General features: G+C 47.4%; 3 protein-coding genes across 4 annotated transcripts; 1 reads left to right on the top strand and 2 right to left on the bottom strand.

The window, feature by feature from the left end:
* Window positions 1-22,582: 22,582 nt before the first annotated feature.
* On the bottom strand, window positions 22,583-25,896 carry LOC136513438 (serotonin N-acetyltransferase 1, chloroplastic-like). Of its 2 annotated transcripts, none has more exons than XM_066507441.1 (8): window positions 25,712-25,896; window positions 25,477-25,616; window positions 24,824-24,887; window positions 24,089-24,272; window positions 23,853-23,952; window positions 23,606-23,706; window positions 23,401-23,494; window positions 22,583-23,017 (listed from the first exon to the last, which is right to left on the bottom strand). In XM_066507441.1, exons 1-8 carry the CDS (start codon window positions 25,747-25,749, stop codon window positions 22,938-22,940), a joined length of 801 nt encoding a protein of 266 aa, XP_066363538.1. In that variant the 5' UTR covers window positions 25,750-25,896; the 3' UTR covers window positions 22,583-22,937. The 2 variants fall into 2 exon arrangements, with proteins under 2 accessions (XP_066363538.1, XP_066363539.1); XM_066507442.1 differs by having other exon boundaries at window positions 25,531-25,616.
* Window positions 25,897-28,113: 2,217 nt separating this feature from the next.
* Window positions 28,114-29,996, bottom strand: LOC136513439 (V-type proton ATPase subunit E-like). The gene is made up of 6 exons (XM_066507443.1): window positions 29,661-29,996; window positions 29,411-29,511; window positions 29,125-29,281; window positions 28,838-29,034; window positions 28,615-28,714; window positions 28,114-28,504 (listed from the first exon to the last, which is right to left on the bottom strand). Exons 1-6 carry the CDS (start codon window positions 29,760-29,762, stop codon window positions 28,469-28,471), a joined length of 693 nt encoding a protein of 230 aa, XP_066363540.1. The 5' UTR covers window positions 29,763-29,996; the 3' UTR covers window positions 28,114-28,468.
* Window positions 29,997-64,694: 34,698 nt separating this feature from the next.
* LOC136512940 (cell wall protein RBR3-like) lies at window positions 64,695-69,740 on the top strand. Its single transcript, XM_066506941.1, has 5 exons — window positions 64,695-64,986; window positions 65,080-65,138; window positions 66,040-66,163; window positions 67,285-68,427; window positions 69,045-69,740. The coding sequence occupies exons 2-5, from the start codon at window positions 65,092-65,094 to the stop codon at window positions 69,462-69,464; spliced, it is 1,734 nt and encodes a 577-aa protein (XP_066363038.1). The 5' UTR covers window positions 64,695-64,986; window positions 65,080-65,091; the 3' UTR covers window positions 69,465-69,740.
* The last annotated feature ends 1,297 nt before the right edge of the window (window positions 69,741-71,037 follow it).

The raw sequence follows: 71,037 nt of genomic DNA, 5'->3' as shown, positions 1-71,037 counted from the left end.
GCGGTGGAGGATCGGCACGAGTTTGTGATTGTTTATGGCCGTCTCCGGTGATTGTGAGGGGAGTTGTACCTTCCCCGGCGGAGTGCCGAAAGGTAACTCTAGTAAATTGCTCGTGTCATTGAGTTACCTCACTTGAGGGTAGGTTCTTGCGGTGTCCAATTATGTGGACGAGGTTTGTGCAACACCTCTTAGCCGCCAAACCACCAAGTGTTGGTCGACACAACGGGGACGTAGCGTGTTGGCAAGCACGTGAACCTCGGGAGAAAATCGGTTGTCTCTTGCCCTTTGGTATTCTTTCGGTGATTGATTTCATCTTCATCTTGTGATTGGTTCATTCCTCTACACGGCGGTATAATCACCCTACTCACTCATTTTTATTCTTGCAAACTAGTTGTGGCAAGCTCTTTAGTGTAATTAGAATTGAGAGCTTGCTTTGTTATTTTTAGTTTATCTAGTGGAGCTCTTTAGAGTAGCAAGATTGAGAGCTCTTGGTGAGTAGTAACTTTGCAAGTTGTGTGCCTAGGAATCATTGCAACTAGAATTGTTGGATAGGTGGCTTGCAACCCTTGTAGAGCTAGAGCAAGTTTGCTTTTCGCTATTTGTCATACTAATCAAATTTCTCTAGTTGATTGTAGATTTTTAAATAGGCTATTCACCCCCCCCTCTAGCCGTATTAGGACCTTTCAACCGGTGGAGTGTCCGTCCATAGAGTGCGAACAGTCTGACGGTGCCACCGGCGCCCTAGACAGAAAAGACGGAGGTCACTATAAGTGACCGGACACTGGCCTTGGTTGGACCGGCGCATCCGGTCAGGTGTAACAGCGAAGACGCCGGCGTTGGTCAAACGACCGAATGCTAGGTCGCTCTGTGACCGGACGCTGACAGGGTGTGTCCAGTCAGTGCTGATGTACGCTGACATGAGGCGTACAGAGGAGACGTTGAGTGACTGAACGCTGGATGTGTCCGGTCAAGCATGACCGGACACGTCCGGTCGGGAAAAATTGTTTCTGGAATCTTACTGGAAATGACCGGATGCTGGGGGTTCAGCGTTCGGTCACTGTTAGCCTACTCAAAATGCAAGCCACCTACCACAATTCTAGTTTAGATAGTGTCTATTCACACAAGAGCTATGACACTACCTTATGTTGGTGTGCTCTCAAAGGCTAACTAAAGAGCCACACCAACCAACCAAGCAAGCTCTCACAACTAGCTACACTAAAGAGCTTGTCAACTAGTTTGCGATAAAGTAAAGAGAGTGATCGAGATAGTTATACCACCATGTCGAGGAGTGAACCAATCAATCACAAGGATGAAAAACAATGAAGACCAATCACCTTGGAATCAAAGGATGAACACAATGATTTTTATCGAGGTTCACTTGCTTGCCGACAAGCTACTCCTGTTGTGGTGATTCACTCACTTGGAGGTTCACGCGCTAATTGGCTTCACACGCCAAACCCTCAATAGGGTGCCACACAACCAACACAAGATGAGGATCACACAAGCCACGAGCAATCCACTAGAGTACCTTTTGGCTCTCTGTTAGGGAAAGGTCAAGAACCCCTCACAATCACCACGATCGGAGCCGGAGACAATCACCACCCTCCACTCAATGATCCTCGCTGCTCCAAGCCATCTAGGTGGCGGCAACCACCAAGAGTAACAAGCGAAATCCGCAGCGAAACACGAACACCAAGTGCCTCTAGATGCAATCACTCAAGCAATGCACTTGGATCACTCCCAATCTCACTATGATGATGAATCAATGATGGAGATGAGTGGGAGGACTTTGGCTTAGCTCACAAGGTTGCTATGTCAATGAAAATGGCCAAAGATGTGAGCCATAGCCAGCCATGTGGCTTAAATAGAAGCCCCCATGAAATAGAGCCATTGTACCCCTTCACTAGGCACACTGCGCTCTGACCGGACGCTCCGGTTATACTGACCGGACCCTAGACACAGCGTCCGATCCACTGATTTATGCCACGTGTCACTCTGAATTTAAAACTGAATCGTCAGATCACAATGGCTAAGTGCTGACCGGACGCTCCGGCAAAACTGACCAGACCCTGGAGCCTCAGCGTCCGGTCGAGTACAGTAAGGGTCCAAATCCATTTTTCCTCGACCGGACGCGTCCGGTCCACCTCAACCAGACACAGCCCAGCGTTCGGTGGTATACCCTAGCTACTGTACCACCAAGTCAGCGCGACCAGATGCAGGCAGTCAGCGTCCGGTGCATTTAGATCTAGTGTCTGGTCACTTGACCGACGCTGGCATCTCCTCTGTCTTCTTCACCCTTGCTCAAATGTGCTAACTGCCAAGTGTATCACCTTGTGCACATGTGTTAGCATATTTTCACAAACATTTTCAAGGGTGTTAGCACTCCACTAGATCCTAAATGCATACGCAATGAGTTAGAGCATCTAGTGGCACTTTGATAACCGCATTCCGATACGAGTTTCACTCCTCTTAATAGTACGGCTATCAATTCTAAATGTGATCACACTCTCTAAGTGTCTTGATCACCAAAACAAAATAGCTCCTACAAATTATACCTTTGCCTTGAGCTTTTTGTTTTTCTCTTTCTTCTTTTCAAGTTTAAGCCCTTGATCATCACCATGCCATCACCATTGTCATGCTATGATCTTCATTGGCTTCTTCACTTGAAGTGTGCTACCTATCTCATGATCACTTGATAAACTAGGTTAGCACTTAGGGTTTCATCAATTCACCAAAATCAAACTAGAGCTTTCATCCGGTCCCTTTGCTCCTAAGGTTGTGAGGCTTGAAAGCTACTTATGTTCTAGTAATAATCTATCAGCAACAATGTTGATCGCATCGCTACCGTTACTGTGTTCTTACTAAAATATTTACGTCCACGGCACGCTCTTGGGGGAAGAAAACCACCGCTAACGTTAACGAAGGCAGAAAAAGCCATGCCTACCAGCAGCACTTTTATGACTGTGGTGGTGTGCTTCCGCTGGGTGAATCTATGCCCTGTTCGCTTGGCTGATAAGTCATGGTTGAAAGTACCGTTGACTGATTTGTTGTGAGAGAAAAATACTATTCATTGACTGAAAAATATGGCTTATAAGCCAAGCGAACAAGACATGAGAGGAGTGGATTAAATTTGTTGTGGAAGTTTTTTTTTTGATAAAGGACAAATATTTGCTGTGGAAGTTTGACAAGGGTGGCAAAAGTGTGCTGGACTGTTGGCTGCATTGCAGCCCAAATTTTTTACTTTTTAGCCCTTTTTTGAAAGTTTCTCACAAATAGACCCCTAGAGGAGAGTTTCAGAATATGGATCCTTAGCTCGGCGCCATTGATGCTGGCGCCGAGCTAACACGTCTCGGCGCTAGCGTCCCTAGCGCTGAGCTCCTAGGCTCAAAGCGAACATGGAAGATGACATGGTAGGAAGCTCGGCGCCAGTCACCCTGGTGCCAAGCTCGACGCCATAGATTTTGGCGCCGAGCCTTTATTTTAACCCTAGCCCAACCTTCCTGCCCGGGCGTTCTTCCTCTTCTTTCTCCTCCCTCTCAGGTTTTTTCTCTCACCACTTCACCCTACCTCACGAATCGGCATATTGGACCTTGGAAACTTTGATTTGATCCGTAGATCTTCGAGAGCAAGGTATCCTCGCTCCCCTCCTAGTTTTTTTTCGCATCGATTCGGTATATATTAGTCGGATTTTTGAACTTAAGAATCGTCATCACTTAGGTTTTCATTCTATCCCTCAATATATGTATTATATAACCGTAGGATGATGCCAAGACGTGGAAAAGCTAGCAAACCAGTGGAGAAAGCTTGGGGAACTCCTTGCGCCCTGACTAATTGTATGGACAGATGGCAATTTAGAGCAAGGACCTTAAGAAGGATGATTAGGGGGTGGGCAGCAAATGAGGTAGCTGTCCAGAATAGAGATAAAGTGGATTTGTCTAAAGAGTTCACTAGACTAGAAAGTCTAGCTGAAATCAGGGAGTTGTCTAGTGTTGAGAGGCAGGAGTTAGCGCACATTGAAGATAAGTTAGAAAAGATTTGGTCTTTAGAACAGATTAGAGTTAGACAACGTTCTAGGGATAGAAACATTCTTGAGGGTGATAAGAATACGACATATTTTCAGGCGGTTGCTAACCAACGGAGTAGAAAAAAGAAAATAGAATGCCTTGAAAGCCCTACTAGTTTGGTTTATGATCAGAAAGGGATGATGAGAGTGGCAGTAGATTTTTACAAAAAATTGTTTGCTAAGGACTCTGAGCCTGGCTTTAAGTTGGGACAAATTTTTTGGGAGGAGGAGGATAAGGTCTCGAGGAATGAAAATGAGTTACTCATAGCACCTTTTTCTGAGTCAGAGATCAAAAACGCCATTTTTAGCTGTTATGCAGAAGGTGCTCCTGGGCCGGATGGCTTATCCTTTCTCTTTACCAAAAGTTATGGAATCTCATTAAAAATGATGTGGTGCATCTTTTTAATGCTTTTCATAGGGGTGACTTAGAACTTAAGAGACTTAATTTTGCCTTGGTTTCTCTAATTCTAAAAGTAGGGGAGGCAACAAATATGAAGCAATTCAGACCTATCAGTTTGTTAAATTGCAGCTTCAAAATTTTTTCTAAGTTGCTAGCTCTTAGGTTGAACTCTGTGGTTTAAAGGATAGTGGCTCCAACTCAATCAACTTTTATAAAAGGAAGATATATTTTAGAAAGTGTAGTAGTGGCTCATGAGTTGGTTCATAGTGTGCATCAAAGTGGTGAACCTAGGGTTATTCTTAAACTGGATTATGAAAAAGCTTATGATAGAGTGTCTTGGAGTTTTCTCTTTGATATGTTAGAAGCCCGAGGTTTTGATCTAGTTTGGATAAACTAGATTAGACAAGTTGTGGTGGGAGGATCTTTGGGTATTATGGTAAATGGGGAGGAAAGTTCCTATTTTAAGCCTGGCAAGGGCCTAAGACTGGGAGATCTGTTGTCCCCTTTCCTTTTCAACTTAGTTGGAGATGGTCTATCTAGAATGTTGAAAAAAGCAGTACATACAGGGATTGTGACAGGGCTCCTAGAGGGCTTTAGGCAAGGGGGTATTGTGGCTCTGCAGTATGCAGATGACACTATTTTATTTTCCAAAGCTGAGGAGGCTGTGTTAGAAAATCTTAAATGTATTCTTATGTGGTACGAACAAATTTTGGGTATGAGAATCAATTTTAACAAAAGTGAAATGATCCCAATCAACTTAGGAGATCATGAAGTGCATAGTTTAGCCCATATTCTCTCCTGCCCTGTTGGCAAATTCCCTATTAAGTACCTAGGTATTCCGCTGCATTTTGATGCTCTGACCAGAGATGACATACAGACTTTAGTGGATAAAATTATGAACAAAATTGCAGGATGGAGAGGAAAGTTGATGTCCCTGGTTGCTAGGGTAGTTTTAATCAAATCCTGACTTTCTAGTATACCTGTTTATCTTCTGTCTTTTATCAAGTTCCCTAAATGGGCTATTAAAATGTTAAACACCCATATGGCTAATTTTCTTTGGGATGATTGTGAGAATAACCATAGATATCACTTAGCCAACTAGGAGTTAGTTTCTATGCATAAGGATTTTGGTGGTCTTGGGATCCCTAATCTGAGAGATCTAAATTTGTGTCTTTTGGCTTCGTGGCTTAAGAGATATAATGTAGATAGAGATAAACTCTAGAAAGAGTTAATAGATTTCAAGTATGATACTTTGAATCCTTATGTTCTGCTCACTAGATCTTCTTTTGCTTCTAGTTTTTTAAGGGTTTTATGTGGGCAGCGCAGGCTGCTAAGATGGGTTTTCTGTGGAAGGTTGGGATGGGAGGAAGGTTAGGTTTTGGGAGGATATTTGGTTAGGTTCGTCCAGTTTGGCCATACAGTTTTGGCCTATTTACCGGATCATCAATGAACATGGGAAGACAGTTGCAGATTTGTGGGATGGATCAAATTTGAAATGTACCTTTTGGAGAACAGTAAGTGATGATATTTATCAGTTATGGTTAGAAGTAGTTGAACTAGTTTCAACAGTTAATCTTTCGGATGAGGAAGATGAGATGATCTAGAAGTTTTCTTCTAAAGGATCTTACTCTTCTCAATCGCTTTACAAAGTTATTAATTTTAGAGGGATTAAGCAAGTGCATATATCGGCTGTTTGGGGGATTAAAGTTCCTCCAAGAGTCCATATGTTTTTATGGCTGTTGATTAATAACAGAACTTTAACTAGGGATAATTTAGCCAAGCGTAGAAAAGTAGAGGATGCATCTTGTCTTTTCTGTGTGGAGAATGAAAGCTGCCATCATTTATTTTTTGATTGTGTGGTTGCTAGGAGATGCTGGTAAGTTGTCGTTGATTTGTTAGGAATACAAGTAGGTGGAGACATAGTTAGTATAGGGCAGTTTTGGTTGAGTGAAAAAAAGTATAGTGTCATTAACATGATAACTTCTGCTGTATTGTGGTCGATTTGGAAACTTAGGAATGAGCTTTGTTTTCAGAGGTCTGGATGGAAAAGTATGGAGGTATTGTTCTACAAGATCTTGGGGCTGCTACAGAACTGGATAGTTCTGTGCCCGGTGAACAAAAGGAAGCGGCTGGATGGTTTCCTGGAGGAATTGAAGACTGCAGCAAAGAGGATTTATTGGCTTCCCGATTTCACCAGAAACGCAATGCCAAGTTCTTCAGAAGAATGACATCGGCGACCAATGATGAAGGTGATCAGTGAAAGCATCTAGGCCCCTAATTGGATTTCGGTGATTAATGTCAATACAAGATTACTGTGACTAACGTGTGTTTTGCAGAAACAATTAAGTTAGGTCATGGTAATGGAGATCGATTGGGCAATCGAGGTTGTCATGCCCCTACGATGGAAATCGTTTTGGTTTTCAAAGGTTGGACGACAAGGTTAAGGATAACTAGTTCTAAGTGTCGATTGGAGTTGGAGAGACACTTAGAGTAGTTTAGGACTTTGTTTTTTCCTTTGGCCGTACTATGAAGGGGGGTATGAACGGGTAGCTTGACCTAGTTGAGTCTAGTAAGTTAGGTGTGGTGCACACTTGTTAAAACTAGCTCTAGGTAGCTCCTATGAATGCCTAAGATCTTTTGGAGCAAACTTCATTCACATATGTTCGGAAGTTGGAAGTGAATGGAGGGTCAAACACTGACCGGACGCTGGCTCCGGTGCGACCGAACGCTGGCCGCAGGGTCCGGTCAGTTCATTTGACCGTGAAGATCAAGTCTGGTGTAACCGGACGCTGGGAGGTCATGTGACCGGACGCTGAGGGCCAGCGTCTGGTCGACTCCAGTAAGGGTCCAGACTTGGGAAAGAGTGACCGGACACATCCGGTTAGTGTGACTGGACCCTGTGTATCCAGCGTCCGGTCGTTTACAGTAAGCATCCAAGAGCGACCGGACGCGTCCGGTCGGTACTGACCGGACCCTGACAGCGTCCGGTCATCACTTGAAAACTGATTCACGGGTTGAACTGACCGGAGCGTCCGGTCATCCCGCAGAGGCTCATAACGGTTCATTTTTCAGGCTGGCTTATAAATAGAAGCTCCACTCGTGAGTGGAGTATCTTTTGCTCATTCCAACAGCTGAGAAACACGTTTGTGAGTGCCAAGAAGAGCAAGGTCCTAATGAGGTGTTTGTGATTTAAGAATCCAAGAGAGTAGCCTCACTAGCAAATCAAGAGTAGCGAAGTGTGCATCCATCTTCTCATTAGGCTTCGCGTGGTCAAGTGAGAGTTCGTGCTTGTTACTCTTGGTGATCGCCATCACCTAGACGGCTTGGTGGTGATTGGGAGTTTGGTGTTCACCCGGCGGAGCTTGTGGGTGACCCAACTCAAGTTGTGAGCGGCTTTGGGTGATTCACCGCGACGGAGTGTCGAAGAATCAACCCGTAGAGAGCACTTGATCCTTGCGCGGATCAAGGGGGAGCTACACCCTTGCGTGGGTGCTCCAACGAGGACTAGTGGGGAGTGGCGACTCTCCGATGCCTCGGCAAAACATCGCCGCGTTCCTTTCTCTCTCTATTTACTTTGAGCACTTACTTTGAGCATTTACTTTGAGCAATTCAATACTTGTTTTTACTTCCATAAGAATTGCTTGCTAGAGTAAGTTTGGAACTTAGGTTGAGAGGTTGTTGTGCATTAGTTTGATATAAACACTTTTCTAGGCACAAGGGGTTAATTGGGCTATCCGTAGGATTTGATTATTGCAAGAAAATTTAGAATTAGCCCAATTCACCCCCCCCCTCTTGGGCATCTTGATCCTTTCAATTGGTATCAGAGCCTCGTGCTCACGTTTTTAAGCTTAATCGCTTAGAGCAAGATGTCTCACGGGGATGGTCCTCCTCCTATCTTTGAGGGAGATGATTTTCCATATTGGAAAATCCGCATGGAGGCTTACTTAGAAGCTCTAGATGTTGGAATTCTTAAAGCCGCCTCTCAAGGGTTCCCAGCACCTAGGAATGCCGCACAACTTCAAGGCGATGAAGTGAATTATGAAAAATGGAATGCAAAGGCTCGCAACACCATCTTTAGAGGCCTTTGCAAAGATGTGTTTAATCATATAAGGAACCACAAAGACGCCCATGCACTATGGTCGGACGTTTGTGCACTCCATGAGGGAACCAAGAGTGAGCATGAGGAACGCTATCATCTTGTGATTAAAAAGCTAAATTCTTTTGAGATGTTTCCCAAAGAAAGTGCTAATGAGATGTATTCTCAATTAAATGTTCTTGTAGAGGAAGTCAATGGGCTTGGACTCACTCAAATGTCACCATCCAACGTTGTGAGAAAAATCTTGAGTGTCCTCCCCATTGACAAATATGGGCACATTGTGACCGTGCTACATCAAGGTGATCTTTCCGCCGCTACACCGACACAAATCTTGGGAAAGATCAATGCTCATGAGATGTACATGCACATCACACCACAAGATGGCTCATCCTCTACAAAGAAGAAAGAGAAAGACTTAGCATTCAAAGCTAGCCAAGACAAGGGCAAAGCAAGACTTGAGTATGAGAGCTCAAGTGATGAAGATGATGAAGAAAGCCTTGCCCTCATGGTGAAAAAGACCACCAAGATGCTAAAAAGGCTAAACAAGAGTGGCATCAAGTTTGATGGCAAAAAGAAGAAGTTCTTCACTAGCTCAAGAAGAAAGCCAATCTCCGAGATGGATTGCTATAATTGTGGCGAACTTGGTCATCTAGCTCATCAATGCACAAAGCCCAAGAAAGACAAGTTCAAGAACAAGGGCAAGAAAGATGATTCAAGTGATGAAGATGAAAAGAAGAAGAACAAGCCATACAAGAAGAGAGATGGCAAAAAGAGGGAGTTCTACAAGAAGAAGAAGAGTGGCAAGGCCTATATTGTCGGTGATTGGCTCACGGACATTGATTCATCAAGTGGATCATCCGATGATGATAGTGACGATGAAAAGGTGGCCGCCATTGCTATTGATCTTGCATCTTCACCACCACCATCGCCATCATCCTCTACACACATATGCCTTATGGCCAAAGGTGAACGCAAGGTAACTAAGAGTGATGATAGTAGTGATGATGAACATGCTAGTGATGATGATAGTGATAGCGATGATGATGACTCACCTACTTATGATGATCTTGTCAAAATACTAAGAAAATATACTAAGATCATTAGAAAGAGTAGAGCTATAAATGAAAAGCTTGATGCTAAAAATGATTCACTCTTAGCTAAGTGTGATACATTAGAAAAGGCTAATGATGAGCTCAAGGAAACAAATGACTCTATATCATCCAAACTCAAGGAGCTCAAATCTTCTAAGAAAGAGCTTAAAGATAAAAATGATAAACTTGAGTGGGTACACAATGAGCTTATCACTAGTCACAATAAGCTAAAAGATGAATATGCAACTCTAAAGATCAATTATGATACCCTTATTATTGCACAAGAATTCTTACCAAATGAGCCACATGATGCTACTAACCATATTGTTAAGATTGATATAACTACCTCATGTGATGATTTAATTGATGAAAGCATTGAGCATGGATCTAGTAGCAAGGGCAAGCAAGTGGTTGAATGCAATGACTATAATGAGTATGTCAAGCTCAAGAGTAACAATGAGAAGCTCATGAAAGATCTTGAAGAGATGAAAAGTCACAACACCATTGTGCTAGAAACTCTTGATCATGACAAAGAGGTGATCCTTGAGAATGAGAAGTTAAAAGAAGAAATCAAGAAACTCAAGGAGGAGAAGAACAATGATATTCTCAAGGAAGAGAACAAGAAGCTCAAGATGGAGAAAGAGCATCTCAAGGTGGGATTGAGCAAGTTTGCTAGAGGCAAGCATCTCCAAAGTGAGCTACTCATGAATACCATCATGAAGATGGATAGAAGTGGCATTGGATATATGGCAAGTGTAGAGAAGAAGAAGGCTCAAGCTCAACACCAACAATCAAAGCCAAAGCCAAAGCCAAAGAGATGTTTTGAATGTGGACAAGAAGGCCATTTTGCTCATGAGTGTCAAACTCCACCACCACAACCCTTGCCCAAGCATGCTAGACCCTTTGCTTTCAATGCTCACTACATGCTTAGAAAAGATTCAAGTGGAAAGATGAAAGTCATGTTCTTAGGTCCCCCCAACAAGAGTAGGCCTAAGAAAATTTGGGTGGCTAAGTCACTTGTTGAGAAGGTGAAGGGCCCTCAACAAGCTTGAATCCTTAAAGCTTGAATCTCTTGTGTGTAGGTGAACTACAAGACCGGTGGAAGTCATTGGGTTATTGATAGTGGTTGCACTCAACATATGACCGGTGATCCTCGTATGTTCACCTCACTAGATAAAGAGGTAGATGGTCAAGAGAAAATAACATTTGGAGATAATTCAAAGGGCAAGGTCAAAGGATTGGGTAAAGTGGCAATATCAAATGATCATTCCATCTCAAATGTGCTCTATGTTGCTTCATTAAGTTTCAACTTGCTATCCGTTGGTCAATTGTGTGATCTTGGCTTCCAATGCTTGTTCACCGAGAAGGAGGTGGTTGTATCTAAGGTAGATGACAATCAAGTGATATTCAATGGATTTAGATACAATAACTTATATCTAGTTGACTTCACCTCTGAAGATGCAAACTTGAAGACTTGCCTATTCATCAAAACAACACTTGGGTGGCTATGGCATAGAAGACTTGCTCATGTTGGGATGAGCTCACTCAAGAAGCTTATGAAGAATGATTTGGTGAGAGGGTTGAAGGATGTGAAGTTTGAGAAGGACAAGCTGTGTAGTGCATGTCAAGCCGGCAAGCAAGTTGCAAACACTCATCCAACCAAAGCTTTCATGTCAACCACAAGAGTGCTAGAACTCCTACACATGGATTTATTTGGACCAACAACATACAAGAGTTTGAGAGGAAATCTCTATTGTCTTGTGATTGTGGATGACTATTCAAGATATACATGGGTGTTCTTCCTTCATGACAAATCCGAAGTTGCATCTTGTTTCAAGAAGTTTGCCAAGAGAGCACAAAATGAATTTGAAGTGAAGCTCAAGAAGATAAGAAGTGACAATGGCAAAGAGTTTGACAACACAAACATAGAAGCTTATTGTGATGAAGTTGGAATCAAACATGAAGTCTCCGCAACCTATACTCCTCAACAAAATGGTGTAGTTGAGAGGAAGAACCGGACTTTGATCACTCTTGCAAGGACAATGCTAGATGAGTACAACACCCCCGAAGCTCTATGGGCGGAAGCAATCAACACCGCATGTTATGCATCCAACCGCCTATTTCTTCAAAAGTTCCTTGTCAAGACACCATATGAGTTGCTCAATGGGAAGAAGCCAGACGTCTCCTTCTTTAGGGTGTTTGGTTGCAAGTGCTACATCTACAAGAAGCGGCAACACCTAGGGAAGTTTCAAAGGCGTTGTGATATAGGTTTTCTTGTTGGTTACTCATTGAAGTCCAAAGCATATAGAGTATTTAATCATGCCACCGGCTTGGTTGAAGAAACATATGATATGGAATTTGATGAATCTAACGGCTCCTAAGGAGCACATGAGAATCTTGATGATGTAGGTGATGAACCATTGAGGGAGGCTATGAAGAATATTCCAGTGGGAGACATCAAGCCAAAAGATGATGAAGATGATGTACAAGTCATTAACCAACCCTCTTCATCAAATGTACCACAAGATGGTGATAAAGTTGGGAGAGTAGAAAATGAAGATACTCTTATCTCCCATGAGCAAATGGTGGTACAAGCACAAGATGTTGATGCTCCACAACCTCCTCAAGTGGTCAATAGAAGAAATACACCTCTCCTACAAGATCATCCACAAGATCTCATCATAGGGAGTCCAACAAAGGGGGTGATGACTAGATCTCAAAAACTTACCTCATTTATTGCTCATCACTCTTTTGTCTCTTGCTATGAGCCTACCAAGGTAGAAGAAGCTCTAAAAGATCCGGATTGGATCAATGCCATGCATGAAGAGTTGAACAACTTCACTCGCAATGAAGTATGGAATCTTGAAGAGCGACCAAAAGGTGCAAGAGTGATTGGAACAAAGTGGGTGTTCCGCAACAAGCAAGATGATCAAGGTGTTGTTGTGAGGAACAAGGCAAGACTAGTGGCAAAGGGGTTCTCTCAAGTTGAAGGCTTAGATTTTGGAGAAACCTTTGCACCGGTTGCAAGATTAGAAGCCATCCGTATCCTTCTTGCATATGCATCACATCATAAAATGAAACTATATCAAATGGATGTGAAAAGTGTATTCTTAAATGGCTTTATTAATGAACTAGTCTATGTTGATCAACCTCCCGGGTTTGAAGACCCTAGATATCCTAATCATGTTTATATGTTGTCCAAGGCACTATATGGGCTTAAGCAAGCCCCAAGAGCTTGGTATGAGCGTCTTTGGGATTTCCTTATTGAGAAGGGCTTCACCATTGGAAAGGTCGACACCACACTATTCACCAAGAAGCTTGATGGGCATATCTTCATTTGTCAAGTATATGTTGATGATATTATCTTTGGATCATCAAATAAAGACTCATGCAAAGAATTTGGTGAATTGATGTCTAAGGAGTTCGAGATGTCAATGATTAGTGAGCTTACATTCTTTCTTGGTTTTCAAGTCAAGCAAATGAAAGAAGGCATCTTCATCTCTCAAGAAAAATACACAAAAGACCTTCTCAAGAGATTCAAGATGGATGAATGTAAGCCAATCAAGACCCCAATACCTACCAATGGACATCTCGACCTAGATGAGGGAGGTAACTCGGTTGATCAAACTCTCTACCGTTCTATGATTGGTAGCTTGTTATATTTAACCGCATCTAGGCCCGACATCATGTTTAGTGTGTGTATGTGTGCTAGGTTTCAAGCTAGTCCTAAGGAAACATATTTAATTGCCGTAAAAAGAATCCTTAGGTATCTTAAGCACACGCCAAGCATTGGCCTTTGGTATCTCAAAGGAGCTTTATTTGAATTAATTGGCTATTCCGATTCGGATTACGCCGGATGCAAAGTTGATAGAAAGAGCACATCCGGAGGGTGCCATTTGCTTGGTAGATCACTTGTGTCTTGGTCCTCCAAGAAATAAAATAGTGTGGCTTTGTCCACCGCCGAAGCGGAATACATTGCTGCGGGTGCTTGTTGTGCACAAATATTATACATGAAACAAACTTTACTAGACTATGGAGTAGTTCTAGAGAAAGTACCTCTTTTGTGCGACAATGAAAGTGCGGTAAAACTTGCAAATAATCCGGTTCAACACTCTCGCACCAAGCATATAGATATCCGCCATCACTTTCTAAGAGATCATGTAGCTAAAAATGATATATCACTAGAAGGTGTAAGATCCGAAGATCAATTAGCGGATATCTTCACTAAACCGCTAGATGAGGCTACATTTTGTAGATTGCGGAATGAGCTCAATGTACTTGATTTTAGTAACTTCACAAAAATTTGAGCTTGTGTTGTCCCTTGCATTCATTGTAATATACAACATGTTTAATTTGTGGAAATGCATATAGGGCTTGTCTAACATGGTTAAGATAACCGCCAAAAAGCGTGTGAAGAAGCTTAACCTTGGATCAAACTTGACAAGCAACTAGATTTACCTTCAAGTATTACATATGCATGAATGTTGTTTTGTCGTTTTGTTCCATTTGCTCTCTTGTTGCCTATTTTCTTAAAAAGAATTATAGCCTAAGGCAAGATATTTTAAAAAAAATGAAGGTTTGAGAGAGGTCACTCACATCAGTCCCAATTGGTGTTTATTTGGATCTTTTTCAAGTTGGGACTTGATTGGGAACAGGCAGCGCGAAGGAAGTTTGAAGATTTGCTGGAAAAGGTGTACCGGACGCTGCACCGGACGCTGCTGTCCAGCGTCCGGTCAGTTCACAGGAGGTGAACTGCTGTTGAAGGAGTGACCGGACGCTGCGTCTGTGCGTCCGGTCAGAAAGGGTTCAGCGTCCGGTCGATCGGAGGAAGATCAAATTGTACTGACCGGACCCTGCCTGCGTCCGGTCATGGACCACCGGACGCGTTCGGTCCCGATTTCAGAGGATTTGGACCTCTCTGGAATCGACCGGACGCTGGGTGGTAGCGTCCGGTCGCTACCACCGGAGCGTCCGGTCAGTGGATCTCGCGCGTCTTAAGGACTCTTTTCCCGTTTCCTTTTCTATCATGAGTTAGGGGGATTATTTATACGGGCCTTCGAGTTTTTCTTCCCTGACCTAACCGTCGCCGCCGCAGCCCAAGCCGCTGCACTGTCGCACCGCCGCGCTCCAGCCAAGCCCGCAGCCGCGCTAGGCGCCCCGGCCTCGTGCGCCACTAAGCCCCGTGCTAGCTCATCTCAGACCACCGCCGTCCCGCGCGCCACCACGCCTGCTCTGCACCTCGCCGGCCTCCTCGCGCCCAAGCTCGTCGCTCCACCGTTGCCAGGGCTGCCAATCTTCGCCAAGTGCTCTTGCCCTATCCTCCCATTGATTGGGCATTTGACCTAACCCTAGCCCGGTTCCGAGGATCCCCCGCGTGACATCTTATCTCTTCTTGGTTCGCTGGTCGTCAGCGAGTCGGTTTCGTTGTGTTTCGTCTGGCAGTTGGCAGTCAACTCGGAGCCAAGCTCGCGAGTAAGGATCGAGGCCAAGCCTCGAAAGCGGCAGTTTGACAGTTGATCTTCATCAGCGGCAGTTCACCATCTTGTCAGTTCAGATGGCTCGCACCAAGAATGTTGGTGGTGGCCCAGGTGATGATGATAGGAGGTCCCCGCCTCGCCAGCTAGCCGGATCTAAAGGCAAGTCAACTAAGCAGGTAACATCCAAGAAGCGGAAGTACCCCGACGCAGAGACAGCGAGAGCAGCAGCTGTTGTAGAGGCCGCAAAGCGTGCCGAGAGAGGTGGTACCCGCAGCGGAGTTGTCATTGCAGATCAGCCAGTTTCACCCGCAGTCAGAGCTGCAATTGAGGAGGTTGAGCGTTGTCACGGTAGTCCAGCCGGGACTGCCATGCTTGCAGGATGACGGGTTGCCATTGAGGAGGGTCCGTCAGCACAGCAGCAGCCCCCACCAGCAGAGCCTCAGACAGCCCAGGAGACTTAGGAGAGTCAGGAGACCGAGCCGGCACCTCAGCTACGCCGCTTGAGTCGTACCGGTTCTGTAGTTCCACCGAGGCCAGTTACACAGCGCAGGGGTTCACGCCCTCCGCCCAGACCATAGGGTCCGCCTCCAGTGGTTCACCTCGACTTGAGGGTCGCTACAGCCAGGCAGGTTCAGCAGCTGCGGTTTGTTGAGTTTGAGGTTTGGTTTCCTCTGAGGAGAGATGAGAGAGCAGCTGAGGGGTTCTACACGCCACTGCAGGAGGATTTCTACAATGCATATCTCAACAGTGGGGCAGTGTTCAGATCACAGAGGGTCTGTCAGATAGAGTCCATTGTGGCAGCAGCCGGAGAGGGCATTCGGCAATACTTGTCATATTTGCCAGGACTGTCAGATCTAATTGGACGGACAGGGATATATGTACCTTCTTGGGTTCGTCAGTTTTATGCCTCGCTCTACATCGATCCTCATCACAGATTCATTCACTTTGCCTTCAACGGCAAAGACTACAGAGTGACTAGTGGCAGAGCCAGGGAGATACTGAGACTACAGGAGCAGCCTGTAAAGATGCATGAGGTTTGCTATGGACAGCAGGGGCCTCCCAGGCGTCCTCATGGAGGGCATGTGCCCCCTACAGATTTAGTGCGGCATTGCTTCAAGGAGCCTTTTGGTGAGGGGTCGAGCAGGAACCCTAGTGACTTGACTCCTACAGCGAGGATACTAGAGGCCATCATCAGGAGGACACTGCTTCCCAGGTTAGGATACAGGGAGGGCCTGACTCGCTTATAGCTCTGGCTTCTCAATGCCATCATGCAGATGATAGTGTTTGACATCTGGGACCTCCTTCTTTCAGAGATGGAGGATACTATAGCTGAGGGATTCAAGGGTCGCAGGCAGCTTCCATATGCTCACTGGATCACGTTCCTCATCCGCGGAGTTGTGATTGATAAGCCCCCTGGCATGATGGATGAGTATACAGGTGCCACTACAGAGTTCCCAGCTTACAACCTATCACAGAGGATCAGACACGCCACTCCTTAGGCACCCAGTCAGCCTAGCCGTCGCCCCGACGTGCCAGAGTCTGCAGCTCAGCAGGACGAGATCATCAGAGGGATTGCAGCCACTGAGGAGGAGGAGCTAGAGGCACAGCAGGAGGTGAGTACAGTGACAGCTCCGACGACGACTACCAGCCTATACCTCAGATGCCTCCACATAGACACGATGCAGAGGCAGGTAGCTCCAGTTCTGCTCCACCTGCTCCACAGACAGACCCCGCTCTCATTGCTATTCTTGAGCGGATGCAGCAGGATCAGACACGACAGGCACAGGAGACAGCTACAAACTTCGCACAGTTTCAGGCTCGTCAGGACGAATTTCAGCGGCAGCAGCAGCTCCTTCAGCACCAGCAGTTACTTATGCAGCAGCAGCTCATGGGATTCATGCAGCATGTAGTGACAGCCATTGGGATCCCACTGCCACAGACTTCGCCCCAGCTTGCACAGCCTCCTACCACTTCGACGACTCCAGCAGTATAGCCCATCGGGCTTCAGAGTCAGGGACAGCCTCCAGCTTAGTTTCCGTCACCTCCTGTACAGGTGTCCCAGTGGTTAGCCTCACCTGGTGTAGCCCCGCAGTTCACTCCTTATCACACGGGTTTCTCACCAGAGCAGACTTCCTCACTATTCGTGCCTGAGTCGTCCGTCTCCAGGAGTCTTGGAGCATCTTTCAGCGAGTTGACTGGCATGCCTACTCCGCCTCACATGCATACTGCCGATCCGTCTACAGCAGCTCCAGCTATCATGACTACTCAGAGGCTCCCCTCATCTGTCGCCTCGTCAGATCCTACGACAGACATACTTGCAGCTTCACAGGCAGCACCAGCCCCAGCTTAGACCCAGACCGCTTCAGCGACACTTCCTGCTTCAGAGGGTCAGTCAGTTCAGAGCTCAGGGTCAGATGATGATGGCGCCCAGTTCCATCTTGCTCCACGTACTTCAGCGCCCGACTCGTCCGCTGCAGCCCCGCCGACCGACCCTTAGGTTTTGGTGTTTGACGCCAAAGGGGGAGAGGGTTTGAGTATGTAGACTTAGGGGGAGCGAGTTTCAGGGGGAGCTAGTTATCTAGTATTAGCTTATTATATACATTTGGAGTTTTATTTGTGTGATACACTATTACTTATGCATTCGTGTGTTTACTTTCATACATACTATTATATATATGTGATAGTGCTATCTATGTGATTGTGATATTTGACATGTGTGATTCCTACTTTGCTTTATCTATATGTCATATCATTTGTGGAATGCTCATTTGCTTTTGCTTCCGCGTTTATACTTTGAAGCAAATGAGCTTTGTTATTAGTACTCATGCTTAATTCATATTCTTTGAGTACATTGTGTTGGCTTGGGTCATATAAGCGTGACTAACTCTTTTGTTCTCATTGATAAAAGCTTATATGAACCAAGTCCGTCAAAAACCTCACTCCATAACATACTTGAGGTGGTATTGTCATCAATCACCAAAAAGGGGGAGATTGAAAGCATCTAGGCCCCTAATTGGATTTCGGTGATTAATGTCAATACAAGATTACTGTGACTAACGTGTGTTTTGCAGAAACAATTAAGTTAGGTCATGGTAATGGAGATCGATTGGGCAATCGAGGTTGTCATGCCCCTACGATGGAAATCGTTTCGGTTTTCAAAGGTTGGACGACAAGGTTAAGGATAACTAGTTCTAAGTGTCGATTGGAGTTGGAGAGACACTTAGAGTAGTTTAGGACTTTGTTTTTTCCTTTGGCCGTACTATGAAGGGGGGTATGAATGGGTAGCTTGACCTAGTTGAGTCTAGTGAGTTAGGTGTGGTGCACACTTGTTAAAACTAGCTCTAGGTAGCTCCTATGAATGCCTAAGATCTTTTAGAGCAAACTTCATTCACATATGTTCGGAAGTTGGAAGTGAATGGAGGGTCAAACACTGACCGGACGCTGGCTCCGGTGCGACCGGACGCTGGCCACAGGGTCCGGTCAGTTCATTTGACCGTGAAGATCAAGTCTGGTGTAACCGGACGCTGGGAGGTCATGTGACCGGACGCTGAGGGCCAGCGTCCGGTCGACTCCAGTAAGGGTCCAGACTTGGGAAAGAGTGACCGGACACGTCCGGTCAGTGTGACCGGACCCTGTGTATCTAGCGTCCGGTCATTTACAGTAAGCATCCAAGAGCGACCGGACGCGTCCGGTCGGTACTGACAGCGTCCGGTCATCACTTGAAAACTGATTCACGGGTTGAACTGACCGGAGCGTCCGGTCATCACGACCGGAGCGTCCGGTCATCCCGCAGAGGCTCATAACGGTTCGTTTTTTAGGCTGGCTTATAAATAGAAGCTCCACTCGTGAGTGGAGTATCTTTTGCTCATTCCAACAGCTGAGAAACACGTTTGTGAGTGCCAAGAAGAGCAAGGTCCTAGTGAGGTGTTTGTGATTTGAGAATCCAAGAGAGTAGCCTCACTAGCAAATCAAGAGTAGCGAAGTGTGCATCCATCTTCTCATTAGGCTTCGCGTGGTCAAGTGAGAGTTCGTGCTTGTTACTCTTGGTGATCACCATCACCTAGACGGCTTGGTGGTGATTGGAAGTTTGGTGTTCACCCGGCGGAGCTTGTGGGTGACCCAACTCAAGTTGTGAGCGGCTTTGGGTGATTCGCCGCGACGGAGTGTCGAAGAATCAACCCATAGAGAGCACTTGATCCTTGCGCGGATCAAGGGGGAGCTACACCCTTGCGCGGGTGCTCCAACGAGGACTAGTGGGGAGTGGCGACTCTCCGATACCTCAGCAAAACATCGCCGCGTTCCTTTCTCTCTCTATTTACTTTGAGCACTTACTTTGAGCATTTACTTTGAGCAATTCAATACTTGTTTTTACTTCCATAAGAATTGCTTGCTAGAGTAAGTTTGGAACTTAGGTTGAGAGGTTGTTGTGCATTAGTTTGATATAAACACTTTTCTAGGCACAAGGGGTTAATTGGGCTATCCGTAGGATTTGATTATTGTAAGAAAATTTAGAATTAGCCCAATTCACCCCCCCCCCTCTCTTGGGCATCTTGATCCTTTCAATCAGTTACCTGGGAAGTGCTCAAGGCTGCTGGTGTTGCTGAGTCTTACCTGATGAAGGAGCTGAAACCTTTCTGGGATGTAATAGGGTGTGGGTCTTTAGTAATGGTCTTAGTGCCTGCTTCTGGAGTTTACTTTGTACTTTGTCTTTTTTGGTTGGTTGCCTGGTAGTGGCTGGGTGAGTGTTCACCGTCTGCCAGTTGGGATTGGACGCTCTTTGAGCTAACTGTGCTGTGAAACTTTGGTCTTTTGATAATTTTGAAAGGCCGGGGCGTTATGCCCTTGAACTCTAAAAAAAGCTAGCAAACCTAGGCGCATGTAGTTATGTTATGGGTTCATTGTTGTGCATCAAATGGAAAACCCTAGGTTTAGGGTTTAATGTTAATTGCTTTCGGTTCTTAGAACAAAATTGGTTGTATTGTAGTTATGGTTCGCATTGACATTTATTTATGATGTTTTGAGTTTTGTTTGTTAAATTACATCCGTTTTGTTAGATGCAAGAAATGTTTCGGGAGAAGTTTTGGCGAAAACAGGGTCGTCCTCGAGAATTATACCCCGACGCGTCTAGTAAAGATGCCCCCGTCCCTCCTGACCTCTATGTACCTAACTGTGATTGTGGTTTCCCGGCCCATGTTTTTCAATCAAAACATCCGGACACAGCGGCGTGTTGCTTCTACATATGCAATCGTTTTAATGTAAGAAATTGTTTCCACTATCCTTTTTCTTTATTTGTGTAAGTATGCTACTAATATTTTGTTGGAATCTCGTTGTGTAGGACTATGAGAGGTGCTTTTTCTTTCAATGGATCGACGGTGCAGACAAGTTTGATCCTAGGTACCTCCTTTTCGACGATTGGTTTAGAGGGAGACATCCACGTGAGCACTTCAAGCGGTGGGTTCCACCTCCCCTAACCCTCCGCCAATGATGGCTAAGGAGAAGTACCTAGCCACAGTTAGACGACTCGAGGAACCTCCTCTGTGCGATTGTGGAGATCGAGCTGTGATAAACCCCGAGAATACGTTAGTTTGTGTGTCCAAACAAGCATGAAGTAAGTGCAAAGTGTATGTGTTGAAATGATGAGCTATATGTGTTCATGTACTAATGTCTACTTATTTAGGTGTTTTCAATGGCGAAGTATCGTTTCAAGGAGTGGTTGTATGGTCCTAAGAACCAATGGCCGGAATAAACGCGAAAGGTTAAGGAAAAGAAGAAAGAAAGGGTAATTTACAAAGCACCTCCTGTCATGTGTGAATGTGGTGTTAAATCCAACTATGGCCTAGTCCCTTCAGAGCTTGGAATAGGCCATTATTGCAGCCATATGGTTGAGTATGATGAGGTTGGTTATTTTTGTGGTAAACATGAAATCGTATTTTGTTTCTTTTGCTAAGACATATATGATATAATTTTTCGTTTGAACAAAGCACTAGAAAATGCAGGTGGGAATGTTATGATGATCAAGCTAAGTTCTTGGATGAACTGAAGAAGAGGCAAGTAATTGCACGGAAGAGGGGATATAGACCTAACTACGTTAACCTATTCGTTAAACATCACAAAGAAAAGATGCGTGAATTTGCTAGACAACGCGGTATTTGTAACCAAGATCTACGGCGCCGAGCTCGGCGCCAAGGTGACTGACGCCGAGCTTCCTGCCATGTCACCTTCCACGTTCACTTCAAGCCCAGGAGCTCGGCGCCGAGACGTGTTAGCTCGGCGTCAGCATCAATGGCGCCGAGCTAAGGGTCCATATTCTGAAATCTTTCATCCAGAAGCCTATTTGTGAGAAACTTTAAAAAAATGACTAAAAAGTAAAAAATTTGGCATTGCAGCCAGGATTCCAGGAAACAGGAAGAATACTGAATACAGTGTTGTGACGCTGTTATGACGCAGCCTCTTCGGTTGGCTGGTTCGTATTATTACTGGTTCGTGAAGAAGTACTGCTGGCTGGTTTGTGTGAGAGAAAAATACTGTTCCGGCTGGAAATTTACGATCGTTTACGACAAGCCACAACCAAACGAACAAGCTGCTAATAAGAAGGGTTTCGAGAGCAGAGACCTTCAGGACTTCAATTTGATGAATCCTACTCCACTACTATTCTGTGGTGTATGTGTCCTCACTACTCAATCAAATACATGTACAAATCGAATCGATGGTGGTCGGACCTCTGGACGGTCTTGGTCTCCAGCGTAACATCTTTCAGCAACATCACTGTCTTGGCTGGGCTAGGAAGCTGCTCAACGCGACACTGCATCCAGAAAGATAGTAGGAAACTAGCTCAACGATCGACTCGAGCATGGAAAGCAATGGAGAATTCGAGTCCTCGTTACTTTTTTTCATAGATAACAACATGAGTCCTCCTTACTTGCGCAGCAGGGTTGTACACGTACCTGTAAGTTAATCAGGGGGAGGGATTAATCATAGAATGCGTGCGCTGAGCCGCTGACCTCAACCAGCAGCTTGTAGTCGACGATATACGGCGATATTGATCCAACTGACGACGACACGTCGACACCATCATACAATGGCTATGCCAAAGCCAAACCCACGAGAAAGCTAGCATTGGTGACCAGCGGCCCATGACATGAGCTCCGTGAGTTCATGTCCGTGCTTTGCTGCTCGAAATATCTTCACAGCTAAAATCAGGCAGCTGAGCATGGGTAACTGATTTGAAGCTCCCAGGAAACGTGGCATGAGCCACGGTGGGTGCCCACAGGTGCATGGTGGGGACAGTCCCCACCCAAAAAAAAAAAATCCCTCCAGTTTGCCTCTAATGTAGACACTTCTAGCCTTCTAGGTGGCTGAAGTAAACGGTGACTCGACTGAAGTTACAGGTCCAGCAACAGAAAGTGGATGTTGATGGAAAGCAAATTCTTTCCCAGAGACAGCACAGACTGATGGTATGCACAACTGATGGATACAGTTTTTTCATTTCAGAGTGTAGAAAATGCTACATACAGATACAGATGGGTAGAGTCCAAAGCGCGTGTATGAACATGCAACCCGGGTATAGCAAATAGCGTGTTTGGCTCGAGTTATGGTTACAGGGGTGAGGCGAGGTGAGGTGGGGTGAGCTGAGGCGATCAGCTGGGCGTTTTAGCATTTAAGAAAATTCCAGCTTCTGACCAGGATGAAATGTTAAGGGCGATCCATCTGGACATGGAGCCCTGACCTGTCAATCTGACCTGCAATTACCCTTTCAGAACGGGAGATGCTTCAGGTAATCAGGTACAACCCCTTGAACTGGCTGCTGGTGCTAAAATCTGGGGTACCAGAACATGCCCTTGATGCCTTGAGGATCAACTTCAAATCCCAAGTTCTTGTAGAAGTCTATAACTGCAGCCAGCAAGAACGAAAGAGTGGTAATATAAACAACCGTTAGTCCATAGAAATACTGTAGTGCTGCAATTACTAATTTTCATGATCTCCATCCACATCCTATATTTTGCACCTTGTCACAATTATAATTTTTCTTCTTCGCGTGAATAAAAAAGCAAGTGGTGCCTACAGTGTCCTTTTCCATGGTACTTGCATTATTCAGAGGATAAACGTATTTACAGATTTTGCAGCACCTATACAAATAATTTAAAGTAGAGGACAAGCCAAAGGCACATAGGAAACAGGACAAATATAATTCTAGCCAACTATTCTTCTTTGACATGGCATATAAATTCGTTTTTCTTTACATAAGATGTTGTAGAAGATTTCGAAATGTGAACCTTTATTATCTGCAAACAATGTAATGTTGTTGATGTCTCTTTGGAGCAAAGTACGAATTACTTTCTCCATGAGTGCTTTACCAAGACCCTGACCCTGAAATAATTGAAGTCTCAGCCATGTCATGATAATTCTTCTTTAATATAGCCAGCAGAAATGGTGGGATAGGATTCTCAAAAGGCAAAACAGCAGAGTTCATCAGCTCACCTGGTACGAAGGATCAACAAGAACATCCCAAATTGTAGCATTGAAGGCATGGTCTGATGTTGCTCGTGCCATCCCAATGAGCTGTTTCTTCTCTTCTCCCTCTGTCAAATAACTTCTACAAGTACACTAAGATGTTCATCATCTAGAAAAATGAATTTCTGCAAATAACCTTCAGATTAGGACACATCCTCAACTAATGCATATGATCACAGAAGAGCCTGTGATGATCAAACAATGAGGCAAGTACCTGTTTCTGAAGATCTAATTATTGAATGTAGTGTAGCAACCAAGTAGCTGTTTCTTAATGAGGCTGCTATCTTTGATAGAGGCCTGCGTGGCCATCCTACCTGTGAGATCAAATATTTAAACACATTTGTTATGGGGATCAATATTTAAAACAAATTATATTTGTCAAGAGAAGAAGCATTAAGTTCATTGACTATAACATAAAACTGAGAAATATCAAGGTTGATGAAAGATCACCTTATCGCATAAGGCTTGGAGATCATATACATCAACATCTCCAGCTGAAGAAAATAAAATCTGTTCTGTGCTTCCGTCAAGTAGTGTTCTTTCTAGGAGTACTATTTCCACAGGCAAAGGTTCTTCCACTTCAAGTGGTGCTGCTGGTGGCTCTACTGTCTCTGTACTGTTACTCTTCAAAAAGCTGAAAAACAAATACATTTCCATTTTTTGTCCATAAGATTGAAAACGAAAGGTGCGAATGCAACACTATTGAATGTCACAAATGAGATTCTAAAATTGTAAAACATGCCTAAAAAATGTGTGGTTTCAGGCTTTATGCCTACCAAAAGGTTGGGAGATATCATTGTTAGTTAAAGACAAAGGGAAATAATTAGACAGTTTCATGCTGAAAAGGAAGAAAAGAAACAATTGCATCAAACACATGTCGCTACAAGACCCAAATTCTCCAAAAGTAAACTTTACTTCAGACATGATTTGGTCCCACTACATATTTATATGGTTCTCAGGCTGACAATTAGCTAGGAGCAAATCCCTACCTGTTCAACTTTTCTTTCTCTTGCTTTATCCCAATATTGTGGGAATAAACTGTTTTTGCCTTTTGAGCTAAGGCAAGAATTTGTAAGAAGGAGAGTTTCATTTACACCAGTAGATGCAAGTTTAAGTATATAGATAACATAAAACCTAACAAAATTGTATAACTGAAGTGTTTGCAAGTGTAGCAATGTACTTTACCCAGATCTGAGAGAATCCCACAAGCCAGCCTTCAAGGACCAAGCTGATGCAGACCGTGTTTTTACTACAGTGATAGTGTGGCCGTCAGTGTTAGCTATTAGTTATCAAATTAACAGCTACGCTTCATGAACAGTCCACAAATAGTCACAGAAAACGTAATAATGAATATAAATCAGCCTACGAGCAATCAGCAGCTTTCATGTTTAACTTGCCATTGAGCTTCAGAATCTAGAGACTTTGACAGATCAATTATTATCATGATTTTGATTTCTGCACAAGTTGAAGTCTACAAAATAACTCACAAATAAGGGCACAATTTTATTTAAGAGCTAATGGTGTGACATGGTGGTACAGTGGCAATGGTGCTGACAGATCCAATGCAGGCTTCCAGATATCAACAGGAAATGCAAGAACCGAAAAAAGGGAAGTTCTGCAGATATTTAACCAGTTAACCACCGCATCAGTTCAAGGTTATATGACGTTCCACAGGTTTCAAACAACCATTCGTGATTTCATTTGGCAAACTGCCAGATTAGCCCGGTGGCACCCACGTACTTAGCTCAATTGTTAGCTTAACGTTGCGGTCGTGTACCCACTACCCAGCAACTAAACTGACTGAAGGCTGCACTAGCCTGACCAATATCAATCATTACCCATCATCACTTCTGACAATGCGGTGCGCTGCAACGCGGGGAGCGGCGCCTTACCTGCCACCCAATTACGCAGAAATCTGGGCGCGGAAACCGTGCTTTGCGCTTCGAAACGGCACGCCGTTGGGATGCGAACGCCACATCTGAAATATTCAAAAAAAAAAAATCATCAGCAGTTCAGCACTAGCAACGCTAGCAAGGGCTTTGAGGGCCAGAGGTTGGGCGCGCAGATACTAACATGGACGAGGAAGGTGCGGCGGTGAAGGTGGGAGGCATCTTTAGCGCGTGTTCGCGGGAACGGGAAGCTCGCGTGTCTCTGGGGAGTGGAGCGGGGATAGGAGACCGCGTGAGCGACGGTGGCGGAGAGGAGAGGAGAGGAGTGGAGAAGTGGGTGTTACGGGAGAGGGGAGCTCGCGGCCAGTCGTCGGCTCGTCGCGGAGGTTGGTGGATAAGGTCGTCTGGACGCAGGCCGGGTCTCCCGATTTTAACTGGGCCTGCGACTACGCGACTGCGACGATACTGTTAGGCTGGGCCCTTCGCGTAGGAAGGCCGGATGAAAAATGAGATCAGCCTGCATCTTGGCCCAAGGACAAATTTATGTACATATGACAAAAAAATAGTTGTCAAATTGTTAAGTGTGTTAATCGATAATGATAGGACACGGGCGTCCGTCCTGTCCGCACGCCACAGGCCACTCCGCCTAGCTGCTGTCGTGGATTCATCCCGTGCACGTCCGGACGCCGCAGGCCACTCCAGCTTGCTGCTACCGTCGTCTCATCCCGTGCCGCTTGCTTGCTCGCCTCTCGCCCTCGCCCATCGCGCGCCGCTTGCTCCCTCGTTGTGTGCGCCGCCCGCTCCTGCTAGTGGTGGTGGTGGTGGTGCTTGCTCCACCGTTGCGAGCGTCGTCCGCCCGCCCGAGCTAAGCCCGGTGTTGGTGGCGCTGGTGGTGGTGGTGCTCGCGCGACGCCGTTGGTGCTGGTGCTGGTGGTGCTCGTGTGCCGCCGCTCGCCGCTGGCTCTGACCCCGACGGCTGGAATCGACTGGCCCCAACCTCTCCCATGTTGCAAAACACATGTTATAAGTGTTTCACATGTTAATTCATAAGTATATTGTAAGTGTTTCATATGGATGTTGCATAAATTGGAATGGTTGTACACTTATGTTCTAAGCTTCTGTTCCCAATGTTTCATCTATTTTTTTAGACGTATGTTGCAAGTGTGTTTATATGAATGTTGCATATGTATCACACATATGTTGTAAGTGTTTTATCTGAATGTTGCGTATGTTTACAATGGTTTCAAGTGATTCCAGATGTTTTTGCAAGTGTTTCAAATGTTTCATTTGTCTTCAGACATATGTTGCAAGACAAATGTTTTAAAAATAAAAAGTGCTGCATCTCCCTCCTCGTCTGTTGTTGCCTTGCCTCGGTGTCAGGCGCTGGAAGCGAGCGCAGGCGAAGGCGGTCCCTATGGGTGCAGACGGTCCCATGTGCATGTGCAGTAGCAGGCGTGGTCGTGCAACAACATGTAGCATGCGAAGCAGCAGCAGTCGGGCATGCATCAGCAATAGGTGGGCACGTAGCAGTAGCATGCTTGGGCGAGTTGGCGCAGCAGACGCGGGTAGGTGGAGCAGGCGAGGCACGCGCAGCAGGCAGGGTAGGTGTGGGCGTTCGATCGTGCTAGAGCCACGCCAATCCTTAATTATTTTCAACTTGCTAAATGCTAGGGAACAAATTTTTTATCTTTGTCTTGACAATAATTAATTATTAAAAATGAAAATCAAGTAAAAGAAAAAAAAGTGATGGGTTGAATAAATGACGATAGCTAGGACAAAAGCTATCTAGGACTGGTCGGTCACAGCCGGACCGGGGCATGGCACATCGCCGGGGATAGAAGCAGGCAAGCAAAAAAAAAATGCATGAGCCATGGAATTTCCTCAGCTCCGGCGTGCATAGCGCGGGTGAGGGGTGGCGCCGGAGAAGGGGCTGCCGGGGAGGGAGTCGCCGGAGAAGCACTTTCACCGCCGGGAAGGGGCCGCCGGAGAAGGAGTCGCTCGTGCAGAACTTGTCACGTGCGGCGAGGAGACCTAAGGAAAATAGGTAGCCATTTTTGTTGGGTCAACAGAAGTAGTTAGTCTAGTAGGTAGCCGGAATGCGTTTTTTTCTCTCCACTATCTAAATTGGAGATAGGTCGCCTATTCAAGTTGCTCCGGAACAAGATCGATAGGCTTGTTAGAGCATCTCCAATAGTTTCAAAAAAGCAATTGGTAAATCAACTAACTTTTCAAGCGGCTAAAAGTAGTTAGGAGCATATTTGTTGGGTTCCTCCAAAAGTAAATATACTCCTAGAAGACAATTTTATTTTAGGATGTCGGACTATTTCTAAATTATCTAAACCACTTTTATATATTTTTTCTTTTATATTTGCATCAGGAACCTGCCGTGTCACTCTTTATTCTTTGGAGAGTAGTTTTTTCGATCCTGCCCGAAAAGTCTAGATTGAGAGTGGACTTTGAAAACTCTTGGAGGTGAAGGTTTGACTTGAGCTTCTAAAACAATCAGCTCACGAGCCTTGAGCTTCTCCCCTACTACCTAATGTCTACTTTGGGCCGTCTGTAACTATCCATAAAGTACACTTGACGAACAGTACAGGTCCATCAGATTTCAAGAAGTAATACAGAGTTACAGACGCTGACAACTGGACTCAAAAATAAAATATAAAATGTTGGCAACTTCTTCTCGGCGAAACATTACAACTTTTTTGTGTTCTCCTCAGTGAAACATTACAACTTTTTTGCTACATGCTACACTTCAGAAAGGAGATTTACTGTCTCGAAGGAAAGAAGAAGAAGAAGAAGCAGCAGATCACTCGATCAGTTGTTGAGCATTCTGTCAGTCATTCAAGATATCACTGGCAAAGAAACAACCGAGTACCAAGTCATGAGGAACCGCTTCTGATTTATTTCAGAAAAGAATAGATCAGAATAAAAAAAAATATTAGGATACTTGGTGGCAGAAGAGTTTCTTCCTGATCTGCAAGAGGAAGTCAGGGACATCATGAATCTCTGCCAATTGCACACAAACTGCTTGCAATGCAGGAGGAAATCTATAAGGTAAGTAGAAAACAACCATCACCGACACACCTCAGGAAGCTTTTGCCTGAAGGAGACGCCGAGCCTGGCGTCCAGCGTGTTGTCGCAGACGATCTTGCCGTCCTGGGACGCGAGCACCACGCCGCCGGAGCTGTTTGTTCGTCATCAGAAGCATCAGTTCATCGCGCAGCTCGTCACTATATATTCCGCGCGCAGCGAAGGCGGTTTCGTAATGGCGGCAGCATCATGTAAATGTAACGTCGTCAGTAAGTACCAGGATGGCCCGGGCGCGTCGCGGCTGCTCCTCTGCGGCGGGAGGTAGACCTTGCCGTCGATGATGACCTTGGGGAGGTTGACCTTGGCCTTCTCGGCGTACTCCTTCTTGGCCACCTCCAGCACCGCCTCCACCAGGCTCCGGTCCGCCTCTCGGCACCGCAGCACCAGCGCCGGCTCCCTCAGGCGAAGCAGGCTCTGATCCGATCCATCCCATCGCCGCCGTTAGATTCAAATAGTGCTCAGCAGATTAATTAATTGGCACGCCAACAACGCAACGCAACCGACCTGCACGATGAGGCCCTTGAGGACCCTCTTGTAGGCGTTGGCGTCCTTGGTGACGCGGAGCAGCGCGTCGCCGGCGCTCTCCTTCATCCCGGTGACCACGTCGTCCTGCGCCTGCAGCAGCTTGATGCGCGCCGCGTTCAGCTCCGTCGAGTACTCGCTGCATGCACGCGCGCGCGTCGAAGCAGGATGGATAACCATTACCAGCGTGGATTTTGCATCGATGAATGAATGAATGAATGATGAGATGCTAAAAATGAATAGATCGATCGATCATCGATCTGCTCACATCTTCCTGCGGACGTCCACCTGCTTCTCCTTCCGCTCGTACTCCTGCCTCACCCTCCGTTTCTCCGACTCCACCAGCTGCAGCTTCTCGATGCTGAACTCCTGCATGCATTCATGCAGACGTTTCAGTCGTCTAAATGATGGGATGATCGCAAAAGGAAGGGAAAGAAGGAATCGGAGAATTTACGAGCACGAGATTTGAGATCTAAGTATGTTGGGATGTGGCGAAGACGAGAGTCAGTAGTACGGACCTCCTCGGCGGCAACAGTGATCTCGCTGGCTTTCTCGTCGGCCTCCTGCAGGATGAACCGGACCATCTGCTGCACCTGCTTCCCGACGTCGGCATCGTTCATCTTGGCTGCTTGTTGGCTACAAACTCAACCGATCGACGTGTGATTCCTGCGATCAAGAGAACTTGGTTCCTCGCTCGAGCGAAATAGAATTTAGCCCCGAAAGGTTTGTTGTCCCTTGTGCCTCCGATCCTTCGGCTTGGATGGATGAGAATGAGACCAAGAAGAAGGAAGGCCTACGCGGAGTTCGGATCTGTGAGAGCGTGGCGCGTGGGTGTGCGCGGGACTGGGGGAAGAAGAGGAAGCGACGTGAGGTCGGAAGTGTTCGTTACCTTCCGCGCTATATTTGGCATTGTGCGTGCGTGCAGACATAACCTGTAGTTTCACTGCTCGATAAAATTGCTAGATCGTTTAGATTTTGAAGGTTTTTTTTGGAAGAAAAATATAAAAAATTATGATCTTCTTCCTGAGTCTTTTATTATATATCCCTCGATGAATTCTCTCATCTGTCCCTCTCTTGAGTGAAAACTTGCAACTTGCAAGGTCCTATTTCCTCCAAAGAGCAGCTCCATTAAGAAAAAGGTCTATTTTGCCTCCCTTAACTATCTCAAAAGTCAGTTTTTCCTCCCTGAACTAGAAAACCGGACATAACTCATCCCGCATCTTTTTAAACCGGACATATGACCTCTCTGGCTGTTTCTCTAGGTGGTTTTTCTTTTTTTTTCTTTTACATTTATTTTGGCTGAATCTTTGAAAATCATAATAAATTATAGAAAAATCATAAAATGAAAAATTAAATTTTGTTGGACTCCACGTGATTAGATCTACACAGTAAACATATGATATGGTATGCTTTAGTACAAAATTTTTGCTTTAGCTTTAGATCTGTGCTTTTCTGTGATTAATTCACAGCTGCAGTTTCTGTGGTCCTATTGTGATGAAAATTTTATAGTGGACTAATCATTGTATGCTTAAGATGTAGTAAAAATTTTATGCTCATTGGATCATGTATAATTGAGTTATAGACTTATTCAGGTTTATGCTTATTAAATAGTTTTAAAATAATTAAAAGTGTGTATGTTCCCTGTGTAATTTTCTCTTTGAAAACATGATTATGTTAAGTGTTCATAAGATATAACAATAGTAATATTACATAAAGAACACATATTTTCTATTTTTACACACTTTGAGCTATTTAAAAACTATTTAATAAGCATAAACCTGAATAAATCTATAACTCAGTCATACATGATCCAATGAGCATGAGATTTTTACTACATCTCAAGCATACAATTATCAGTCCACCATAAAAAATTCACCATAATAGGAGCACAGAAACTACAGTTATGAATTAATCACAGAAAAGCATAGATCTAAAGTTAAAGTAAAAATTTTGTACTAAAAATATCATATCGTATGTTTATTGTGTAGATCTACTCATGTAGAGTTCAACAAAATTAGATTTTCTATTTTATGATTTTTCTGTAGTTTACTGTGATTTTTCAATGATTCGGTCGAAATAAATATAAAAAGAAAAAAGAAAACCCACCTAAAGAAACAACTAGGAGGTCATATGTCCGGTTTGAAAAGATGGCGGAGGAGTTATATCCAGTTTTCTAGTTAAGGGAGAAAAAACTGACTTTTACGATAGTTAATAGAGGAAAAGTAGACTTTTTCTGCTCTGTTACACTGGGCCCAACAACGAGAGGATGACCTTCCTAATTCTATGGGCTGCGGACACACGTTTTGCGCTTGTCCCGGTTTGCTGGTGCCAGCCCATTGGCTCTTGGACGGATTTTACTACTGGGCCAAAACGGCCCGAACCTTTGTGGCCCATTTCGTCTACGCGCTCACACCTTCGCTCTCGTTTTCCTCCCTCTCGCTCTCGCCGCCGGCTCGGCGTCGGGCGCGCAGGGCAATGCCGCAATGGAGGCCGACAGGACGTGGCGGCGTTGCGCGCCGCCGGGTCGGAGGTTTCGTCGCAATCGGGTTTATCGACCACGAAGGCCGAGGTCTCCAAGCACCATGTGGTGACTTTCTATTCTACCCACTTTGCTGGCTCACTGAATATGACGGCCGCTTCCTTCATTTTCAGTGATGCTGCGAAGCTTTCTGACGTACAGTACGCAGGACTCCCTGTTGGCTGGGCATATAAGTCATACTTTTTCAGTCAATAAATAATATTTTTTTCTCACAACAAATCAGCCAACGGTATTTTCAGCTATGGCTTATCAGCGAAGCGAACAGGGGCGGTGGAGAGGTGGGGTTGTTGGATTATTCTGCATGGGTGTGGTCTCACGGACATCCCATGCCTGCAAGGTGTTTGGGTAAATTCCGGTATGCCATTGATTTTCTTTATGCTAGTTGCTGACATCCTAATCCTATGCACGGCAGGCTTCTTGTACATGATCCTCGTTGGCTCCACCTCCACGCGGTTTAGAGCCCATTTCTCAGTGTGAATACGCAGACAGATAAGTAAGCCCGTTCTTCCGGTATATGTTTGTGGAATTGACAACGCCATACAGGTTGCCTTCAATGTTTTTTTTTTTTCTGTTGTGTGCTCCATTTTTTAACTCTCTTGGATAACATTTTAGAACTGGCATTACACACTTCTAGGGTCTTTGACTACTTGTAGAACATTGATTGATGTGGCACAATGGCGATCCTGTGTATTTTGAACATTGGTATAGCGACATTATAGTTTAGGATAAATGTCAGGCTCTCGTTTGGCACAAAGAGCTGTTCTGTTGAGCGTCGACTTTGACTTCAAATAAATAGAAGAGTTTTAACTCATCAACTAACCATATGTCTGGAGAAACGAGATCTTCTCAGCCGATCATAGGCATTAATCAATTGTCCATGAGTATCGCCTGGTCATGAAGCCAGTATGTTTTTCTTTCCTAGATTGAAGCAATCATTGAATTTTGTCTCTGCAATCACTTAACTCAGTCCATGGCATATAAAGTAGCTGAAACATGTCTATGGGTTATGTACTTCAAAGCTGTCCCTCCTACTCTGAGTGCAAAGACACATCTGCCACCTTAATCTCAGAAGCCTGGAGGTGCTTTGTCTATACAGGAGTAACTCTGATTGGTAGTAGAAGTTGCATCAGGGATGGAGAACCAAGGATGTCAACATGTTTATGGAAATGGAACCAGCATCATACATAGCTTGCTTCATGACCCAGGGGCCGTGTGTTCAGTGTTGAGGCCTTAATGGTTGTGGAAATGGCCCTCTTATGGTTCATTGCTGCTCTTGGATCCTTCTGTCGTCAATCAAGCAGCAGGTGCATTAGAACTCTTGTGTGGGCTGCATACACACTATTGTTTCTCATCTTTACATACATGATTGGGTTCATGCAGTCATCATCCATCAAGATTGACCTGTATCCTGTATGGGCTATATCATTCTTTGCAGTGCTTGGGTGCACCAACTCTATCACCACTTTTGAACTTGATGACAACAAGCAATGGATGAAACACTATATTCAGTTAATTCTCTACTACACATATGTTTCTGTTTTGCTTCAGCACATGTCAGATGCTTTTGTAGTTACCAGTGTCACTCTTCTATTCACTGTAACCATCTACAAGAACTTTATACGAATACAAGCTTGTGTACTGGCTAGCGAGTCATGGCACTCAAGCAAACTGCTTGCTGACTACATGAAGCATGATGCTGATTCAAATGAGTCTAGATATGACCCCATTAGCTTGTCAGGCTTCAATTACCTTGTATGCTGGGTTGGTGCTAGGATTAGGTCTGAGCCTCCTTACTACCGAAGAAAATTTATTGCAACAGAAAATATTATAACAATTGAGCAGATTTGGCGTTGTAATGGTAGATTGATGAAGTCCACTGAGGGTGCCCAATTGAAAGATATATGCCTTTCTTTTGCACTGTTCCATTTGCTCCGGCGACGCTACTTTGGATTTTCTTGTTCTGAATCTGGCCTCAAAAAGACTCATGACTTCATCTTTAGAGGGCTATTAGCTACCAAAAAGGATTACAGTAGGGCTTTCAAGGTGATAGAAGTGGAGTTGAGTTTCCTATATGATTTTTTCTTCACCAAGTATGCCCTCATGTACTATCGAGAATGTGTAATAATCTTCCTTACCATTATTTCAGTCACATTGACCCCTTTGGTTATAGTGGCTGTAACTCGTGCGCATGGAATACATGGTGATTGGACCACAATGGAAGCCAAGAATCCTGATATTGTTATTACTGTTCTAAATTTAGTGTCACTTGCTTTGCTGGATATGTTGCAACTTATACTGTATTGGTTCTCAGACTGGGGTAAAGTTTCGTTAACTTGCAGGTATGTCAGTCATCTCTGGTGGCAGGTGGCAAAAGAATAGATTCATAGAGAAGGTACTTATTTTCCTCTGCAAGATTACATTGCTTCCGAATTGGCAGAACAAGATTGGTCAGTATTCGATACTTGAGTCCTTTGAAGGCAATATTTGTAAGAGATGGTTGAACATTTCCATTAGATGGAGCAGTATCATTTATCTTCATGATCAAGAGAAGATGGGTATTAACATGGGTTGCTTGGTAAATAATCGCAAAGCAGGAATTCCTGCCAATGTGCACAATGAAGTCAAGAAAGCAATTGTGCAGTCTCTAAAGGCTAGCGATGGCCAGCTATCCAATGGCTTGTCCTCCTTAACGAGAAATGGTCTGCTTGAGCACTTCTCCTGGGCATGCAGGCAAGAGACTCAAACACATACAATCTTGATTTGGCACATAGCTACCAGCTACTGTGAAATTGCACCACCTGAGTTGGAGTTGGGTGGGAGCAAAGAACAAGAAGATTTTCTGATCCAATGCGATGTTGGCATCAAACTATCAAGATACTGTGCATACTTGGTTGTGTTTGTTCCAGAGCTGCTACCAGATCACCAATGGGATGCAAAAACCATATTTGATGAGGTGGAAAAGGAAGCACGTGAATACCTGGGAGGTGTAAAAACGTTACAGGAAAAGTATCAGGTAATGAAAAACCTGGGTGAACTAGAGGAAACAATTTTTGCGAAAGGTGCAAAACTTGGTAAGCTATTGGAAACCATGACAGGTTATTCAACACAGTGGAAGGTGATTGCGGACTTCTGGTATGAAATGATTCTATTTGTCTCACCATCAGAAAATGTAAGAGGTCATATAGAGCGCCTTACTCATGTTGGGGAGTTCATCACTCATTTATGGGCTTTGCTCACTCACGCAGGCATTGTGGAGCCACACAAAGAGAAACAGAATGTGTAAAAGTTCATTTTACTCCAAGCCAAGGTTCGTTGTTGTTAGGCTGTGCGAATTGAACAGAGTTGGTAGTTTTTGTATGGCTGAATGGTTTAGTGAATTGAACACAGTTAGTGCAGTTGTAATCTTTGTAGTATTCTTGATGCTTTCTTGTCAAGTGAAATAGCGTTTGTCAAAGTCAATACTGTGCTGTTTAAAAGAAAAGGGAATATTGGTGTGCTTATTCACTACATTTGAAACTTATGTGTACTTACTATTGTATTATTGGTTTAAGGATTGTTGGGATCATCAATTTTTGTCTTTCAGTTTGTAGTAGATGAAGGTTATTGCAAGTCTGTAATTTTCGGTTGTTTTATGTTTGCATTAAATGGTTCTTTATTAGGTAAAAAGGATGATCTTGTTTGGTAGTGCCCCCTTTTGTTTATTGGACTAGATCTCACGGGCACCTAGTGTTTCAACCTTTTATATCCATAATAAAATGCTCAATTAGCGAGCTCTTCACAAGTGAGCTGCATGTATGGTCTATTGCAGCCTGTAGGAGGCAAGATGGCTGGAGATATAAAGGACCTGAAAGTTGGGAAAGTGAAACTGCACGCAAGCACAAATGATTAATGTCTCATTTCAGGGAAATTGGTACGTGCTGGTGCCATCATTCTTCACCAAATCCTCCCTCGGCCAACAGCTAAGGTGTCGCTTTTGCCTTGCCTTTCCAGTGAAAAAATGCAGATCCTAAATCTCCCTACCTTTGACATTTTAATGTTAGGGGAAAGTAGTAGCTTTAATCACAATAATTGACGCTGTAGTCTAGTACTGTGATAGTTGTAAAACTGTTCGACTTGCAAGTGCAGTCCAGGACGCATCATTTATTAATCAAGTGCTACACCTGGAAAGTGGAAGCTGGTCATAAAACAAAAAAAAAAACACCCGGAAACAAATACAGGCAAGCACTATAGAAGGATGGATCACACGTGCTCACTCCGTCCTAAAAAAAAGAGTACACTCCTTGTTTTCCAAGAAATCACCTAATTCCAGTTCCAAGTTTATAAAAACAGTGTCAATATTTATGTCTCTAGACAGACTTAGTACTATTAAAAAAAATAACAACTAATCTTACTTATTCGGTGTCATAAAAATTAGTAATTTTGTATAGATTTGGCCAAATTTGAAATTGATAAACTTTTCCGAGAACGAGAAACTGCACTCTTTTTGGGTTGGTGGGATATATAAACATATGAATCATACGATACCTTGTCACTTCTGTAGATTTTTTTCTAAGTAGCAGAATTCATTTATATACATACATATAAATGCACCAGTTTTGAGCACTGATGAGCACTGTGCCCCTGGATCTTATCCAAACTCTGTAGTGTAGCTGAAATTCTAGGCTCCACTGACAACTTGAATGCAGGTCCCTCCACAGCTTGGCACTGTCGGTCCTTCTGGCCTCTGGTAGTATAGGGTGGAGGACAAACAAAGCGTTTGATTGCCACGGTCCTTGAGTACAGTATATACAGACAGTCAGCCTGTTTGGCTGTGGCTTGTCGTAAACGATCGTAAATTTCTAGCCGGAATAGTATTTTTCTCTTACACAAACCAGCTAACAGTACTTCTTCACGAACCAGTAACGATACGAATCAGCCAACCGAACAGGTTGAGTGTAAGGGGTTGTTTCGTTTCTACTCCTAAACTTTAGTCGTTGTCCCATCAGATGTTTGATACATGCATAGAGTATTAATTTTAGATTAATTACGAAGCTAATTGTACAACTTGCGACTAATTTACGAGACGAATCTTTTAAGCCTAATTAGTCCATGATTTGACAATGTAGTGCTACTGTAAACATTACGCTAATGACAGGTTAATTAGGCTTAATAAATTCGTCTCGTGAAGTACCGACGGATTCTACAATTTATTTTTTTATTAATATCAAATACCCTATACAACACTCTCACGTAACACTTCTCAATTTTACTCACCGGAGCAGGACCATGCAGCATTACAGATGCCGGTAGGACGCGCTCCATGTGCAGGATGCATGTTACATGTACCCTGGCTAGAAGTTTGACATGAGGAACCAGCGGTTCTCTCGCCACTGACTGCTGATAAATTATACGGAGTATGCGACTTGCAGAAATTATTATATTCTCTGCGTGGTTCTTTGTAAATTATACGGAGTATGCGACTTGCAGAAATTATTCATCTCGCTGTAGCATCCTCTTCTGAATTCGACAAAGATGTCCTGAACATGCAGGATGTCTTGAATTTGACAGAACGACTGGTACACTGATGTGTCTACATTAAATGAGCATAATCCCATACGGAATATTCCGAATGTATTCCTCTTATATTTCTCTTATTACTAGTAATAACTTACTCCCTCCCAAAATAAAAGACATTCTCACTTCCCGAAAAGTCAATATTTTTTTTACTTTTACCGATTATATAATAGAATATTAATATTTATAATACATAATTAGTCTTATTAGATAGATCGTTGAATATATTTTTATAATAAATTTATTTGAAGACATAAATGTTGCATGTATTTCCTATAAACTATTTAAAGTTGAGAAAGTTTGATCTACATGTATCCTATAGCGTCGTCTATTTAGGACGGAGGGAGTACTAGGTACAGGCAACTGCAATGCCGTAAAACTAGAACTAGAAGAATTTTAACGGATGAACCAAGCTATGATCTTCCTTCCCAGGTGTGGCGTGGGTGCATGTTTATTTCCCATTCTAAATTTCTAAAAAGTGCTATAGCATATTGAATTTTGCGATATGTGCATGGAGCATTAAATGTAGACGAAAAAAAACTAATTATACAGTTTTGTTGGAAATTACGAGACAAACGTTTTGAACCTAATTAGTCCATGATTGAACACTATTTACCAAATAAAAATGAAAGTGCTACAGTTACCCAAATTTTCAAATTCATGGAATCTGAGCATTTTGCACATTTCTGCGCACTTCCCTTTCGGCCCTCCGCCCTTTCCGAAGGACCACCACTGCACCTGACAGGACGAGACGAGAGCTGTGGTCACCAGAGCCCGCCGTGAGGTCGTGAGGAGAGGACCAGAATGCAGTGCATGCATCCTGCACACACAGTGCCGCCCCTGGCGAGAGATGGCAATGTGGGACTGCAAGGCTGCAGTGAAGCGCGCGATTGGCCCGGATACCGGTACTGTGCCCGCCGTGTCGGTCCCTGGCGACGCAGCAACCACCGCCGGTCGCCATCGCACCAACCGCCGCGCGGGCCGCCCGGCCGGGAGCGAGCGGCCGTCGTTTGCCAGTGCCCTCCCGCCTCCGAGGCGACGCGCTACGGCTACAGGGCGTGCTTGACGCGGTCGCCATGGGGTGCTCTCGTGATCTCGTGTCCATCATCGTTGAGCTCGTGCAACTCAGACCTACTCCTTCGAGACGCGGGGATTTTTCTTTCTCGGTTATTGGAGATTTGACCTGAGGAAAACATAGACCGGAAGCTTTCTATGAAGATGGTGACTACGAGGCTATTTGGTTGCCGGCCTTGGTTTGCCTCGTCTAGACTCCGGCGGCCACAGGAAAGCAGGCGTCTGCTTGGTTCGTAATTAATCTGCGGCACGCCACACGATCTTCGTTGTGGCGTTGTTTTCCTACGCGACAGAGTGTGGCGCCGCCACAACAGGGTGTGGCGCTGTGTGGCCAGCAGCCAAACAGCCTCTACAGCTCTCGTCTCATCCAGCTAGGTGGTACGGTACTATATCAGTTCACAAAAGAATGTAATTCTTGAATTTTGAGAAATCAAACCGTTTAAACTTTGACTAAATTTATATAAAAGAGTACAAACATTTTTGTTATAAAATGAGTATCATTAAATTAGTTATTGAATATATTTTTATAACAAATTTATTTAGAGACATAAATGTTAATATTATTTATTGTAAATTTGGCTCAATTGACCATCAGGTATACCATAATTGCAATCTTTTGTAGACGGAGGAAGTAATTGGCATGCAACAAATGTTTACACAATGGATTTTTACCCAGTTATAACTTGGAGATTGCTAAAACGCACTCTTCTATGCTTTTGAGCACGGGATGTCGACACACAACTGACCCAAGGGAGGAAAAAAAGGGCACGGTAATACTCCCTCAAAGAAAATAATTTTATATTTAATACAAGACAAACTTTCTTATAAGTTCAATTAAATCAATAAAAATATATATTATAATTAATCTAATGATACTTGGTCGGTATTATAAATGTTAGTATTTTTTTATAGATCTCATCAAACTTGAACTTGTTTAAGAATTGTGTTTTTTTTAAATGGAGAAAGTAGTACAATTTGTCTGACCAAGATAGTGACATGTGGCACTTGGATGTTGGGGCTTCAGGAAACTACGAAAGGAATGTTTAAAGCAGGATTCAAACGGGACAGAAATTATAAGCCAGGACACGAATGGAACAATCTGATGAAATTTGTCCCGGCAGCAGGGACGAACATAACCCCAAAATTTAGTACGAGTAAAAGCTGGGAAATCCTGTCTGACGAAATTCCATATGTCAGGCAGAGGCCAGCCAAATGGACATTGGTACGTACTACATTATTACATAATACTAAAGGAGTTGTCGGGTACTGTAGAACGGGGTACCCCAAGCGTACGTCAAAAAAGTCACTTAAGTCCCATCAAGAAATAAGCTAGAAGGTAAGCCATGGGCTCATCACCGATCACGTCCGAGCCCACCGAGCTCTCCGCCTCGCCCTGAGCCTCGCACAGGAGGTCTCGGCGTCCTGGCGCAATCTCCGCCTCGCGCGAGACCTCTCACGGAAGGCTTCGGCAAGGAGTGCTATCTCCGCCTCGCGCGAGGCCTCTCACGGAAGGCCTCGGCGAGGAGTCCGGTCTCTGTCTCGCGTGAGGCCTCATTCTCCGTATCGCGCGAGGCCAGCTTATCCATAGCCCGTCGCCCCCGCCTCGACCGGTCTTCCCGACAGCACGTCATGTCCCATTAATACGTCAACCACTCCCGCAATCTCAGCCGGACAACGGCTCGACACCGCGGAATGGCCGACGGGACATGAGGTCGCATCGGCGCCATACCGGCTAAGACAGGGCACGCCGGGGATTACCAGTCACTGTATTATGACGGTGTGCCCACGATCAGCGCCCGCACTACACTGTGCCCCGCGATCCCCACCTCGAAAACAACACTACACGGACAGCCTGGCCCGGGACATCACCGCCTCCGAGCCAGCGCACCAGATCAACCGCTCTCTCAGGGCCTCGGCACTATGCACCAAGGTCTCGGCCATCTCGGGATTCGTGTCCGCCGAGACCCCCCACTGCAGTACGGCCTCGGCACCGACCGAGCCTCGGCCTCGCGCACAGTCAGTCCACAGCGGCTCGCACATTCACCGCCGCACCCACTCCGAGGCAGTCTTGGAGCTCCGATGACGCACAGGATCGGATGTGACCACCACGCCGCCCCAGTGCTCCAAGGACGGACCACTCCGACGACCACGCCGCCACAGGAACAGGCCACAGGGCTCGGACATGCCGCCCCTATTGGCACGACGCCGTATAGTTAGCACATGTACTGTCCTTGTCCTCCCTTCAACTATAAAAGGAGAGGACTTGAGCCATTTAGAAGAACAAGGCCCTGTAACACACACACACTTCCCAGCGGCCTGATAGCAACATCTCAAGCAGCCCACACGACACCTCGCCGAGACCTGGGACTAGCTCCCTCTCTCACCTAGCTTGTAATCCCCTACTACAAGCACTTCGGTGCAAGGAATACAAGATCGATCTCTCAGACTGGACGTAGGGCATCGATTACCTGAACTAGTATAAACCTTGTGTCTCTTTGCATCACCATCCGGGACTAGGGGCACGCAGTTCACATTTACTGGTTGGTTGAGGACCCCCCGGTCCGAAACACCGACTGTTGGCGCGCCAGGTAGGGGGACCTGCGTGTCAGTTTCATCATCCCAGCAAGTTCCGGATGACAGACCCCGTACGACCGTTGCGTCTCGGCACGGTGGTTTGGTTTGAGAGCCTAGAGTTCATGTCTCTAGGGCATGAGTACGACATGGTACTCCTCACTCCTCGAGCCCCACCAACCGACGACGAAGTCACGCATGTAACACCCTCGGTGTTACGCCTTAATCAAAATATTAAACCATGTCATGAGCATCATGTTTATGTATTATTGCATGTGGTAAATGATAAATTAAATTTTATTGCACTAATTCTTAAATTGAGCTCTAATTTATTCCTTGTCCAAGTTGTCCTTCCAGCACGTCATCTCTCTCCACGTGAGAGCTCCATAGCCACAAAGTCAAATGATAAATTATTATCATTCACTAATTATTAGCATACCACTTGACAAAGATTTATATCTCCATCAATCTCACGACGCGCCATGGTCATCTCTCGTTGTTCTAATTATCCCGCCTTTACTTCGCTTGCTAATCACCTTGCAAAATTATCAGTGCATGATGCGCTGCCGCTGCCATAGTGTGTCGCACACGCTACGCATTAATCTCACTCACAAGTTTGGCTCGCTGAGCACGCCGCTCGCTCACTACTCTGCAAACGCAGCGCACGCACCCATTCCTCACGCAGCACTGTAGCAGCAGGAGTTTCCACATGTCAGGGCAGATTTTCAACACGACAGACTGCAGCAGGGCAGATTTTCCAACCGCGGTATTGCAGCAGCGCAGAAATCACTGTTCACCCCGTGGAAAACACTGTTCACGCGTGGAAACACTATATCTCCGCAGAAAACACTGTTCATCCACAGCAGCACGTCGTTCCCGCGGCGCTTTATTACCTTTAAGCAAGCTAGTTTAGCCACTAACCTTACGACGCGTCGCTGTCGCGTCTTTGCTTCTCCATTCCTGCGTCTCCTGTCTTTAAAAGGATACGCCGAGCTATCTCGCTCCGCTGCTCACTTGTTTCTTCCTCTCAAATCAAGTTCTTCTGTTCTTGCCCGAGAGAGCTGCGTCTATCGATTTCTCCCCGAGCTATAATCAGCTGAGGTAGCTAGTTTACAATTGATCTTCTTATTCTCTAATATTTCCTTGACATGTGGTCTCCTCCTCAATTAATTCCTTGACCTGCATAAATGAACCAGCACCCCACCGCCAAGCACATTCAGCCCAAAGCCCACTCCAGTCCTGACGTGCTCATAAGTCCAAGACCACTCAAAGTTCATCCTTGAATTAATTATCTCATGACCAAAGACCACACCACCGCACATGGCACGGAGCCAGAGGACAACCCTGCCAACTCGTTTCGTGCTTCCAAACTACCTAGCTTGTCATGACCACCCACAACCAGTGATATATATGGTTCTGCTCCACTCCACGCAGAGCAAGCAATTGCTAAGCTCCCTGGTGTCTCTCCTCTTGCATTGCCTCCGCACATCGATCACCGTAGATGGCACTTCATTCAATTCTAAGGTAGCTAGCCTGCAAGAATTCCTTCATTCTTCTTTTTATTTTCTTGACCCGTGGTCTTATCTAGTATTTCTAGACCCACAGTCATGTGCAAGTCAACAAGTCCAATAGCATGATTATCCTTCTCCAATAATATCATTTTCTTCATCTCTAGAGCTCATTTGAATTTATTTATTGATTGTGAAATAAATTTTGTTAGATTCCTAAATTCATGATCTATCTGTTAGTGTAATTAGTTCGTATAGTTCAGTGATACCTTTAGGGTTACTTTATTATTTTGAAATGCTTATTATGGTTATTTAGAGGATGAATTTTTGTGATGCTTTGGTAGAAGTGCTAGCCCTAGAATTCTTTTACAGTAGGTTCATTGTATTATTATGTGCTCACTGTAATTTTTGTGGCCTTAGAATAGGTTGATAAATATGGTAGCTAGTGCACCTTATTTTATCATATATATAGTAAATTGGTATCAGCAATAAGGATGCCTTTAGTTGCTAAGATAATACATGAAATGTTTCATACCTATTTAGTGGGAATAATAGGTAACTTTGTGTATTAGTCATTAGAGTTAGCTTAGTAGCTTAGTAGATGTATTCTTATTTTAAGAGTTGCGGTTGCCTATATATTAATTATTGCATCATCATCACTGCATGCATATAGAGGACGAGCCACTGGAGATCGTGACCTTCGACGAGCAGGAGTACGACGAAGTCATCAAAGAGTACGAGGAGATCCTCGTGCAGGAGGACGTTCCGGAGCCACCCGTCACTGACTTTGCTGACACCGTGCCTGCCCAAGGCAAGCCCCGGTGCATAACCCCTATTTTTAAATAATCACTGAATATATTTATATGATATGCATTTACGTTACAGGCATTTTATGGAAGCTACATGCATAAATATATCCACCATGAGTCCTACTAGTACAGGTCGAGTAGCTGCTATGCTCAGGATGTCGGTAGCGTGAGTAACCTGTCGTTACTCGCAAATAGATGATTAAACTATGATATCATGATGAAGTAATGGAAAGGAAAATGGTGACCGGACAGGGATGTGGATTTGGTACTGGTGGGTGTGAGGGGTTGTGTCCTACGGCCACAGGGCATAGCCCGGTTACACTTTTTCCCTATCTGTGTTGATTAAGGACCGGTCGTTGCATATGACTCTAGGCAAGTCACAGATTATTGTCCCGAGCACATACTTGGGTATGGGCGCAGGGAAGGCTTGCTGCTCTCTTGTCGCGGATCCAGCTCTTTTCGGACCGACTGATGGGAAGAGGAGGTGGTGGAGGTCCTTGCACCGCACTGAGTCCGGGACTCAGAGGCGGGGGCTTGGAGTCCAAGTTTGGACGGGGACCTGGACACCCGGGACAGGAGAGTGGTGGGTTAGTCCTGCTTGTGCCTGGGGTACAAGCGGGGCATGTGTCTTCGGGGCACCCAGCTGGGCACATTGATTCGCTAATCGCTGGGTTATCCGGTACGGCTTGTCTGCGGTTTAGCACCGTAGTAAGAACTGGAAGTGGAAAAAGAGAAGGAACAATATCGATTGCTCAACTCTTGCTTGAAAGTAGAACAGGTGCTTATATAGATTGACTAGATGAAAACTTAATATGGTTGATGATAATAATGTATCAATAAGGACTCACTATTAGTATTGCTTTTTGCTAAAAGAGAACCAGCAAACCATAAAGCCTAGCATATTCCTTGGAGTCGGGAAAGTATTCCCACTATCAGATAAGTCTTGCGAGTACATTGTGTACTCAGGGTTTATTTACCCCTATTGCAGGTGACGCTTGAGGAGTTCCTTGTGTGGAGGATCCATCTGGTGGGCTCAGACGGAATCCTCGTTATCTTATCGCTAGATGTTATCTTTTAATATTCCGCTGTTTATCATTCCGCACTCTGTATTTGGTATTGTAATAATGTACTTTTCAAGAAACTCTAATGTATGAGATAGGCTTGTGTTGTAACTCGTTTTTATTATTGGATCCTTGGGAAAAATGTGGATCTTTCGAATTCTCCCTTGGGGTGTGCCCGACGGACACCGCTCGCTGTAGTTACTTTCAGGGTGCTTAGTGTCTGATGGAAGACGAGCGTCTTCGTAAGTACGCTATTTCGGGTGGTTCTGCCACAACGCACCGGCAGCCCAGGCGTAGGCAGCGCCCGGGCGGCCGCTCTCGCCGCGCTCGCTAGGCACGACGCGAGCAAGATCACCCCGACGCTACGTGAATCCAGGGCGACACGCCGCTCCCCGCCGATATCCTATGACCAGCTATTGGCGCAATGTCCCTGGTTGGGGACCTGTCTAGCCTGAGCTTGGACAAGGGAAAAACGTCGGTGGCATGCAGCAACGCCTAGTCATCAAGCTCCGCTCCACCACTCCTTGAGAACCCAACTCCGACGGAGCAGAGCTCGGCGGCAGCACCATCCCCATACCCCTTTGGGTTGAGAAATGCTGCCGCCTCTTATGCCTACGCTTACACTGCCACTCATGAGGATACCATGGGACGCCGCCAGCGCTTCGCTCTCGACCTGGACACCCACGCCGACTCCTCAGAGCAAGACGAGGCATGGCCTGGAGCGGATTTCTCCGACCTCCGCGACCATGAAACTATGCGTCGCTTCTTGGCCGTAAGCGACTATTGCTTTGGCTACTCCGATTCTAACGATGAAGGCACTTATAATCCCACTCGTGAGTGCTTCCACGTTGGACTGGGGATGCCAAGCACGGGTAATGAACACGAGGGGGTGGATGACCGCACTCCGCTTCATCAGGGAACGGGCGATGCGAAGCCTTCGCGCATTGTCCCCCCGGTAGCATTGAACGAGAACCTTGCCCTCAGACCATTTCGACGCCTAGACCTGGAACAGCTCCGTGAGCTTTAGGCTAAGGTTGAGCAAGATCAACTCCTTCTGCAACAACTCTAAACCACTCTCAAGCAGGAGCAGCAAGGCCGTGGTGACGGCGGAGGAGCCCGGCGACGGGCTCGCAACGTGCACCATCGCATCAACGACGACGAAGGGGACAATCGTCCCCCAATCTTCAATCGCGTGAGCCAGAATGTCGCGGCTACGGCGATACTGGTGCGCACGATGCCCGAGCCCTCCACCATGGAAGGACGACGGGTTTGTGGCGAGCTCCGAGATCTCCTCGAGACCGCTGCGGTATAGCAGGCAGAGAGTTCCGCCTCTCGGTGGCACGGAGCCGCCTCGGACCTCCCCTCAGCGCCACGCTGGCAGAATAGGGAGGCCGCGGTTCGTCCTGAGCCCGCTCGGGTTCCGGCAACCAATAGGGTCCCCTCGGTCCACGACCGCCTCGATAACCGATGCGAGGCACAGGGTGACCATGAGGTGGTCGGCCGACGATGGTGCCACGACAGTGAGGGGCCCGCCCGAGGCTACCATCTGCGTCGGGGCGGCCGTTATGACAGCGAGGAAGACCGCAGTCCCTCTCCTAAACCACTTGGCCCTTGGGTCTTTAGTAGAGCCATCCGCAACGCTTAGTTCCTAGCCCAGTTTTTACCAGCCGACCAACCTCACAAAAATATAGCGGCGAGACCAACCCTGAGCTCTAGCTCGCCGATTACCGCCTGGCTTGTCAGCTAGGCGGCGCGGACGACGATTGACTCATCATCCGCAACCTCCCCCTGCTCTTGTCAGACTCAGCGCGAGCCTAGCTTGAGCACCTTCCTCCCTCTCAGATCCACGACTGGTGCGACTTGGTTCAGATCTTCGTCGGGAATTTCCAAGGCACATACATGCGCCCTAGAAACTCCTGGGACCTTAAGAGTTGTCACCAGAAACTAGACGAGTCTCTTCGAGACTTCATCTGGCGCTTCTCAAAACAATGCACCAAGTTGCCTAGCGTCGACGACTCAGAGATTGTATAGGCTTTTCTCTCTGGCACCACCTACCGAGACTTGGTCCGAGAATTAGGCCGGAACGTGCCGTGTTCGGCCGCCGTGCTCCTCGACATCGCCACCAACTTTGCCTTAGGCAAAAAGGCTGTAGGGGCCATCTTCCCCATGGACGACGCCAAGGGGAAGTAGAGGGACGAGGCCCCCAAGGCCTCGGCTCCCTGCCTCCCCAAAAGAAAGAAGAAGGATCGCCAGGGGAAGCGGACCGTCCTCGAGGTCGATATGGTTGTGGCCGCAGAACACAAGAATCCCCGAGGCCCTAGGGGTCCCAGACCTTTCGACGACATGCTTAAGAAACCCTGCCCTTACCACCAAGGCCCGGTCAAGCACGCCCTCGAGGATTGCTCCATGCTGCAGTGTTACTACGCCAGGCTCGGGCCCCTCGACGATGACGCCAAGTAGAAGGGCACTAGCGACCGGGACGATGACAAGGACGATGGGTTCCCCGAGGTACACAATGCCTTTATGATCTTCGGCGGACCCTCGGCGTGCCTTACGGCATGGCAGTGAAAGAGGGAACACCGAGAGGTCTTCTTGGTCAAGGTGGCCACTCCCTGATACCTCGACTGGTCTCGAGAGGTGATCACCTTTGATCGAGATGACCACCTCGACCATGTTCTGAATCTCGGGCAGTACCCACTTGTTGTCGACCCCATCATCGGCAACACCCGACTCTCCAAGGTGTTGATGGACGGAGGCAGTGGCCTCAATATCCTATACGCCAACACCCTAGAGCTCTTGGAGATCAACCGATCGATGCTCCGAGGCGACGTCGCACCCTTCCATGGCATTGTGCCAGGGAAACGCATGCGACCCCTCGGGCGCATCGACCTTCCCGTCTGCTTCGGCACCCCCTCCAACTACCGCAAGGAAGTCCTTACCTTTGAGGTGGTCGGATTCAAAGGAGCCTACCATGCCATCTTGGGGCGGCCGTGCTACGCCAAGTTCATGGCAGTTCCCAATTACACCTACCTCAAGCTCAAGATGCCAGGCCCCAGTGGTATCATCACGATTGAGTCCACATACGAACATGCATACGATTGTGACGTCGAGTGCATCGAGTACGCCGAGGCCCTCACTGAGGTCAAGACCCTCATCGCCAACCTCGACCAATTCAGTGGCGAGGCGCCTGACTCCAAGCGTCGCATAGGGACATTCGAGCCTATGGAGGCCATCAAGCTCGTCCCGGTCAACCCCACCTGCCCTGATGACCGAGCACTGAGGATCAGCGCCACCCTTGACATCAAATAGGAAGTCGTGCTCATCGACTTGCTCCATGCAAATGCTGACATATTCGCATGGAGTCCCTCGGACATGCCGGGCATACCGAGGGAGGTCGCCGAGCATGCCTTGGACATCCGGGCCGGCTCTAGACCGACAAGGCAAGGCCTACGCCGCTTCGATGAGGAAAAGCGTAGGGCCATCGGGGAGGAGGTGCAGAAACTCTTGGCGGCTGGGTTCATCAAGGAAGTATCCCACCCAGAGTGGTTGGCTAACCCCGTGTTAGTTAGGAAGAAAAATGGGAAATGGAGGATGTGTGTAGACTACATCGGTTTGAACAAAGCCTGTCCAAAAGTCCCCTTCCCATTACCCTGAATCAATCAGATTGTTGACTCCACTGCGGGGTGCGAGACCCTGTCTTTCCTTGATGCGTATTCTGGTTACCATCAAATCAAGATGAAAGAGTCCGACCAGCTTGCGACTTCTTTCATCACCCCGTTCGACATGTACTGCTACGTGACTATGCCTTTTGGCCTCAGAAATGCAGGGGCCACGTACCAGCGGTGCATGACCCAGGTCTTTGGCGACCACATTGGGCGAACCATCGAGGCCTATGTGGACGATATCATGGTCAAGACCAGAAAGGCCGAGGATCTCGTCGACGACTTGAGAATAGCCTTCAAATGCCTTAGAGAGAAGGGCATCAAGCTCAATCCTGAGAAGTGTGTGTTTGGGGTCCCCCGAGGCATGCTCTTGGGATTCGTAGTCTCAGAACGCGGCATCGAAGCCAACCCAGAAAAGGTCTCGGCCATAACCAGCATGGGACCAATCAGAGACCTCAAGGGAGTACAGAGGGTCATGGGATGCCTTGCGTCCCTGAGCCACTTCATCTCGCGCCTCGGCGAAAAAGGTCTGCCTCTGTACCAACTCTTAAGAAAATCTGAGCATTTCTCTTGGACCCCCGAGGCCGAAGAAGCCCTCGATAGACTCAAAGCGCTACTCACGAATCCTCCCATCCTGGTACCCCCGACCAGGGATGAGGCCCTCTTACTCTACGTCGCCGCAATGACCCAAGTGGTCAGCGCTACTGTAGTAGTAGAGAGGCAGGAAGAGGGGCATGCTCTGCCCACCCAATGACCTGTTTATTTCATCAGTGAGGTGCTCTCCGAGACCAAAGCACGCTACCCCCACATCCAAAAGCTGGTCTACACCATAGTCCTGGCCCGGCGCAAACTGCGTCACTACTTCGAGTCTCACCCAGTGACTGTGGTATCATCTTTCCCCCTGGGGGAGATAGTTCATAACCGGGAGGCCTCGGGCAGGATAGCCAAGTGGGCCGTCGAGCTTATGGGGGAAACCTTGACTTTTGCGCCTCGAAAAGCGATCAAGTCTTAGGTCTTGGCCGATTTTGTGGCTGAGTGGACAGACACCCAACTACCACCTGCTTAGATTCAGACGGAGTGCTGGACCATGTACTTCGACAGATCCTTGATGAAGACCGGGGCAGGCACGGGTCTGCTCTTCATCTCGCCCCTCGGAGTACACATGTGCTACATGGTGTGGCTCTACTTCGCTGCCTCCAACAACGTGGCCAAGTATGAAGCTCTCATCAATGGCTTGCAAGTCGCCATTGAACTCAGGGTACGACGTCTTGATGTCCGGGGCGACTCGCAGCTCATCGTCGATCAAGTGATGAAGGAGTCAAATTGCCTCGACCCCAAAATAGAGGCTTACTACAAGCTAGTACGTCACCTAGAAGACAAGTTCGACGGTCTCGAACTAAACCACATCGCGTGGAAGTACAATGAGGCCGTCGACGAGCTAGCAAAGATGGCCTCGGCACGGGCCCCGGTGCCCTCGAACGTCTTTGCCAGAGACCTCCACAAACCTTCCATTGACTACACCTTGACAACAGAGGAGGGCCCACCTATGGAAACCACGGCGAAGCTCGATGCCCCCTCTACTGCCGAGACCCCCTCGACCAAGCCCAAGGTTATGGAAGTCAACACCGAGCCTCCGCAGACTGACCAGGATGCGGATTGGTGAATCCCGTTCCTCAATTGGCTTGATCGGGGGAGCTTCCCGGCGACAGGACTGAAGCCCTATGGCTCGCGCGCCGAGCCAAGACTTACATCCTCTACAATGACAAATTGTACAGGCGAAGTCCCTCAGGTGTCCTCCAACGATGTATCACTGCCGAGGTAGGCCGAGCCCTGCTGTGGGACTTGCACTCAGGCGCCTGCGGGCACCACGCGGCGCCTCGGACGCTCGTAGGAAACACTTTTCGCCAAGGGTTTTACTGGCCGACAGTGGTCACCGACGCCACCAAGCTAGTACGCTCCTACGAAGGATGTCAGTACTATGCTCGACAAACACATCTCTCGGCCCTGGCCCTCCAAACCATCCCCATCACATGGCTGTTTGTCGTATGGTGGCTCGACATGGTCAGGCCTCTGCAAAAGGCCCTCGGAGGCTACACCCATCTACTGGTATCAATCGACAAGTTCTCCAAATGGATCGAGGCTTGTCCGATCAACTGAATCAAATCCGAGCAGGCAGTGCTGTTCTTCACTGACATTATCCATAGGTTTGGGGTTCCCAACACCATCATCACCGACAACGGAACACAGTTCACCGGCAAAAAGTTCCTGACGTTTTGCGACGACCACCACATCCGTGTGGCCTGGTTAGCCGTAGGACACCCAAGGACCAATGGCCAAGTAGAGCATGCCAATGGCATGATCCTACAAGGCCTCAAGCCAAGAATTCACAACCGGTTGAAAAAGTTTGGCAGGAAATGGCTCGCCGAACTCCCATCGGTCATCTGGAGCCTAAGGAACACTCCAAGCCAAGCCACGGGGTTCACGCCTTTCTTCCTGGTCTATGGGGCCGAGGCCATCCTCCCCACCGATTTGGAATATGGTTCCCCAAGGCTACAAGCCTATAACGAATAAAGTAACCGCACCACCCGAGAGGACGCCCTCGATCAACTAGAGGAAGCCCAAGACGTTGCGCTACTACACTCAGCTAAATACCAGCAGACCCTACGGCGCTATCAGACCCGGCACGTCCGAGGCCGAGACTTGAAGGTAGGCGACCTAGTGTTGAGGCTAGCACAGAGCAACAAGGGTCGCCACAAGCTGACCCTGCCATGGGAAAGACCGTACATCATCGCCCAAGTACTGAAGCCCGGGACCTACAAGCTGGCCGATGAGAAGGGCGAAATCTTCACCAACGCTTGGAACATAGAACAGCTACGTCGCTTTTATCCTTAAATTTCTAAGCATTGTATATGTTGTTTCTCGAAATACAATTAAAAAGCGTTCTTTAGTTGGTATAATTTTTTGAGAAATCCCCCGAGCCCATCGTGGGTCTCGACAATACAATAACACGGTAAGGGAGACTCAGCTCTGCCTCATCAGAACCAAGCCTCCCTCGGGGGCTAGATGGGGGACTCCCCCTAAGTCCCATGCACCATTCTTCAGTCGTTTTTCGAAAAAATTCCTACGCCAAGTCTCTAACACGCTCTGACGAATCGGTCGCAAAAACCCCTCGGACCAAAGTCTGTTTCCTAAGCAAGAGGCCGATAGAGTCGTGAGACAGCCTATGCCTCCGAGCTACGGCACTCCCTCACTACCTCTCGCCCAAGGGATGGCTTAAGATCCAAGGAGGCGTTTTGCAAAAGAGATCTGATCAGATGCAACAGAGGGCAGAGGCTCAGAAACACAAGAAAAACAACTAAGAAACACAAATACTTCAAAAAGAAAGGCCTCGACGGCCACAAGCGTTACGATACAAAGATAATTCCTACTCTACTCTATTTTTACATGGCCCCTTGGGCCTAGGTCAAGCCTTAGGACCTCCAGCGTCGGCAGGTGGGAGGGGAGGGACCACCTCCTCTTCGAAGAGCATTACCAGCGTCGTGCCAGGGCCTTCCGCCGCCTCCATCAGCTTCATGACCACCGCGTCAGCCTCCTCGTCATCATCAGGCAAGACATAGCCATCACTGATGGCCGGGAGGTCGATGCCAACATAGTGAGAGGAGATGATGGCCAACGCCCGCTTGACACCCATGTGCAGCGCTCCTTGGAGCAGCTCGTGCATCTGGCTGCTCAGCGCAACCAAATGGCTCCTAAGGGAGCTGCCTAACTAAACCCCTTCAACCTTCAAGGCCTCGCAGGCGGAAAGGGCGGCACGCTTCAGCGCCTCGTGCTCCCCGATCTCAGTCTCGAGCACCATCTGCACCGCGCTGGAAGCCTCGGCTGCCCGAATAACCTCCGCCTCTGACTCTGCACCACAGAAAACGAAATAAGGTTGAGCGAGGGAAAAACAACCTAAATTAGGAGTGGAAGCCCACAGAGCTCACCCTTGGCCTTCAGCTCCTAGCGTCGGGTCTTGACCTGACAGGCCTTGGCTTTCTCCTTCCAGCGCAGGGCCTTAGCCCAGGAAGCCTCAGCCTTCTCCTTCAAGTGCTGGGCCTCAACCCGAGAAGCCTCGGCTGCCCTAGAAGCTTCACTCCCCAGCTCTGCGTCACACGAGGAAGTTAGGGAATGAACATAACGAGAAGAAAATAAAACGAGGGGACTAGGACTCACCCTCGGCCGTCCCCCTCCAAACTACAGCCTCAGTTCATGAGGCCTCGACCGCTGCAAGGGCCTCATCCAAAGCGCCCTTCGTCAGCTAGTGCGCATTCTGTTCCGCCCCTAGCTACCCCGCGAGAGCCATGGCCGAGGTCATGGCTTCAACAGCTCGGGCCCTAAAGGCATCCCGATCACTGGCTGCGCGGGCGAGCTCCTCCTCCAACTCCTTGACCCATGCCGCCAGAGGGGCAAGCTGCTCCTAGGCCGTGGCCGCCTCGACCTTCATGTCGGCACAACGAAGGTGGAGGTCCTCCACCTCCGCGCTCCGCGCCGCTAGGAGCTCGTTGGCACCCACAAGCAGGCCCTTCTACCGCTGGAGCTGGTCCCAGATGTCCCTCTCCCACCAAAGAAAGACTGACTTCCTAAGGGACCAGGTCTCGAGCTCCTGGGGAAGCAGAACAGGGGTCATTGATTGCAACAAAACTCAGAAAAAGACAACGTCGCACGAGAAAAGAAAACGCGAACCTGGGCGACTCCCAGCAGTTCGTCGGCCACCACGGATAGCGCCATCCGAAGCGACCACTCCGCCAGCTAGCGGTATTGCTCGAAGGTGTCCTAGCGCTCGCCCTCGGCTATGTCCTCGAGAGCGAACAGGGGCTCCCACTCAGGGTCGTCCTGGCTCCGCCACAGTACATGCGGGTGCTCCCACCCGCGGGGCTCGAGTCGCACCCGCACGAGGGCCGAGCTCCCCTCGCCCAAGGTCGGAGCCGGCTGTTCCATGGTGCTGGTCTCCTCGACGTCAACCACCCCTCGCGCTCGAGAAGTATCATCGGAGGAGATCGGATAGACCTCCGCCTCCCGAGCGCTCCCTCGTAACAACGGCGGGCCCTGAACCAAGGGCGCCACCAAGGCCTCCGCCGCCTTCATCTCCGCCTCCTGGGCAGATGGCCCCACCACCATCATGTCGGCCTCAGCGATCTCAGGGGCTCCAGCCTCTGCAGTCATGGCCTCGATGGTCTTGGGGGCTCCGACCTCCACCATCATGGCCTCAGTAGTCGTAGAAACACCGATCCCCGCCGCTGTGGTCTTAGTGGTCTTGGGCGCCCGGCCTCCGTCGCCTCAGCCTCGGAGACCCCGGGGGCCTCGACAACCAAGGGCGCGCCGGCCCCATCCGACTCGTGAGCCTCGCCCTCACGGGGTGGAAGCACTCCCTCCCCTATCTGTATCGAGGTCACCTCGGCAGCCCCTCCTTGGGTGGCTGGCTCCTTCGGGTCGGCCCTCGCCGATGCTGCACCGTGTTGTATAGCGGCCTGTGCCTCCGCCACCCAGTGGGCGGAGGAGCCGGGGCTCGCCTTGATCACCTTAAGGGGCGCCAAGGGAAGCTCATCCGCAGGCCACTTCCGACTAAGAAAAAGTCACCTACAGGGTCAGTACAAGGCCAAAGAGCGAACAAAAGGCACTGCTGTAACGCCTAGGTGTTTGCCACCAGTTAAGCAATGGGTTTGAACTCAAACATGACATGTTAAGTGGTGATGAAAGTTTCAAGATCAAATCTACAAAATGAGCGACCACTTAAACATTGGACCATGCACCATTGCTTACATGTTGCCCTTTCCAAAAAAGTATGCTTGAGTAATGTTGGATCTACTTCTTTCATGTGCCCCACATCAATTTCCACCCACATGGATGATTGGAAAAGTTTCGTAAAGTTTGGAATCAAAAAGTTACATGAAATGATAAGTTATAATCTTTCTTGGATTGCTTTATTAAGTGAATGGAATTATAGATCGTCAATCAAACCTTGCAACCTTGCCAAACGACTCAAATTGAAATCTACAACAAAAGTCATGAAGGGTTCGTGTTGAGCGGAGGACAAGAAAATACCTCCATCGGTCTAAAACTTGGATTTAAGCTTTACCGCGATGCTACTTTGACCGACGTTGACCAATTGCTTATAGTGCTTGCATGGAGTTACACCTTAAATAAAAGTTGAAGTTTAAGTCGAATAGAACCAAATTTGTTTGATGCTCAAGAACTAGTTTGGTCCATAACCTAGTCAAACAGAGCTCACAAGATTCAATGAACCGCTGTTTTTGGAACCCTGAAATTTGGCTAAGTGTAAATGACGAACCTCCCGTTTTTAGTTTCAATGTACCCATATTTGGCGAATTTTAGTTTGCAAACCATTTCGAATTTGGGAAAACTCCTTTAAGGAAAGTTAGAGTACTCTTGTAGCCCTACACAACGGTATAATCGGTGGAGCAAATAATCGATCGGTTTAGGAGATATGATGGGAGGAAAATGGGATTTCAGCTTGTATTTTCGCAGTGGAATTGAAATTTTGAATTTGATGAGCAGTAATGTTCATGGCCGACCGCCTGCAGTGCTTCGTTGCCGCATGGCCTCCAGTGCCCGTGCCGTTCGCCGGCTCGCCTTCTTGCCGTGCTTAAGTGCAGAACCGAGTTTCCCCTGTCCTCTCCACTCACTCCCTCTCCATTCTCCCTCTCCCTCTCTTCTCTGCCTCTCCCTGCCAGCGCCATGGCCGAGTGGGCAAGACGCCGCTGCTGCTGATGTTTCTCTCCCTCTCCTCCTCCTTCCTCCAGCTGCAGCCACCATCTCCGCCTCATCCCCTCTGCCTCACGGCCGTAGCGCCGTCTCCCAGGGCTGCCGGTGCAGCCGGCAACTCTGCCACCAGCAAGGTCGCCGTGGCCGCCGCTGGCGCTCATGGCCAGGAGGCTGTGGTTCGCTGCTGGCCGGGCCGAGACCTGGCACGAGTGAGGCCCGACATCGCCATGCGCCAGCACGGGTTTCCCGGTGCTCCGCCGCCGCTCCACCATCGCCGAAGAGCCCCCTACGACCGTCACCGACGAGCCACAGTGCCTCCTCTACTTCCTAATCCCGTCAGGGACTGTTTACTAGAATTCGACGTAAGTCAGGGGCCTAGCTGCAATGTCATTGACTCAAGTGAATAGTGCTTCCGAGGACTTATTTGTTGTAAATCGGGTAAAACTTTGAAACTTCATAGTAAATCATAGGAAATTCGTAAATTAGCAAATGAGGACTTTTTGGAATCCTTGTGAAATTCTCTATGCACTAGATCTATAATATGTCAGGTTTTAGTTTAAAGTTGTAGCTGTAAAAATGGATTTGTGCAGTTAGGGTTTGAATGCTAGTCTTATTTGTTTTTTTTTATAACTGCAGTTGTTGTGCTCAAAAAATTGTGAAATTTTTATGGAGTGCTACTAAGATGATTGTTGTTGTCTGGTAAAAATTTCATGAGTTTAGGATTTATATTTTAAGAGTTATAAAAATAACAATTGCCCTATAATGCTTTGCTTCTATTCTGGACAGTTCTGCATGTATGCATTGTTTGGCTCAGTTAAGTTATGAATCATGCCTTGTTGATAATAAATGAGTTGTAGTAATTTTCATAAGCTTTTCAAAAAGCTAAAGAGCACAATTTTTGGTTAAGTATGTGTTTAGCTATAGTTGTTTAAAGTACTGTGGCAGTTTCTGCCCAAACCCAGACAGGGTTGCTTTGTGTGCCATGTGTGACCTTGTTAGTAGCAGAATTAGTTCTAGATGTTTATAGCAAAGTTGTTCACAATTTATTAAGCTTTCCAAAAATTCCAGAACCATATTTATTGGACATGTGGAACTCAACTTATAGCTGTTTAAAGTAGCATATCAGTTTCTGTTCATGTTTTGGATAGAGACGTCTTCCTTGGTTTAATTGACCTTGTTAGCTATGAAATCATCTTAAGATGATAATAAGAAAGTTGTAGGTAACTTTATAAGCTTTCCATAAAGTTAAGAATCATGTTTGTCAGAGGTCTAGAACTCCATTTATGCTTCTCTAAAGTTCCTATAAGTTTTCTGTCCATAGCTGTGCCTCTGCTGTTTAGGCTGCTGGTGCAAGTGTTACTTGTGCAACTAGTTTCATGGTGTAAATGATATTTACTGTAGTTTTGGTAAATACAAAAGTTGTAGATGATTATCTTATCTTGCTTGTGTTAAATTTTCATGATCCTAGGTCTGATAGTTTAGGAGTTGCATGCTTAATAAGTCTACTGTCAGATTTTGATTACATTCTGCGCAGACTTAAAAGATTAGCATGTTTGGTCATGATAACGTGGGAATCATGCTGAGATGATTGAAGATGAAATGTAGATAATTTCCTAAGCTTTTCAGAATGTCTTGTTTCATATCATTGGATTTATAAAACTCCAGATATGATTGATTTATGAAGCTGCTGCTTGCAAGTCCAGAAATTGGCATATTCCGGTTATAGTTGTTGCTTCACCTTGACTTGCTTTGCATGTTGCTAGGTGTGGTTCACGTCCTTGGTAATTAAGTTAGATACACCTGAGATCTTGTGAGACTTATGTGCCATGTATAATATTCTTTGTTAGCTTAGCATGATAGATTGTGTGATGTTAAGTTAAGCATCGCAAAGTACTTAAGTGTGTTTAGTGTAAACGATGCTTGTCTTGCTTGCTATTTGTGATGCGTCTCCTGGTACTATTCTTCATATTCATGCACTTGCATCTTGCATCTCATCTAGGTACGCTAGATGCACCACGTGAAGGACGAGATGTTGGAGCCAAACCCGAAGATGGTGTTGGTGGATCCATCCCGAGGATGGAAGGACCCTGGAGTGCATGCCTAGAGTGGAGACGTCGTCAAGACGGAGCAAGCTAACTTGACTGATTTGTGTCGGATCCCAGGCAAGCCCCGGAGCATTTTAAGTCTCCTAGTATTTTACAAATGATTACTTAAGTACTTATGATTGATGCATTAGGTTATAAGAGTTGAATGGAACCACTTGATGCATATAAATTCCTTGTCCAGATATTACACCTTTAACCGGTATAGGTCCAGGATCGAATATATGCTTAGCCATGCTTAGACCGGTAGAAGTCGGGTGATATCCTGTCACCTGCGAGATATAGGTGGATACCGAAGCACGGTTGGCTATATTTGCTATCGTAGAAAAGAACCATGGGGTAAAAGTAAATCGAGGCCGGGCGGAGTCTATGTGTAGGTTGAATCATGTGATTCCGTCTGTGCCGATCAAGGACCGTACCGTTGTTGGAACTTCTGACAAGATTGAACGCATGCCTATCACTTAGCTGGCCGGATAACTCGTTCCGACCGCGAAGCCGAGTAATTCAACTCAGACCGGGAACCGTTTTGTTGTGCGCTCCTTCCGGGGAACGATCAGACTGAGCCCAAGGGCAGGCTTGGCCTGAGCATCCTGGCATCTGGTGTTCCAGATTGTGCGGCGCAGTACGGACCCGCGAAATGTGTACCTGAGTTGTACCAAAGGTGACCTAAGGTGACCGTTGATCTGGTCTGCCTGGGTTTGTGTTAGGAATAAATTCCCAGCTGGTTGAAATCGATTCGAATCGCCGTCTCTCCCGGATAGTGAGAAACTTGGCTAGCTCCAACATCGTAGTAACTATGTATGGAACATGATGGTTCGGATAAATATGGAATTACTACACCTGCTATGGTTACTATTGTATGCTCTAAAAAGATATACCACATGTTTGGCACAGGATAGTTGCTAATCTAGAGATGGATAGTTCTAATTAACTTGATGACAGAATCATAATTGTATAATTGAGTTAATCGCTGTTTATGCAAAATGTTGTCAAGCTACCTCCACTTATAAAGCCTTGCATACTCCTTGGAGTCAATTTTATTTCTGGTTATGACGGGTAAGTCTAGCTGAGTACATTCGAGTACTCAGGGTTTATCCCACCATGTTGCAGGTGAGGTTTCGGCCTGTTGAAGATGGTGGCTAACCGCCGGTGGGCTCGGTGACTCTATATTTATTCTCATCTATATGCTTTTATCTGAGGATGTCACTTATGCTAGCAATGTATTTGGAACTCATATTAATGAAATCCATCGAAAGCAATGTTGTTTTCACTAATCGATTTTGAAATCCAAACTTGTTTTATTATTTATGAACCTATTTGTAATATTCTTTCCGCTGCAACTCTGCGTATGTGATGTGTATTTGCTTAATCACGCGATCTTGGTTGTGATGTTGATTTACCGAGGTCCTGCGTGACACTCGGCGGACTACCGGGTTTATATAAGTGAGAGTATGCGCGTGTCAACGTGTTAAGCGGGGACAACCGTACTTGATCTTGTATAAATTGGGCGGTTCTGTCACAACTGCGACCCCACCAAAAATACACCTACCTCAAACGGGGAGGCAACCGCTTTGCCACGGTGACCCTCGTCCGCAAAGGTAGCGGCGACGGCAGAGGTAGCGCCTCCATGTCCATCGGCACCGGCCGGTCCTCAGAGGACCCCGGCGCCCCATCGGTCCTCTGCGGGGGTGGTTGCGTCGCCTCTGCCGCCACATGTACCACCACCGCCGTCGAGCCCACTGGGCTGACGGCACGTTTGCCCAACGCCGGTGCCCCGGGCGTGTTGGCCTCGGCCCCGGGGCGGGTAATCGCTGACCCCGGGTCCGCTTCTCCTCCTCCTCCTCCCGGGAGCGCCAGGCTACTTGCCAATGCCCCAGGCACCACCTCCACCACGTCAGGGAGATGGTCTAGGGGACCTCGCCCCACCTTGCCCTCATCATCCCCGTCCGAGGCCTCCGTCGACAGCGACGGTGATGGGGATTCCTCCAATGGGAGACCATCCTTCCTTTGTTGATGGTGGCGCTTATCCAGCTCCTCGCGCGTGAGGATTTGCTTTGTGCGCTTCATCGCCTTGGCATCTTTCTGTTTTTTCTGCGCGTCGATGTGCGCTCAATTGATCACCCGCCACCTCGTGTCCTCGGAAACGGGCGGCGGAGAGGAACGCACGTCCCTCATCCCCTGCAGGAATGGTGAACGTGCATAAGGGAACAAGGGGTAAGGGGAGACTGAGGAGGCTCGGAGGCTACAACGGCACACGACTTACCAGCGAGAGGAACCCCCACGATGGTCGCATCGCGATAGGGGTCAAGTTGCCGCCCCTCAGCTTCGCCTCTACCGTCTCCCCCACCCGACGAAGAATTTCCTCGTCGGAAAGGGTGGAGGAGGACATCCGGATGCCCTCAATGGGCTCACCCGGCTTCATCTCGAACAGCCACCGCCGCCGAGCCATCAGCGGCAGCACCCTCCAGCGGTGGAAGGCGGCCACGACCACAGCCACGGTAAGACCATGGCCCCGCAGCCTCGCTAGCCCCTCCAGAAGCAGCTGCAGCTTGGGCTGGTCATCCTTCGGGACGCCGTACTTCCATCTCTCTAGGCAGCTCCCCACAATCCGCCCAGTGTAGGGGGGAAGTCCTCCATCGTCGTTACAAAGGTAGAACCAGCTCGTGTACCACCAGCGGTTGGAGGATGCAAGCTGGGTCAGGATGTAAAGATGCTGGTGGTCCTGGCGCACTTGGAGAGTGCAGCCAATGGCCCTTGTCGCCTTCCTCATACCCAACATGCCCGTCGACTTGGTGGTGTGCCCCGCCCGGAATAGATGGAGCCACAACTCCCAATGGGGAGCAATCCCCAGGTACCCCTCGTAGATGGCAACAAAGATAACCGCCTAAGCGATGGAGTTGGGATTAAAGTTGTGGAGCTCCACGCCGTAGTAGTGAGGGAGCGCCCGCATGAACCGATCCACCAGGACACCAAGGCCGCGCTTGTGAAAGGAGACGAAGCTCACGACGTAGCCGTCGCGAGGCCTCGGCTCCAGCTCGTCGTACAGAGCAATCCACTCTGGCCTGGTGGGGTCCGTCACCAGGCGAAGGAGTCCACCGTCGACGAGCGACTGGAGTGTCTCCACGGTAACATCAGAAGGATCCTACGGGTCCACCTCGACAACAACGATGTCACCAGCCATGAGGGTGATGGAGGGATCGAATGCGGCGGTGAGTTTTTCTCTCTCTCCCACGCTCTCGCTTTTTCTTGCTTTCTCCCTAGGCTCGCTCTTCTCCCTTCTTCTTCCCAGCACCCGCTGCTCTAGCGATAGCTCGATGGAGGCAGAGCTAATGCAAGCAAGGTAAGGTGAGGAGGAGCGAGACTCCTCGAGTATTTATGCAGGGGGAAGGCGAAATGAACGGGCGATGAAATCGGGGAAGTTTCCCCCTGATCCGGTGCGGTTAACCATGAGCCGATTTTGCCGCCCACGTGCCCACTTCTTTCTCATTAATTGCGGGGACAGTTACGTCCCATCCACCACGTCACGCTCGGCCACTACGGTAGCAGGCGTCATTTCGCCTCCCTAGGAAACTACCTCAAAAGGCGCGTCGCCCGTTGCCGAGCCAATGGGGAAGGTATTCCCCCTGACCTATTCCTTTCAGATGAAGGAACCAGGCTCTGAGCCTATTACGGTCCAAGGGTTCGAAGGCTAGGCCCCAAGGGGTTTCGATAGCCGCCCCAGGACAACAGAGTCAGGGACAACCGCGGGCGAGCCTATATGGGGCTGAGACCTAAGCAAGCGAAACGCTTGGGACGCCCTAAGTCGTGTCCGAGACCGGCAGGGAAGTCTCCAAATGGGATCCCATCGTAGGGAGGCACCGAGCCACCGAGGCCCAGCGAACGGCCTCGGCACCCACTAGAGAAACCCTCTGGTACTTTTGGAGTGCGTCTCTAGACCGCTAGCCGACCCTTAGCGAACGGGGTTAGGGCCTCCACTCGGACTACCTAATAACAGCTCACCGGAAGTGCCACCGCTCGTACCCACCGAGGGTAGCGAGGCACATTCCACCCCTTCTTCTGAGCGAAAAGGAAGCATGAGGGTCGTATAAAAAGTCAGGGGAACCCCTGACGGCCTTCTCGCTCTATGCAGAGGCTAGGGGGCTCCTCCTGCAACCTTACCGAGACCCAGTGACCCTCGGCTCGCACTCGAAGGGGCTCGGCAAAACAAACCCTCCTTCTGAGTGAAAAGGAAGCGTGAGGGTCGTACAAAAAGACAAAAGAGCTCCTGATGGCCCTCTCGTCCCGTGCAGAGGCTAGGGGGCTCTTCCTGCAGATATGCCGAGACCCCGCGACCTAGGCTCGTGCCTAAAGGGGCCTCGGCAAACAAACCCTCACGCGTGAGGGGCGTATAAAAAGCCAGGGAAGCTCCTGATGGCCCTCTCGCTCCGTGCAGAGGCTAGGGGCTCTTCCTGCAACCATGCCGAGACCCAGCGGCTCCGGCTCGCATCCGAATGGGCTCGGCAAACAAACCCTCTGTCCGAACAAAAAGGATATGTGAGGGTCGAATAAAAAAGCCAGGGGACCCCTGATCGCCCTCCTGCTTCGGGCGGAGGCTCGGGGGCTCCTCCTGCACCTAAGACAAAGACAAACGGTCTAAGTCCGCGCTAGAAGTTTTGTTACAAATACGATAAAGGGAACCGAGCCCATTACGGTCCAGGGGTTCGAAGGCTGGGCCCCTAGAGGTTTCGACAGCCGCCCCAGGGCAACAGAGTCAGGGATGACTTCGGGACGAGCCTACGAATGGTCGAGGCTCGAGCGAACAATCGCTCGGGGCATCCTAAGTCGTGTCCGAGACCGACAGGGAAGTCTCCGAATGGGATCCCACCGTAGGGAGGCACCGAGCCACTAAGGCCTAGCGAACGGCCTCGGCACCCATTAGAGAAACCCTCCGGTACTCTTGGAGTGTGTCTCTGGACCGCTAGCTGTCCCCTAGCGAACGGGGCATGGGCCTCCACTCAGACTCACCCGATAACAGCTCACCGGAAGTGCCCATGCTCATGCCCATCGAGGGTAGCCTGGCACATTCCACCCCTCCTTCCGAGCGAAAAGGGAGCGTGAGGGTCGTACCAAAAGCCAGGGGGACCCCTGACGGACCTCTCGCTCCGTACGGAGGCTAGAGGGCTTTTTCTGCAACCTTGTTGAGACCCCCGCGACCCGAACTTGCACTCACGGGCTCGACAAATACAATAAAAACTCCTCACTCAAACATGAAAACAAAAAAAGCCCCTAGACGAGTAACTCCACTCCTCCAGGGCCTCGGGGGCTACACCCGGAGGGTGCGTTCGCGCGCACCCACCGAAACCTCAAGAAGCAAAACCCAATTCCTACGGGAGCGGCTATACACCAAGCCTCGGCGAACCCTCAGGGAGAGTGCACGCACTCCCCCAGAGGCTCGGGGGCTACTGTCGGGTACCGTAGAACGGGGTACCCCAAGCGTACGTCAAAAGGGTCACTTAAGTCCCATCAAGAAACAAAGCTAGAAGGTAAGCCATGGGCTCATCACCGACCACGTCCGAGCCCACCGAGCTCTCTGCCTCGCCCCGAGCCTCGCATAGGAGGTCTCGGCGTCCTAGCGCAATCTCCACCTCGCGCGAGACCTCTCACGGAAGGCCTCGGCAAGGAGTGCTATCTCCGCCTCGCGCGAGGCCTCTCACGGAAGGCCTCGGCGAGGAGTCCGGTCTCTGTCTCACGCGAGGCCTCATTCTCCGTATCGCGCGAGGCCAGCTTATCCATAGCCCGTCACCCCCACCTCGGCCGGTCTTCCCGACAGACATCATGTCCCATTAATACGTCAACCACTCCCGCAATCTCAGCCGGACAACGGCTCGACACCACGGAATGGTCGACGGGACATGAGGTCGCATCGGCGCCATACCGGCTAAGACAGGGCACGGCGGGGATTACCGGTCACTGTATTCTGACGCTGTGCCCACGATCAGCGCCCGCACTACACTGTGCCCCGCGACCCCCGCCTCGAAAACAACACTACACGGACAGCCTGGCCCTGGACATCACCGCCTCCGAGCCAGCGCACCAGATCAACCGCTCTCTCAGGGCCTCGGCACTATGCACCAAGGTCTCGGCCATCTCGGGATTCGTGTCCGCCGAGACCCCCCACTACGGTACGGCCTCGGCACCGACCGAGCCTCGGCCTCGCGCACAGTTAGTCCACAGCGGCTCGCACGTTCACCGCCGCACCCACTCCGAGGCAGTCCTGGAGCTCCCATGACGCATAGGATCGGATGTGACCACCACGTCGCCCCAGTGCTCCAAGGACGGACCACTCCGACGACCACGCCGCCACAGGAACAGGCCACAGGGCTCGGACATGCCGCCCATGTTGGCACGACGCCGTATAGTTAGCACATGTACTGTCCTTGTCCTCCCTTCAACTATAAAAGGAGAGGACTTGAACCATTTAGAAGAACAAGGCCCTGTAACACACACACTTTCCAGCGGCCTGAGAGCAACGTCTCAAGCAGCCCACACAACACCTCGCCGAGACCTGGGACTAGCTCCCTCTCTCACCTAGCTTGTAATCCCCTACTACAAGCACTTCGGTGCAAGGAATACAAGATCGATCTCTCAGACTGGACGTAGGGCATCGATTGCCTGAACCAGTATAAACCTTGTGTCTCTTTGCATCACCATGCAGGACTAGAGACATGTAGTTCACATTTACTGGTTGGTTGAGGACCCCGGTCCAAAACACCGACAGAAGTATTTGACACGGCTTCTCTTAAAGAGTTCGAGCTCTTTTGAAAGAGCCATAATTTATGGCTTTTTTAAAATAGCTTTCTCTGCAGAAACTAGAATATGAGCTGGGGAGAAAACCTCCCAAACAGAGCCTAATATACACCACTGACCACGCGGCTGGGTGCCACATGCGCCAGACGCATTATTGGAGTGCTGTGCGCAGCACGGACCCTGCTCGCAGGTCGCAGCTGTTGTACGTCACTGGCCACCGGTAGTGGCGGCCAAGATCGGAGGACCTGACCTCACGTTCGATGACAGTGCTGCCCCTTCTCCTTTTCCAGATCGATACACTAGTCAGGCCATCAGCCAGGCGCAAACTATGGCACAGCCGATAATGCGCGTGGTACAGTGGTACTACCGGCTGAGTGCCGCTGATCCAGATCTAAACACGGTAGGACCACGCTACTCTAATAAGGCCCCGTTCGGTTCTCTTGGAACCGGCCGTTCCTGGCCCGAAAATCTTCCGTGCTTATTCAAATTTGTGAAAGATCTGTGCGGCTGGGAATCATTTCCCTACAACCGAACGGGGCCTAAGTCGGCTTCATAAGCGACTTCACGGTGAAGCAGCACGCGAGCGAAGCGCCATCTCGAACGCCTGTTCCTGATCGGACGGCCACGGGAGGCCATGCGACTGCACGTGCACCGTCTAGGATCCAGCTCTGAGCTCCCTGGTGCTGTGGTGGTGCACGTTGCCCTCGTCTGTGATTTGACCGCGCCGCGGCATGGCATGGCCCTTGATGATGCCCTTCCATCTGCCACTGCCAGCCTGCAGCTCTACGCTGTCAAGCGGCAAATCATCCACTGGTTATTCTGGAGGCGCATCAGTGCACCCTATGACGGCCAATATTAACATAAACCTAGCAACACTACCAGGCCGTCCACGCTGATGTGTGGGCTCGGGGCCCACATGTCAGCCCCCCTGAAACCTACCCTGGCCGGCTCCTCCTATGCGTATGTCCTACCCGCTCAAGGGCGCCGACTTCTCCTGCTCCGCAGCGCGGCAGCGCCCCCCGTCCTCCCCGCCAAACTGTCCTTGACACGTGGGCCCGGCGAGCTAACGTGGGGCCGTGGCCCCGTAGGAGTAGGACACGGGAGGGGTCGCGGGCCTTTGCGGCTAAACAAAACAAAGGCTTCCCTCTTCACAGCGCAGCGGCGCAGAGCTTCACGCTCTCCCACGCAGCCTGAGCGCTTCCACCACCACCACGGCACCACCACCACTCCAGCGCGGCGGCATCTGTAGCGGCCGTGGAAGAGCGGAGTGGAGCGTCGCCTCGCCCCGGCCGCGGCATTGGAGGAACGCAGCGGCATTGGCTGCGGGCACCGGGAAAGGAAGCATTGAATTGGTACAAGCTTCGGGAACCTGCCGGATCCAGATCCGGATCCGAATCCGCGCCGCCGACCGCCGGAGGTAGTTGCCGCAGCACTGGTTTGGCTAATGCTTCGGTGGGATTTCGGATCTTTTCTTATCTGATTTTTGGATGTCCTTTTTTGGGCAACGTAGCTTGCTCTAGAGATGGAGGACCTGTTGGGTTCGGAGATCGGGAAGAACGACTACGATTGGTGAGTGTCAGCTTACATGCCTGCTCTGCTTTCCCCCTGTCTAGATTTTTTTTTTTTGAGGAAATCTTTCCCTGTCTAGTTGTTCTAGATTTTTTTTTAATGGGTGCGTGTTTATGATCCCATCACTAGTTCACTGTGTCGACTGAAGAGGGGATTAATGCTGTACAAGAGCTGTATTCCCCCCTGGATTGACTTGAACTGCCCTGCATTGGGGGATGTACTTGTACGGATCACTGCTTTGAATGAGTTGAAGCTTGTCCATATTAACTAATGAGGGGGACTGGGGAGTATATTGAACTGCTTTGGTGTTCGAAGAATCGCTGTTTGAATGATTGAGGAAGCCTGATCTTGGTGGCCACCGTATCGTCCAAGATCATGTCAGTTTTTTTAGGTGGTGATTGAATGATTGTTGTGATGGATGTGAGGCGATCTTTCTGCTAAAGATGACTTTGTTGGCAGTGGTGGTTGTTGGGAGGAAATGTGTCGCTGTGCAAAGAAAAGCTGAAACACACGATATCTGATCGACCTGTGTGGGCTCTTTGTCCCTTGGAAAACTAACTTGGAGATTGGTAATTGGTGTGCAACAAATGTTTACACAATTATAACTTGCATGGAAGAAGTATGGCTGAAAAGAGTGAAATTTATTTAGAGAATCCTATTGTTGGCATTTGATAAAGGCTAATTTGATGCATGAGCATGTTGCAAAAGAAGGGCCAGTTGTCACAGGTCAAATATACCATTTGCAGTGTTTTCCTCACAGTATTTGATGATATTTTGATCGATTTTGGCTGCAAAGAGCTACTAATTGGTTTCTTGCTTACTAATTGGTTCTTTGTTTTCTGTAGTTATACACGTCACCTTTTTTTCCTTACCCTAACTTAATTTACTCCGTGCTGTACAGGCTTCTAACTCCTCCTGGGACCCCATGTGTTCCTGCACTGGAGGTTGCTGAGAAAACACCATCCTCAAATATATTACCGAAGCGCACTACAACTAGATCGTCCTCAACTACTAGAGCATCTAGGGTATGTTACATTTTGGTGCCTAAAAGTTAAATGTGTTAATCTTTGAAGGTTTTCCCTTGCAAACTGATCAAATGTTACTATTCTGAGCAATATTTTTCTTGGAATCATACTTTTTATATAGGAAAAAGTCCAAATTACTCCCCTCAAGTTTGGCATATGTCCAGATTACCCCCTAAACTTACATTTGGTTCAATTTACTCCCTCCAACTATTTCAGTTGGTCTAGTTTACCCCTTAACATGGTTTGTTATTTTTGTTTTTCCACGTATTAGTTGAGTCTTAATATCAACTTTTGTGATATGATCACATCATAAGTTATGTTAGAAAAAGATATCTTAATTTTTTGCCACTATTTTGATAGCTTAGGAAATTTAATAATAAATTAACACTGGAGGTACAATATCGTATAAAATATGATGATGAAAAATTCATAGTGCATTTTTCTAATACAAAATACAATGTCCTCTATCACCTCACAAAATTTGAAACTAAAATATAATTTGTACATAGAGAAACAAAAAAAAGAAAAATCTCTTTAAGGTGTTAGTTGGACCAACTTAAATAATTGGAGGGAGTAAATTGAACCAAATGTTAGTTTGGGGGGTTATTTGGACATAGGCCAAACTTGGAGGGAGTAATATGGACGTTTTCCTTTTATATATGAGGTAAAGCCGTAATCATTCTGACCTACTAATGAGAATAGCTTGGCAACAGAGAACCTACTAATGAGAATAGCTTGGCAACAGAGAATTTATGCGATATAACTCTCAGCAGCACTGTGGTCTGCAATGTTTTGCAATCTTGCTCGCCAACTCATTTCTTTTTTAATAGAATTGGTTTATTCTTACTCTCAGTTAGTAAATGGGGCTTCACCTTAGTATTCGATCGTATACAAACTGTTGAAGTAAAATATGCCGTGAACAGAATGCACTTTCGAGGCTGGACAGAAATAGCAACAGTATATTTATTTAGCACATTTAATGCTGAACTTTACTATTTAACCCGGAAACTTTATAATAGAAATCAAATACCACTCTTTATCTACTAACTATACAAACAATAGTTGTATAACTTTATGACCTACCTAAACTCTACTGATTATAATAATGGTTTCATTTGCAGCTTTCAGTATCTCAAACAGAGAATGGGCATTCGACGGTTCCCACTAGACCAGCAAGAAGTAACTCTGTCAGCCGACCATCTATCCAGTCAGCTCTCATGAATGGCAACAACAGGACATCAATTCTGAATACAAGCATTTCTTCAGTCACTTCAAGACCTACAACCCCTAGTAGGCGAAGCAGCACAGTTGTTGCACCGAAACAATCAGTTCCAGCTGCACGTCCAGTGCCTGCAAGATCCTCTACTCCTGTTAAAACTCGTCCATCTACACCAGCAAAAACTCGCCCATCCACTCCTACGAGAACTCGTCCAACAGCACCAAACTCTTCAACTGATTCAGCTACTGCCAAGACCACATCCACACATAATGTGAGGCCATCAACTCCAAATTCCCGATCCCGTATTGTTCCCAATTCATCTTCAAGTGCAACTCATACAATAAGCCGCCCGAGCGTCTCCTCGGGTGCAACAAGCAGACCAGGCTCTTCCTCAGGTAATGTTCCTAGGATAAGCCATGCCACCTCATTGTCCTCAAGTTCGGTTCCTTCAATGAGCCGCTCCAGCTCACGATCATCTACACCTACACGCCAGCCTGCAATTCGTTCATCAGCTCCAGCTATTGGTCGTTCTCCTTCTGTTGGACGGAGTTCTAGCATCAACAGCTTTACATCTGTGTCCTGTTCTGCAGCCAGTAGTGGCCGGAACTCAGCACCTTCATCAGCTCCATCATCTCGCCCAAGTTCTCCAAATCCACGACCCCGAGCTCCAGTGCGACCACTTGATATCCCCGATTTTCCAAATGAAACTCCGCCAAATCTAAGGACAAAATTACCTGAAAGACCACTATCTGCTGGCAGATCACGGCCAGGAATGGCTTTAGGCATAAGATCAACCCCAAATACTGAACCTTCAGCTGCCTCAGCTCTTGTGAAGAAGGTCTCTGTGCCTGCTGTCAGTCGAAGTAAATTTTCTGATGCATCATCAAAGACCTCTACCCTCACAAATGGACACCAAAATCGACAGGCTGAAAGGTCCATTATTGACAGTCAAGCTAATAGACCCTCGAGACCTGCCACGGGCACAGATAATGGATTTGGGAGGTCGATATCAAAGAGGTCACTTGACATGGCTATCAAGCACATGGTATGTTCCTTGTGTTCATATCAGCTACCATCCTGCATTTTAGTTTTGGAGTTGCGTTCTTTTCGAGTGAGTTACTTAGTTTGTTACTTTCGGAAACTGTTTATCTACTTTGGACCTTTCAAGATTCAATCTTTTTGCATTTGGTCAAAATTGGCATGCCCATTCATTCAAAAAAAAAAATGGCATGCCCATGGCTTAGGAAACATTTTGCATGTCCATGCATCTCAATTTTCAAAGTGGACAAATAAGCACTGCAAGTGAAATACTTCCAAATACAGAGTGACTGTGTGTTATTGTGTGTCACCAAGGTCACCTCTTATTATATAAAACCAAAATAAGAATGCATATATATAAATAAGTAGCGAAATGTTCTTTGGTGGCATTATACTAAAGTATTCAAATACACATTGGATGTAAAATCGCATATTCGCATTTGCATCCATAAGTGGTGACTTCATCTCAAGTGACATTTGTCTCTAAAAGTTTGTTAAGTTAGTCCTTTTAGAGATGATTGGTTTTGGTTGAAAATTGAAACATTGCATGCATGATAGATTGGACTGAAATACTGAATGATGCATGAGTGTTGGAAGAAGCTAAGCTATCGCTACATTTGACAGGACATTCGGCAGAACTTGGGTGGCATTCGTGGTGCATCCCTGTTTCCCCAGAGCATTCGCTCGGCTGCTGCCAAGGTCCGTCCAGCTTGGACATCAGACCCAAGGCATGGCATCTCAAACGGTGACTATCACTATACGGACAATGGAAGCAGCGTGAACGGACACCTCTCCGGGGATTCAAACGGGGCTCTCTCACGCAATGGTGGCAGCTCAACCGATTCGCCAGATAGGGGGAGCATCGGGACCAAGGAGACCCTGAGCGAGCTGGACATCTACGGTAGCTCGCGCTATGAAGCAATGCTGTTGAGGGAGGACGTGCGGAACACAAGCTGGCTGCATGGATTCGATGACAAGCCCGACCAAAGCCCGCTGTTCGACCACCGATTCGAGCCGCTGCCGGAGCCCTTCAGCCCGTTATGACAGCTGCTGCTTGTAAAGTATGATCATCAATAGCTCTTCGTTCTGTGCTCCTTTTGTGCTGCAAGATGTGTATGATTTCGTCTGTTTTCTGTCCTATATAATTGGTTGGTTCTGCACTTCCCCCAATCCTATTTCAGAAACCAAAGACATTACTGAGATTGCGGGGTTTGAGTCTCTTGATTTGTCCCTGGAGATTGGGTTTCCACTTTCCACGAATTGTTGTACTGAGAAAAAAAAGATCTATAAAAGAAACAAAGACAGTAAAGATTTGTAACTTGCAAGTTATTTTAATGCTTGGATGCTCGCTCGTGTGATCTCGTCATTTATGTGCGCGGTTCACTGTAGATGCTCCTTGTTACTACTTCCGAGTACAGCTACCCGTCAAGACAGGATGAAAACGGTCGGAAATGGTATTACAATATAGAAAATGGAAGCCGTCGGTTCAGGATATTTCTACATTTTAGCAATTAAAGAATACAAAAAATGGTTGAAAATAGTTGTGACCAATTAAAAATGGTAATTTTTTATGTTTAGCGAAATTCAAAAATGGTATCATAATATAGAAAACAAAAACAGTCGGCTCGAAATATCTCTGTACCGGTCAATTCGGAATATTTTCATACTGTTTTCAACCTTGCGCCCAAGCAGCTCGGGCGGTTGAGCCTCAGGGGCTTGCGGCTGGTGGGGCTGTCCGGCCGGCGACCTGCTTGCCCGGGCATAGACCAAACACGCCCCGAGATGAACACCTCCACTAGATCTCTTATATTGTGTGAACAACTCCAACAGATATTTTATATTGCATCTCTTATAACTTATTTTGGGAGAGTATTTTAAAATCAATTCAGGATATAAATCATTGCTATAGCAGGTTACCTAAAATTTATCTCAGATATTTCTTTATTATTAGGGACAGGGAGGGGGGGGGGGGGGGGTGGGGTTAGGAGAAAGGAGACTATTTTTAAGAGATCTCTTAAAAATAATAGATACAGAGGTGAGATAGGGGATCTACTACATCACCTTCATCTCCTATAATACTACCTTTTAGGTATAGGTGATTGTATCTGATATTTAGTAGAGATGCTCTAAGACCATTTTCAGTAGAGTTATGTAACATTGTTTTCAATAATACATAATGCAATAAAACATGGATGAAATAATCACCCTCAAATGCATAGTTTCATTCTTTTGTTTTTTATAGATATTTTATTGCATGACTCATCTTGAGTTGGTAATTGAGCCAAAAGAATTTTATCTTCATGAAACTTACTTCTTCTCTCTTCTTAAATACGTTGTCATATAAAAAAATGCTTATGTGGCAACATAATAAATGCAACTGAAACTCCCACTAAGACGCTAAGTCCTCTGATTTGGTTTGACAGACCATTAACCGACGGTAGTGCAGCTCAGCGCGTGTTTAGTTGGGTGAATTTAGGAATTTGGGCTACTGTAGCACTTTCGTTTTTATTTGGCAATTAGTGTTCAATTATGGACTAATTAGGCTCAAAACGTTCGTCTCGTAATTTCCAACCAAACCGTGCAATTAGTTTTTTTTCGTCTACATTTAATGCTCCGT

The sequence above is a fragment of the Miscanthus floridulus genome, chromosome 16, assembly GCF_019320115.1.
Source record: "Miscanthus floridulus cultivar M001 chromosome 16, ASM1932011v1, whole genome shotgun sequence".
NCBI classification, from domain to species: Eukaryota; Viridiplantae; Streptophyta; class Magnoliopsida; order Poales; family Poaceae; genus Miscanthus; species Miscanthus floridulus.
Note: the sequence above shows the minus strand (reverse complement) of the source record. Positions and strands in the feature narration are given on the sequence as shown.

Coding starts and splice junctions, on each gene's coding strand:
- LOC136513438 (XM_066507441.1), bottom strand. CDS start 25,749: ATGCCTCCCACCTTCACCGCCGCACCTTCCTCGTCCAT. Junction 24,888..25,476: donor ATTGTCAGAAGTGATGATGG/GTAATGATTGAT, acceptor CTATCACTGTAG/TAAAAACACGGTCTGCATCA. Junction 23,018..23,400: donor ATTGTTTGCAGATAATAAAG/GTTCACATTTCG, acceptor TGCTGGCTGCAG/TTATAGACTTCTACAAGAAC.
- LOC136513439 (XM_066507443.1), bottom strand. CDS start 29,762: ATGAACGATGCCGACGTCGGGAAGCAGGTGCAGCAGATGGTCCGGTTC. Junction 29,512..29,660: donor TCACTGTTGCCGCCGAGGAG/GTCCGTACTACT, acceptor GAATGCATGCAG/GAGTTCAGCATCGAGAAGCT. Junction 28,505..28,614: donor TCAGGCAAAAGCTTCCTGAG/GTGTGTCGGTGA, acceptor TTCCTCTTGCAG/ATCAGGAAGAAACTCTTCTG.
- LOC136512940 (XM_066506941.1), top strand. CDS start 65,092: ATGGAGGACCTGTTGGGTTCGGAGATCGGGAAGAACGACTACGATTG. Junction 65,139..66,039: donor GGGAAGAACGACTACGATTG/GTGAGTGTCAGC, acceptor CGTGCTGTACAG/GCTTCTAACTCCTCCTGGGA. Junction 66,164..67,284: donor CAACTACTAGAGCATCTAGG/GTATGTTACATT, acceptor TTTCATTTGCAG/CTTTCAGTATCTCAAACAGA.